Raw genomic sequence first — 72,089 nt, 5'->3', positions numbered from 1 at the left:
CATTTCTAGAATAAAAAATAAACTCCAAATACTCGCAAAGCGGTTTGTGTTCGTACCGGCAGACAAAGCAGCCAATAATGTAGTGGTGGTGTGACGCATATACTACACGGAAGTTCTCCAAAACGAAATTACAAATTCGTCTACATTCAGGTCCATACGCTCCACAGAGAGTCAAATTGTAAACAAGCATATCACTGCCACTTCCCAGCTTAAAGCCTCTTCCGAACATTTGAAAGTTCCGACTATGTACTGGTTACCTAAATTACACAAACAACTATTTAAATTCCGTTTCATCTCCGCATCTAGTAAGTGTTCTGCTACTAATCTGTCAGTGCTTCTAACTACCTCCCATACTACTATCAAAGAACTTGTTATTAACTTTTGTAATAAAGCTTATGAAAATAATGGTATTAATTTTTTTTTGGAGTGTTAAAAATTCATTAGATGTTTTAGATAAGAGCTTTTGATGGTCTTTTTCGTTTTGTTGACAGTTATGATTTTTCTAATCTCTACACTACACTTCCACACAATCTTATCAAGAAAAAGTTTTCATATTTAATTAAATGGTCTTTTGAAAAATCTCATTGCCAATTTGTTTGCTGTAACTCGTATAAAGCCCTTTTCTGTAACGAAAAAGGAAAGTATGCTAGATATACTTACTGGAAGTGTGAAGATATTATTGAAGCTTTAAATTTTCTCCTGAACAACATATATGTACGTTTCGGCGATAAAATGTATCGACAAGTAGTAGGTATTCCTATGGGCATTAACTGCGCCCCTTTAATTGCAGATTTATTCCTGTATTGCTATGAATCTCAGTTTATGACCAAACTCAGTAAAGACAGTCACGTCATTGTTACATTTGGTTGATACATTCAACAATACGTACCGTTATCTTGATTGTATTTTTTCGTTAAATAATCCAGAGTTCTCTAAATATACTACCGAAATTAACCCAAAGGAACTTACTTTAAATAAATCTAACATAAACAGCAGTAGTTGTCCTTTTCTAGATTTAGACATTTCAATTTTTAAAGGGAAACTCCATACTAAAATTTACGACAAAAGAGACGATTTTTCATTCCCTATTGTTAATTTTCCCTTTTTAGACGGCGATGTTCCTTTGGCTCCATCATACGGTGTTATATATCCCAAACTCGTTCGTTGTGCCCGTGTGTGTAGTGATGTCATAGATTTTAACGAACGTAATCAATGCATCACTGGTAAATTATTAAGTCAGGAATTTCGTTACCATAAATTGCTTAAAACTTTTACTAAACTCTTTCATAGATACAAGGATTTGATTAGTAAATTTGGCTGTACTTGTAGAAAACTTATTAAAAACCGTATTTCACATCCTAAATTTTACGGTAATATTGTACTAAAAGCGCGGAAATCACTATGATCCGTGTAAACTCATCGAACCTTTAAGCAAACTTATTAGTAAAGGTTATCTTACCAATGTTGTAATTAGATCTTTGAATATAGTTTACATTGGCACAAATATCGATTTTGTCATCAGCAAATTAAAACATAACTAAATTTGTATTCTTTTCAAACGTTTTTTTGGGATGTATAAATACACATCCACGCTCATGATCTATATAGAGATTACTCTATCTATATATTACATTATACATATTTATTAGCAGGTTAACTCATACTGCCTGTCGATACTTTTATTTTGGCATTGCACAAGTCATTTCTTCTTTGACTGTCCATGACGTTAAAACACTAAATCCCTGGGATGTGTTTTAGTTGATTTTAGTCACTGATGCATGATTTTTATACGACCGCAAAAAAATTTTGCGGTCGTATATTGGTATCAAGTCGTCGTCGTCGGTCGTCCGAAGACACTTGATTTCCGGACAATAACTTTAGTGTAAGTAAATAGAAATCTATGAAATTTAAACACAAGATTTATAACTACAAAAGGAAGGTTGGGATTGATTTTGGGGTTATGGTCCTAACAGTTTAGGAATTAGGGGCCAAAAAGAGGCCCAAATAAGCATCTATACACAAGTTTCTATACCACATAGGGATGGTTAGGATTGGCTTTGGGGGGTTATGGCTCAAACCGCTTAGGAATTAGGGGCAAAAAAGGGGGAAAACAAGGGCTTCCTGGTTAATGTACAATTGAGACAATTGAAAAGCAGTGTAAGGGAGGTAATCCAAACACAAACAATGTTCTAAATTATGTATAAAGGAATGTTGTATTGTCTTGAGGTGATTAGCTGTCAATTTACTTTAAGAAGTTACTATTAAATTTATGATGATTAAGGAATATTGATTTTAGCCATGGTTATGTATGTCATTTTCTATTTTTATGATGTATTTAAATGGGTAATTATGGTTGTAAACTCCAATGGAAATTTGAATTGAGATTATGACCATATCTTGAGGGAAGGAATTTTTTGTTTGGAAAAAGGGTAGGGGAGGTGAAAAAAAGGGGGGTGGGTGGATAAAAAGGAAATTGTGGGAGGGGGACAATTTTTTCTCATTTCAGATTTTAGAAATTAAAAAGAAAATTTCTTCATATAATTTTTTTTGGCAAAAAAAGGGGGGATAAAGATATATTTTTTTTTAAAAAGGGGGTAATTTTTGTTTTTGTTTTGGGTGGGGGGGGGGGGGGTTTGGAAAAAGGGTGGGTAAAAAAGAAATTGTGGGAGGGGGACAATTTTTTCTCATTTCAGGTTTCAGAAATTAAAAAGAAAATTTCTTCTTATTTTATTTTTTTGGAAAAAAAAATGAGGGGGGAGGTAAAAAAAATTTTTTTAATTTTTTATTTGGGAGGGGGGTCAATATGCAACAGCATAGTGTATTGCACAAAATAAAAAAAAGGGGGGGGGGGTAATTTTTTTTATTTTTGGGAGGGGGCATTTCGCAACAGCATAGTGTATTGCACAAAAGCAGAAAATTGAGTATAAATTCAAATCCTATAACCAATTCTAAGTTCTCAATGGTTTTGTTATAAAGAAATGTTGTAAACTTTTTTGAGGTGATTAGCTGTCAATTTATTTTTAGAACTTATATTAAATGCTGATGAAGGAATTTATTTTTAGAACTTATATTAAATGCTGATGAAGGAATTTATTTTTAGATATTACTATTAAATTTTGCTAATCAAGGTTTTCTTTTATTAGCCATGACTATGATGTCATTTTCTATTTAATACTTTTATAATGTACTTAAATGGGTTTGGTTTGATGAAGGAATTTATTTTTAGATATTACTATTTAATTTTGCTGATCAAGGTTTTCTTTAGGGGCTCAAAAGGGACACAAAACAAGCATTTTTCTACTTTCAGGATAATAACTTGAGTATAAGTATTTCAATTGCTCTGAAATTGTACCAATATGTTTAATACCACAAGTACAAGGTTGGGATTAATTTTTGGGGTCAAGGTGCTAACAGATTAGGAATTAAGGGCCAAAAAGGGGCATAAAACAAGCATGTTTGTAGCTTCCAGACAATAGCTTGTGTGAAAGTGTATGGATCTCTCTGACATTGTACATCAAGGTTCCATATCACAAAGGAAAGGCTGGGAATGAGTTTGGGGGTAATTGCCCCAAACATTCAGGAAGTAAGTGCAAAAAAAGAGCCAAAACAAACATTTTTAAAGTTTCCAGACAATAACTTATGTTTAAGTGTATGAATCTCCCTAATATTGTACTACAAGGTTCCATACTACAAAAGAAAGACTGGGATTGAGTTTGATGGTTAATGCGCCTAAGGGGATCCAAAAGTTTGAAAGTTTCCAATATTTTTTAATCGGTTCATATTTTTTTTTTAACATTTTAAAATTTCTAATTTTATTAAAATTTCAAGAAGAAATCTTTAATTGCACAGTATTGCACATTAGATTTGTAAAATCTTTGACCACATTTATTTTGTGTCAGAAACCTATATTATGGCAAAAATTTGATCACAATCCAAATTCAGATAGTATCAAGCTTGAATATTGTGTCCAAATTTGCCCAAACTGTTCAGGGTTCGACCACTGCGGTCGTATCAGGCTACGCTCAGCAAAGCATTTTATTTATTATTAATTGTTTTTGGATTTTAACTAGCTTTTAGTAACTGCGAGTACCCTCAAATCGTACTTTCGTGTTAATTTGACCTGTTGATCCAATTTGTAATGTATTTTTGTTATTTAATGTTTACTTATTCAGTGTTATATCTAGTCTCACTATTCTTAATATATACCACCTTTGATAAGTGTTTAGTATGACGATGAATTTTCACTTTTGTTCTCGTACTAGGAGCAACAAAATTATTTATTTTGTAAAAATTATTTCCGTACTCCATGTATGCCTTACAACAAAATTATTTTATTTACCTGTGTACGTTATTTTTTTTTTGGCGACATTTTGTCCAAGGTTATGGTTGCCTTTTTGATATTGTTTTACATCATATCCCCTTGTTTTAATAATTTTGTATTTACGTTGTGTCAAAGATCAAATTTATTCGTTCAGTGTATGACATGTTTTTGTTAATATGTCTTTTGATTGAGTTAAGCCATTTCAGTTGATATTTTATAGTGTGTCTTTCTATGTTGTGATGTTACACTATTGTTTCAGGTAGGGTGAAGGTTGGCGCCTGTTAAAACGTTTAAACCCGCTGCATTTGTTTGCACCTGTCCTAAGTTAGGAACCTGATGTTCAGTGGTTGTCGTTTGTTGATGTGGTTCATAAGTGATTCTCGTTTCTCGTTTTTTATATAGAGTCTATATAGATTGGACCGTTAGTTTTCCTGTTTGAATGGTTTTACACTAGTCATTTGTGGGTCCCTTTATAGCTTGCTGTTCGGTGTGAGCCAAGGTTCCGTGTTGAAGGTCGTACTTTGACCTATAATGGTTTAATTACTTTTACAAATTGTGACTTGGATGGATAGTTATCTCATTGGCACTCATACCACCTCTTCTTATATCTATTTACACGCTACCTTTTCCCCCGAAAAACAAACCCCCAACAAAAAACAAAAACGGGGTGAACTAAAATGTCCCGTTTGTTCGAATTACCTTCTATGTAAAGGTCATCACTATACGATATATAGACGGTTTAAGACGACCTTAACACAACGTGGTGGTGTATAAATTCCACTTTCGTTTCACAAATAATTTTATTCAAAGGTATAATTTTGTTGGTGTTTTCTGTTGTTGTTTTTGTGGAAGTTTTGTTTTTAATTTTTTTAGTTATAGTTTAATATTTAGGTTTGAATAAAAATGTGTTGTCCAAGTTTCAGTTTTATTTGTATTTTTACTTTATGTTGGTCGTGTTGTAATAGCAGTTCTTTGTCAAATGGTCGCTTCGATAAATATAGCTTCCTATAGCCAATGTTTATGTTTATGTATTAAACATGGGAGCTAAGAATAAAATGCACTCGTATCAATATCATTAAATCCTTTTATGCTCAATTTTAAACATTTTCCGTCTATTCCTATAATTTCATCTTTCTATTCGTTTAATGAACTAATAAAAAATGTAGCATATATATATCATTTTAGCAATATAATATTCATGCGAATACGTGAATAAAGTAATTCTGTTAAATCAGAAAGCATTTGAAGAGAAGCTGAAGTTATGAAAAGATTATAAGAGAGTATTTTTATACTGGAAGAACAGATTTATATATATAAGTGGTATTTTTTCCATCTCTCCCTCAAATAGTATCTATGGTTAAACGATCATCAGGAAGCAGAAAGTATCCCGACACACGTATGACACTGACAATTGTCTCCAGTTCCTGAAATGTACAAAACAGAGTTAAGTGTGTAGCTTACATGGGTTGTTATTGCTCTATTAATTGGATCGTTGTCTTAATGTCAGACACATGCATTCGAGATCTCCAGATTAGTTTCAAGTTCTTTGGCCAATGATTCGCTTGCATCATGTTTTCGTCTATGATAAGTATCAAAGGTGTCTAAATACTTTAATTGACGACCACTGTTTTTGTATTTGAAAATACCATTAAAATAATAATAACAAAAATCTATTGCTCGTTCCATTAAGTCAACATTTATTTTCCCTTTATAACTGTAAACTATATCTGGAAAAATCCACCATTATATTCAGTCATTCGTGTTTTCCAAGAAATAAAATACAAATTATTTCGCATGCCATATTTTACCCCAGCAAAATCCAAATAAAATAAATCAACTTCGTTATTTACCGTTTCGGCTTTAAAAAATATCAGCTTTGTCAATGAGAGATGTTCGATTTGTTCCGCTTCACACTTCTGGCGACTGTTGAGGTTGACGGCATATCTAATGACTGACTCAAGGATAGAACATACTTTAACACGCCCCGTTTTTGTATTCAGTAATTAAACACTCTTAGTACCTTTATTTATTTCGATTGTCAACTATTCTCCATGACATCACATAAATTGAGAATTTGGTTTTTCTGTTTAGAAAATTTTGCTAAAATACCCGTTCTACATGTACTAGATTAGTGGGTCCTCTTGAGACATATACAAATACCCTTACCGAAAAATAAGCCCTGTGGCAAACATTTGCCGCAAGTTTGCAGCAAACATTGCCGCAAGCTTGCGGCAAACATTTGCTGCAAACTTGCCGCAACCATTTTACCATGCAAATGAAGGTTGTGGCAAGCTTGCTGCAAACAAAATTATGCAAATTAGATTTGCGGCAAGCTTGCGGCAATTGTTTGCTGCAAGCTTGCGGCAAATGTTTGTTGCAAACTTGCGGCAAACTTGCAGGAACTACACATATATTAATGTCATGTGTGTAGACACATTCAATTTAGCTCTTTCAAATTACACAGCAACATTTTTAAAAGAATTCCTGCCTGTATACAAACAGTCATTGAAAGAATTCTTGCAAACAAAGGGGACAGGGGTCATTCTCAAATGACATCATATACCTGTAATTAAGAAATGAAAAAAGAATAAATCTTAAGTGTGTATCGGGTATAAAGCTAGGTAATAATTGCATTACAAAATTGAACTTAATTTTAATAAACATGGTACAGTACATCAATTACAAAATTCAAACTTATAATACATGTAGCTAAAGATTTTCAAACACACACATATATATATAGTTGCTTACTTGATTATGTATGATGTGACATTAATTATTTTATCAAAACATGCTGTTCTATGAATTATTTGTACTTACAAAATTACATATTGATATAAATCCTTTATCATTGAACCAAAATGCCTCCTTGATCTCTTATATGTGAAATGCATTTTCCAAACACAATCAACATGACCTAGTCACAATTTCAAATTGTTAGCTTCCAGGAAGTGCCAACTAGGCATGCCCAGTTAATATTGTGTAGTTCTTGCAATGTTCTGGCAAACATATAGAATGGTCAAAGTTTTCTGCAATTTTGTGGCAAACATATAAAATGGTCAAAGTTTTCTGCAATCTTGCGGCAAACATTCTTAATTATCCTAACTTTCTGGCAATCTTACGGCAAACATTGATGTTTCTGCAAACTTGCCGCAAGCTTGCAGCAAAAAGCTGCAATGTTTGCCGGAAGTTTGCAGCTAGCGGCAAACATCTGCAAACACAATTTTCTGTGTTCCTGCAAACTTTTTGTTTGCCGCAAGCTTGCGGCAAGTCTGCGGCAAGTCTGCTGCAAGTTTGCGGCAAACAATTCAGTTTCATAAGGGTAGATTATGAAAGAGGAAGTAATTTTAGATTACCCTTACATTTGGTTTTGAGCAGGAATGTAATTATCAAGTAATATTATGTAATTCAGAGATCGATTTCTTGTGTACTTATTAGGATATTTGTTTATATTCAGATATTCTGCAAGACCACCATACTGTAACACAATGTTTATTCAGTGGACGTTTTGCGTATAGTAAATCAGATGATGTTTTCTGGACAGTAAATGATGTTTGAATTCTTCAATTGTTGTATGTTGATAAAATTACATGGTCACCCTGCCGGACAAAATCAGAAATGTGTTTTATTATATTATGTCAAGAAGGATAGAGAATATAGTTTGGGGTTGATAAGTGGGTTTCAGAAATTAAGTATAGGGTTTTTGCACATACATATGTTTATGTTCGTTTGAACGGTTCATTCAGGTTCATTCTGGCTATTCCTACATTTTGAATTTTATAGGTAAAATAGTAAAATTTTATGTTGGAGTTCCCAGAATTTTTATGTAAACAATGTGATTATGTAGGATTATGTTGTAACAACACTAAACTAATGAACCAAGGTAAATCCAGGTAAATATTGTGGAAAATAAAGAAAAAGAATAGTTTCTATTACAATATTTTATTTAACAGTTTAATAGCACATGCACTTTGTGTAAATAATATTCAAATGATGAAATTATAGGCACAAGGTCATTCACAAGCAATTGAATTTATTTAGGTGAAAATATTAATATATGCAAGTAAATAATATCATTTGAAATATAAATATATCAAAATGGTAGTAATTATTCATTCAAACAAAGCACCGAAAAGAACACTAAATTGACATTAAAACAGACACTAACACAGTAAAACATTGCACTAAATTGAACACACAAGGGAATACAAAGTCTTAATAAATGTGCAGTAGATGAGAAGCAGCATCCCCATACTGGACTGGCGTAAGTTTATCATTCTGTAACCTTGTTTTCAGTGTTCGAATATAAAAAAAAGGAGATGTGGTATGATTGCAAATGAGACAACTCTCCACAAGAGACCAAATGACACAGAAATTAACAACTATAGTTCGACGTACGGCATTCAACAATGAGCAAAGCCCACACCGCATAGTCAGCTATAAAAGGCCCTGAAATGACAAATGTAAAACAATTCAAACGAGTAAACTAGCGGCCTAATTTATGTACAAAATAATGAACAAAAAACAAATATGTTACACAGCAACAGACAACCACTGAATTACAGGCTCCTAACTTGGGACAGGCACATGCAGAATGTGGCGGGGTTAAACTCGTTTGAAGGCGCCAAATCTCCCCTAACCTGGGACAGTGGTGTAACAGTACAACATAAGAACAAACTATTAAAATCGGTTGAGAAAGGTTTAACTCATCAGATGGATACAAATAGAAATACATCTAGCAAAAACACAGAGTGGACGTGGACGGGTACTTATACATCCCCACAACAAAATGACACTGAGTACAGATCTGAGAGTACTCGCAGTTACTGACAGCTAGTTCAAAGCCAATAACAACTAATAAAAAAAAATCATGCATTTAAGACTAAAATATCAATCAGTACACATCCAACATCCAATGGATTTAGAGGAAAGACGTCATAAAGTCTGTCATCTATTTCTCTGTATTTTCTCTTTCTTGGAAACCTTCTGTTTTTGTTTAAAAAATCAAATTTTTTTTCAAATAATGAAATTAATTAAATCTTTGAAGCTAAAGTTGAAAGTGTAGGTTACAATCAAATGCTTTAAATACCTTTTCTTTCAAATAGTCTCTGTATGTAACAATGTTTTAGATTTTAACGAGAGAAATTTATGTATTACTGAAAAATTATTACACCAGGGTTTTCGATATCACAAACTAGTCAAAACATTAAATAAAATTTATCATCGGTATAAGGACATCATTCGTAAATATAGCTCAACATGCAGACTTCTTGTACGTTCAGGTATTTCACATCCAATTTTTTATGGAAATATTCTTTATAAAGCACAAAAATGTCAGTATTCACCTCTGAAACTAACAAAACCTTTAAATAGACTTATTAAGAAGGGATATAGTTACGATACTGTTGTCAGGTCATTAAAGATTGCATATTTTGGCGTTAATATTGATTCACTTATAGGGTCTTTGCATCGGCACTAAACACATTTATTTAAAAACCAGTTGTTGGCATGACACGGGTTATGTTCTTCTCATATATGTTATGATGGTATGATACTAAACCCCTAACGGGAAGGATTGTGCCTGATATTCATATGATGAAGACATAATCTTTCAATCAGTTTAATTGAAGTCTGGAGCTGGCATGTCAGTTAACTGCTAGTAGTCTGTTGTTATTTATGTATTATTGTCATTTTGTTTATTTTCTTTGGTTACATCTTCTGATATCAGACTCGGACTTCTCTTGAACTGAATTTTAATGTGCGTATTGTTATGCGTTTACTTTTCTACATTGGCTAGAGGTATAGGGGGAGGGTTGAGATCTCATAAACATGTTTAACCCCGCCGCATTTTTGCGCCTGTCCCAAGTCAGGAGCCTCTAGCCTTTGTTAGTCTTGTATTATTTTTAATTTTAGTTTCTTGTGTACAATTTGGAGTTTAGTATGGCGTTCATTATCACTGAACTAGTATATATATTTGTTTAGGGGCCAGCTGAAGGACGCCTCCGGGTACGGGAATTTCTCGCTGCATTGAAGACCTGTTGGTGGCCTTCTGCTGTTGTCTGTTCTGTGGTCGGGTTGTTGTCTCTTTGACACATTCCCCATTTCCATTCTCAATTTTATCTTTTCCAGACTTTTAGTCTAAATACTTTTACTACTTGTTCTTTTAAATAATTTTATTTTCCAGACTACTAAATGCTTTTACTACCTTTTTTTTAAAATAATCTTATTTTCAAGAAATTCCATATTAGAAACACTTACTTATAACACTTGATACATGTTTTCAAACAAAAAAAAAGACAACCATTTTTATTTACATAAATTTCATATAAATAATTATATTTATTTAATTTCCATAGGTAAAGTTACCTAATTAGACACTAATGACTAAAACCACATATTTTGCAATAACAACATCTATTGTTCTTCATATAATCTCACATGTAGGAATAGCCAGAATAGTAAAATATAAAATGTAGGAATAGCCAGAAGACACCGTTTGAACAAGTGAGTTAAGCTACATATACTGATTTTATACGGAAATTTAAAAAATAATCTGAAATTAGATTTTGAGGGGGATGGTGAGGAGGTATTTTGTCGGACCGAATATTCATTTCGCCTGTTGCTGGGCCTGCTGATTCATGTACATGATTATTTTCTGCATTTTGTGTGGGGCAGAATATACGTTTTCATCTTGTCTTGTGATGGATTTTTTCAGTCCTTACCTGGCCGGGATCATAATTTCCAAGACCCAGTCAGTGAAATGCATGTCATAAGTGAACTTTGAACTTTTTCGTTTCGTCTTCTTTTTTTGGACCAATTCATCCTGAATTTATTTCACACCAGGGCCATTTTCAAAAATGTTTTGACGCAAATTTGACTAAAATACACATCATGACAGCATCATGTATTTACTTGGAGGTTCCAACAAATTTCTGGCGTACAACATAAAACCAAATTGTAAATGGCCCAAAACTGCAATTTTGATCCGTGTGCATGTAAAACAAATTTCTTGGTAGAGGGGTCTAAATACAGCACAAACAAAATTTTCCAAAAGACCAAAAAAGTGAAAAAGTATATTTTAACAAAAAGCATTTGACTAACAGGTCGAACAACGGATGTTCTTAAACCCTACTGACTGCCATTGGCGATTGCCAAATAGATGGATCACCAGATGTAACAAAATGGATCTTAATATTAATTTGACACCAAACAGAAAACAATAAACTTGCGGAAAAGATGATATACCACAAACATGAGGTGCAAAAATTTGTACACCATATCCGGATTTCGACAATTTTAAAATGTCTCTTCAGTGATGTTAGGGATCGAAACGGTATTTGGAAGGCCATATAATTCACCTCAATTTAAGTTCGACTCTTGAATTTTAGAGTCGAAATAGGATGAACGGATCATATAAACCTGAAGGAAAATATAATACATCCCCAAACGAAAAAATATAAACAAGTCTAAATTGAAAACAACGTTCAAACCTATGATTGCGTTAGATAAAAACCGCAATTTTTATACGTGTGCATGTAAAAAAAAAAATCTTGGTAGAGGGGTCTAAATACAGCACAAACAATATTTTCCAAAAGACCAAAAAGTGAAAAAGTATATTTTAACAAAACGCATATATAATTCGTCTAAATAACAGCCCAACAATGTTAGATCTGTAAATTTGCGGAAGCCGGGATTCGAACTCATGCTACTGAGATATCGTGGCACCAAATATCTCGGTAGCATGTGTTCGAATCCCGGCCAGGGAAGAACAAAAATTTGCTTCAGCAAATTTACAGATCTAACATTAATGGGCTGTAATTTAGACATACATATACAGAATGTGTTTTCAGCCTTGTATCACCATCACTGGTGATCCGATGGATACAATCTGTTGTAGAGTTGTCACTGGTTCAGACGTACTTATCAAACGATTACAATTCATAACAGACCATCGTATATAATACTTGTTTTCAAGTGGTACATGAGAGCAGTTGAAGCTTTTTTTTTATGATTTCGATTAGAAAGTAAGATGATAAGTATATTGTTGCATTTCGTTCTATACATATATGACGAAAACACCCGTAAGAAGACACCAAGGGGGTAATAATAATATCACAAGACAAAAAAGAACAAATAACAATACTATGGCCAAAAGAAAAATGTACAAAACAACAAACGGACAAATAAAGATGGACCAACCCGTAATTCCTCATTCCCAAGAAAAAACAAGAAAAAAAAACCCAATTGGTTGTAAAAAGCATTTGTAATTTTTTATTATGCTAAGTTCACCTTCATACTTAGATGATTCAAGACTGCCTTATACACAACGTGATGTTATGCCACAATCGTGAACTTCCAATTTAACGGTTTTACGACTATATAAGTGTCTTCAACACATACGTTTTAAGTTCGCCGATTCAAGTTAATTCACCACTGCGAAAAGAAGGCCTCTAAAATCACTGGAAAATGCTTCTGCGGACGGTATTAATGCTTCGGATTCTAAAGTAGATGCTACCTAATCATATAGCTTTGGCAATACGACGATCGTCATTGTATTTTCTATAGCTTATCTCTACTAAACAGCCAATATTCCGTCTTTTTATTTTTTATGTGTTAGTTCTAGTCACTTCTTATGTAGGTGTGCTCAGCTGTTGTTTTTATTTTTTGCCATAGCTAAATTGAGCCTCACGAAATACTGTAGGTATATATCTAACACTTCCATGTTTTTTTTAAGAGGATGTCATGATTTTTTCTCTCACTGTAAGTCATTTTTTAATAGCAGTACTTTGTCTTATAGTCGCTTTGGTAGCTCCCTATATCCAATATTTTATGTTCATGTACTAAATATGTGAGCTTAGGAATAAAGTACACTGACTGTAAATAATTTATTTATTGTTAATTTCTAACAATTTCTGCCAATTTCTCTTAGTTTCATCTTTCCGGTATTAATGGACGAAATAAAATATGACATATCATTTCATTATCTAGCAATATAATATCAAATGTCAGTATGTATATCATGTATATATGGTATTTTGTTCAGAGAGCGTTTGAAGAGTAGCTAAAGTTATGAAAAGATTGTACGAAAGAGTTTTTACTGGAATAACTGATAAGTCTTTTTCTCAAATAGTAACTATGGTTACATGGTCAACAGGAAACAAGTGGACATTTTGGAAACCACTTTTTATGTTCAGCTTGTGGAATGTCTTCCGTTTCCCAACCAGAGAGTTTCCCTCCACACATATAACACTGACAAGTGTCTTTAGTTCCTAAAATAAAAATGTAAAAAACAGAATACTGTTATGTAGCTCATAGGTTGTTATTGATCATAATTGGATCGCATTTGTTCAAAGTTTAGATAATTCCAAACTAATTTCGAGTTCTTTAGATTCGCTAGCATCATTTTCCGGATGAATACTTTAACATGTGAAAACAAATTAGAAATTAGAAAAAAAATGTATTCGTCTAATTAAGTCAGAATTTATTTTTGTATTTTATCAGTATTAACTTTATAGAAAAATCCACCATTTTCAGTCTTTCTATCCTTTTGTGATTCAAGAGGAATACAAACCATAAAAATTTTACATGCTATTTTTTGTCTCCCAAAACTCCAAATAAATAAAATTATCTTTGAGTGGTACCGTTTCGTTTTAAAAAAAATGTCAGCCTTACACGTATTTGTTTAATCTCTGAGAGATGTTGTTCATAGTTATGTTTTATAGCTTATACATAGTTGTTATTGATCTATAATTAATCGGATAGTTTGATTTTTACGGTATAATGTAAAACTTCTTCAGTTCTCCAAATTAGTTTCAAGATCTTTGGATTCGCTTGCATAATCTTTTTGCTTATGTTTGCCTTTGAAAAGACGTTTTACATAAAAATATTTAAAACATCGGTTTAACGATGTGCAGCTATTGTCCATCATTTTACAATCTTATAATTGTAAACTGTCTGGATAAATCCACCCTTATATTTAGTCATTCGTGTTTTCTGAGAAATGAAATAAAATACATTTCACGTGCTTAATCAATCCCCCCCCCCCCCCCCAAAAAAAAAGAAACAATAAACAACAAACCCAAAGCAATATAACCGTTCTGTTGAAACTCCTTAGGCGAACACAAATAGATTATCAATTTTAAAAGTTTATTTTTACAATGTTAAATTTGTACTGTATTATTGATGGTGAGTATTGTATTGTATTGGATTGAATCAAAGAGGAAATAATTTCAGATTACACTGAAAATAGATACAAGGAAGGAAGTGTAAATGAAATTCAATAAAATTTTGCACGTTTTATAACTATTTAAGGTAGTTGGGGTGTCTTAATGTTCGACGATAGAATTTTCTTAAACTTCCGAAATAGACTTCTGAGTCAATGTACTTTCACAAAACAATATAAAAACTGGGGGTAAATGACCTTGTTTTTTCGTTAAAATACATTGAAATTAACAAAATCACAGTTATTGTACATGGGATATACAGGGGAAACTTAATTTTCCTAATTTAGGAAAATTTAACGATATAAATGGTTACAATTCAATGAGAGAATTTCTTTTCATCAATACTTCCGAAAGGTCAAATGAAAAAAAAGAGGGCCACGGGTCTTATTTTCTTGAAAAATAAAACGAGAAGCACAAATTGTCCTATCAAATTCAATATCATTATCTTAAAAGGTGTTTTTCTAAAAAAATTAAATACATTTCGACACTTAATTTTTTGATAGTTTAATCTTTAAATTTCAAGTTTTAGATGTTTTTGTTGTATATTGAATGATTCTTGGTACAATATTTTTATACCAAAAAAAATATTTTTGCAACATGCCCAGAATGGATGCTGATAAAAAGACATCCGTTCTATCTAAATGCGTATTATACACTATGATATTAATTAAAAGTTAAGGTTGATGCAAAATAAATGCATTCAATGATATAGATATGGCATTTCTATATTCTTACCTCTTCAGATCAATTGTAATTAAATTGCATCTAATTAATATAATTACATAAAATCTCATCAAAGATACCAGGCTTATACTTTTGTACGCCAGACGCGAGTTTCGTCTAGAAAAGACCAATCAGTTTCGCTCGATTCCAAGAAAAGCCAAATAAAGTACGAAGAGAGAAAAGGAATAACTGTATAATAGTGTTGTAATCTTTATAATCTTTATCTCTTTTAATCTTTATTGCAAAATGAAACTCATAATGGTAAAGCAATAACAAAACAATTACATACATATACACGAATTTAAAAAAAAAATATCATCATTTAACTAAATACACAAATCAAGACATAGTTGAAATGAGGAATAAATTTTTTTAATCTAAATTTATATGCTTTTTTTTCCCGGATGTTATTCGTTTGTTTTACTGTTGCAAATTGGATACTTTCGGTTGTTTATCTACCATTGTCTTCGGAAGTAACATACATTGTATTAATTGCTTTTCTAGTGCAATTGCTGATACTTGTCGGATAAATGAATTTTCTGTAACAACAAACGTCCTCTGCGATTGCACAGATAAATTTTCCAGTTAATCGTGGATTAAACCCATAAAAAATATATATGGTAAAAAACTAATTGTGATTAGAATAAATTATCTATTCCAATTCTGGAGTTGTAAACACGTAAAACTGCACATTTTCTTACATGATCAGTGTGGTCATGTTTTTGTCTTAAAATGGTCTGCACTATATATAAGTCAGGTTAATATCAAGTTGTTGATGTAATCCATTTTATTCGCTTAAACACTTTTTCTATATAATTCTTTACTTATATTAAAAGTTAAGAACTTTACAATGAAAAATATGTCTACCATTACAAATTTCTTCAAACACACATGTTTTGAAGATAAATAAGCACAACTTTAACCTGATGTTAAGCATTTGCCGTGGAATTGAATATTGATATACTAACCTTTGTAGTAAAGACCAGTAGCTGCTAAATCGCTTGGTATCTGTTGTAAGGTTCTTGGCCATGTTTTAAATGTGGACAGTCTGTCACAATATAAGGAGTATTGGCTATTATACGGGCTCACACTCTTTTCCGGAGATTTGTTTATTTTCGTCTGACATGTCTGAGCTGAGTTAGCTCCTTACACAGTTATTGTTCTTCACACGAACAAGCTCACATTGTCCGAAATGTTTAGAATGTTCACGATGGACATCATCGTCTTTTGTCCAGCCACTTAGAATCCCTCCACAGAAAGCACACTGGACCTTGTCTTGGATTCCCATATAGTAGAACCCATTGTCACACAACTTTCCCGGTGACACGAAAATATGTAATGGCCAGTTTATGAATGTGTTCCTCCTTAATTCAACATCTACACGTAATGGGTGTAACCTTTCCAGTGGGTGCTGAGGTACTTCATCGTAGCCCCTTCTTAACAAGGACGTTGACTGCATAACTGATAAAAAACTGATTGTATTTACTTCGACTGTACAACTAGAAGAACAAATAATTTCAAAGAACAAAGAACAACATGAAAAGAAAAAAAAAAGACTTGGTATGTGAGATTAGTTAAGTGTACTATTAACACTTGTATTAATATATCTATTAAAGTTATTGGTCACATGATGTAGTAATGGTCAAGTGATTGTTTGCTATAAACACGTGTTTGTGTTTATACTAAGCACATGGTTCGTTTTTATGTTAGTTATGATTGAATGCGGCTTTTACGGGTATGTGCAGCTCATGAGATTCGTGAAAAGCATGATTAAGTACAATGTATTACTTAAGGGGTTCGTTTGAGAAATCATAGTTATTCGAAGTTTGCCTATAGTTTACGTAGCAGCAGTTCGTTATCATGTTTAATTTTTTTTGAATTGATTATTGTTAATGTGGGTATATTAATATATTAAATTATATTAATATGTATTTTCCTCTATTGTAGATAGATTTTGATTTTGTATACTTTTATATGATTGGATTGGTAGTGCTTGCCTGAATTTATAGTGAAGGACTTTAGTTTGAAGAATATTGTACACGTAATTAATATTAAAGGCTGCTACACCTGTAGGCACACTTATCCTATTCATGATTTTGTTTTATTTATTAAATAATTTATATTCGTTTGAGCTTGGCGAATTAGAATATAACTAGCAAATGGTTGATTGTGCTTATACTGATACAATACGGAAATTTTTAAAGATAATTTGATATCAAGAGTTTCACATGTTTTAAAGTTTCGTGTAAAATACACACGGTTATTTCCCGTTCACTCACTCATATATCTATGGAAGGTTATTTTGTATACTTTTTTTTACAGTTCTTTTGTAATGTTTTTTTTGTGTTTTACATTAAACAAAAGTTCTTAATATGTAACATAAAATGTTCTGTCAATTGAAAAAACTTTTGATATATATGAATACTGTGTTTTGAACTAAAGAAAACAAAGAAGCAACTATAAATTGTTAAATGGAAAGAACTTGCACTAAATAGTATAATGTAAGAAATCTTTATACTTATGAAAATCTCGAACGTCCTCTTCCTTGTGATCCTTTCAAAGATTAAATCTTTTTGTTCTGTCAAATTATTCAATAATATTCCACTACCACATGCAAACTGTTCATCTAATATTTAATCTTTCGATGATCTTTTGACTATATATGAATATAAGATGATGTGGGGTATACGTCATTGAAACAGCAGCCCAATGACAAAAATAGCCAAAATGCCTGTATATGTCTTTTTGCTCTCATTTCCTGACTACTCATATGCATAAAGTGATTTTGAAAGAATAAGTCATGAGAAGTATGAAGTGACTCACATTTTCCTCTCTCTAAATCGAATTAGTGATTAAGTGATAATGTTAGTCAGTATTCTTTTATTCTCTTTTATATGAAATGTGTTAGATAATACCTACAAGTCTCATTTATATCTTTTTCTAAACAGTAACAATAACTTATGTTTTTGTTTAAAATCCATGAATGTTGTGAAGTTTTCATAATTTAAAATTTTTTTTTTATCCCAAATTGTATTGCTGGAGATGGACAAAATATATAATCGACTTTCATAACGTCTATAAAAAAAATCCACGATTTTTGTGGAAGTAATTTTTGAATTAAGTATAAATCTTTAAACTGAGAATCATTAGCCTATTTTGTTAAATACTCGTGTAACCTCTTGAAAGAACATGTTAAAAAGGTTATTTTTTTTAAACATTATTGCTAGTTTATTCAAATATAGTTCGACATTTCGGTCCATGATAATAAACAAGCCTTAAATGTCAAAATTACTCTCATATATTTATGTATTAGCAATTACGGTAAATGAAATAAAAAATGCAAATACTGAAAACTACGAAAAAATTGACCATGGTCATATGTTCCTGTAGCAAGCCTACGTATATAGTTCTAAGTATACGCGCGAGAATAGAGCATAAAAAATCAAACATTTAACCTCTCGATATTGGTTCACGTCAATGAAACAGCAACCTAACGACAGAAACCCCAAGTATGTCAACCTCTGATTCACTTGAGTCTATAAAAAAGTTGTTAATAAATATAACTATTTAAAGAAAATAAAAATACCACTGTTCTCCTTTCACTTTCACAGTGTAAAATCACAATGAAACTGAAAGTACGAAATCCAATACATATTTTTTTGTCAATTTAACATATTCAAGATTTAAAGAATTGATTTTGAATGTTTTGCATACTTTACGTTTGAAATTTCCTTTAAAAATTACATACAGGCGAGACATATTTTTAGCTTATCTCTATTTCACATCTGATATCTCGTTATACATTCAGTTTCATTGTGATTTTACACTGTGAGTGAAAGGAGAACCATGGTAATTTTATTTTCTGTAAATAGTACGGCCTATTTTTGTTATATTATTTACTTGTGTTTGATATGAGGGTAAAGATATAATGTTATAGTATAGCGAAATGATACCTTTCTTAATTGTTTTTGTGTCATGATACTTTTTGAATGTCCCTCTGGTATCTTTCGCCCCTTTTTTATATAAATATAAGAAGATGTGGTATGAGTGCCAATGAGACAACTCTCCATCCAAGTCACAATTAGTCAAAGTAAACCATTATAGGTCAAAGTACGGCATTCAACACGGAGCCTTGGCTCACACCGAACAGCAACATATAAAGGGCCCCAAAAATGACTAGTGCAAAGCCATTCAAACAGGAAAACCAACGGTTTAATCTATATAAAAAGGGAGAAACGATAAACACTTATGAACCACATCAACAAAACAAACAACAACCACTGAACATCAGGTTCCTTATTTTGGCAAACTTTTGGTTTTTTTTTGTAATTTTTGAATTTTTTTGTTACTTTTTGCATTTTGTTTTTACTTTTTTTCGCAGTTATTTTTTACTTTTGACATTTTATTTTTGGTGGAATTTTACACTACAACTTCATAAGAAATAAGAAATAAGATACTTTATGTTCCGAATGCTTTCTACCAATTCAATTCGCCAATTGTATATTCTACCGCAACACTGTATTCCATTTGAATGGTTGCAAACGGAGACAATTAAAAAAAAAAACCAAGATGAAATATCACAAATTCATAACTTAAAATAATCCAAAGCTAATGAGAGCACTCGGTGTTTCTAGCTCCGATTCCGAATAAAAAATTATATAAGAAAAAATACAGAATGTATTTTTGATATCCGAGGTCATTCATTCAGTATGTTTCGACATTTTGATACGGTCCCTATATTTTTGTAGTTGGTGTAGGTCCGTGTAAGTGTCTGTGTAGACGACTTTTTAAAAATGTCTATTAGTCGCAACGATAGCTCCCTATAGACAATGTTTATGAACTTAATATGTGAGCTAAGGACAAAAATACATGGAATGACATTCATTTATTCTACGTTAAATTTCAAACATTTTCAGCCAAGTACACAAGTCATATTTTCATCTCTTTATGCATTTATGATGGAGGAAAGATATAACATATGATTTTATTATAAAGAAACTTAATATCTATGTCAACACGTAAAAAGGGGAATTCTGTTAAGTCAGAAAGCGTTTGGCTTGTTCGATGTGGAGCTAACTGTATGAAAAGATTGTAAGACAGTGTATTTTACTGGTATGAAAGATAAATGGTATTTCAAATCGTAACTTCGCGTATGTGTAAACGGTCAACAGGAAACAAGTGGACATTTCGGAAACCATTTTTTATGTTCAGCTTGTGGAATGTCTTCACTTTCCCAACCAGAGAGTATCCCTCCACACATATAGCACTGACAGGTGTCTTTAGTACCTGCAAAAATAAAAAAAACAGAGTAATGTTTTGCAGCTTATAAGTTTGGTTGTTATTGATATATGTCAACGACCAACAAAAGTGGAAGATCTTCGATCATACTGCTCTACACGCCAATGGCGTCCAGGGCAGTAAGTAAGTAATTGATCTATCAATTGGATGTTTTTCTGTTATGTTAGACCACTCAGTGTCTCCGAATTAATTCAAGTTCTTTAGATCCGATTGTACCATTTTGCTGTCATAGAAAATATCAAGGATGTTTTAATACTTTGTTGACGAAAAATCTATCATTAAATTTAGTAATTCGTTTTGACCGAGAAATAGAATAACAAAAACACTTCGCATGCAATATTCCTCTCCACCAAATCCGAATAAATATCTATTAACATCGGAGGGGCGGGGAATGTGTCTACAGACATTTTGAAAGGATATCATGAACATTAAATTTAATGACATATTTCTGTAGATATTATTTAAGTTCCATTGTAACTTAATTGCATCCAATTAATATGGTATCATTTGTAAATAGCAGCGAGAGTTAAGGAATAATTGTATTGTATTTTTATACTTGCGAGTGTCAATCGTTTATTTTACTGTGGCAAATAACGGTTGTTTAATCTTACATTATGGTCTGCATTGAAATACATTATAGTAATTGCTATGCTGGTGCAATTGATAATTCGTTCCTGTTAATGATTTTTTATAGAAGCAAATGTCCTCTGCCATTGAACAGATTTTTTTCTGGCAGTTAATTGTGGATTTTATCCGTCAAAAAGAATGGCGTCTGTTGTTAATAATAATGTTATTAGAATAGATTTTCCATTCAAATTCCATTTTCAAATTCTGGAGATACTGTGTAAATCACACCATGTATTTATGATCATGTTTATGTCTGTAATTTGTCTGCACCAAGTCAGATAGATATTAAGTTGGTGTGGTAGTTCATCGTATTTGCTTTAAAGCTCTCTCTCTCTTCAATCACACGTACATTTCAAGTTGAAGATTTACAAACACAGAGCTGATGTAATGGAAATTAAATTAATATACCAACCTTTGTAGTAAAGACCAGTAGCTGCTAAATCGTTAGGTCTCTGTTTCAAGGTTTTTGACCATGTTTGGTAGGTAGACAGTCTGTCACAATATAAAGAATATTGGCTATTGTGCGGTTTTACATTCTTTTCTGGAGATTTATTTTCTTTCGTCTGACATTTCTGAACTGAGTTAGAAAATTCAAACCTCCTAACACAGTTATTGTTCTTCACACGAACAAGTTCACATTGTCCGAAATGTTTAGAATGTTCACGATGGACATCATCGTCTTTTGTCCAACCACTTAAAATTCCTCCACAAAAAGCACACTGGACCTTATCCTGGATTCCCATATAATAAAACCCATTATCACACAACTTTTCCGGTGATACGACAATATTTGATGGCCAGTTTGTGAATGTGTTTCGCCTTAATTCAACATCTACACGTAATGGGTGTAACCTTTCCAGTGGGTGCTGAGGTACTTCATCGTAGCCCCTTCTTAACAAGGACGGTGAGTGCATAACTGATAACATGCTGGCTGTAATTACTTAAACTGAAGCTGAACAACAACAACTAAAATAACAATATTAATCTCAAGTACAAAAACAATTGTGAAAAGTGCATCAGAAAGAAAAATATATACATCAAAGTTTGTACTAGCGTATGTTTTTGGTGACCGGTTCTATTACCACTGGCAAATTGTTTGTTGCATATATATACCGATGTACGAAACGGAAATTTTGAATTATAAACTAAAGTAAATTCAGGGGTTTTTGAGTTTCACGTGGAATCCAATCACCGCAAGTAGATACCCAATTTTTACATTGATAAAATACCGATAGAAGGTTATTTTGGTGTTGCTTCACATTTATTGATTTAAAAGTTTCCTTAATCATTAACACAAGGTATCCTAATTGTAATATGCTATATCATGAATAAATCTGACGATTTATACCTTCAATCGATTATATTTTAAGAAAAATTATTCAACAGTGTTTCATTATCACATGCAAAATACAACTTATCACTGTAAGACTTTATATGGTCTTTTGACTATATATTACTTGATATTTATTTCCTCACTACTTAAGCAAAAAGATGTTCACAACGGATTTTAATGAACTGAATAATGGGGAGTTTCTAAGTGACTCACATTTATTTCTTTCGAAACCAAATTGTAGACCACTTTAAATTTTTATTTTTTTCTCTAGTTGGCAAAAAATATACAACAAAAGACAAAGCGTCCTTAAATGCAATTTAGTTGTGAAATAATTAGCACACTTTTATACAACGTGAAAGAACGCCGTGATTTTCTATAGGGTCTTTTCTTTTGGGCGTAAAACAAGTTTCAAATGTTCAGATTAACATTCTCAGTTTTTTTTATTACAATAAAACAAATTAAATAATAAAATACAGGGAACAAAATGTATACGAATATTAATGCAGAGAGTGAAATTCGAAGAAGGCAGACAGAACCATGTTCATATTTCTAAATCAAGGCCACACATTGTGTACCTTTTTTTGGCCTCATGACAGACAAATAGAGTTGAGAAAATTATTTTTTTAAAGAAATAGTTTACCTAGACCATATCGGGAAATGTTTTTGATTAAAACAGTTTTTCCCTTTTTAACGAAATATGTCCTGATTAAAAGTGTTAAAGTGGGCATGACATTTTTTGGTAAGTAGGGAGGCAGAAACACAAAAACTTAGAAGGAAACGGACGCAATAATCTTAACTGAACAGCCATACAGTTCATCTTTGTATTAGTTATTAGGTTTTAGTTTTAAGTTTTTAGTTTTTTTGAAAAATAACATCTGCCTACCTTTTAACCGCTAGAAACGTCTATATATCATATGCCTGCTCCGTATCAGTAACCTTGCTTAAGCTGCCAACCCTCATGTAAAATATTCTCTGAAAAGTAACAATAAACGTATAATTGATCCCTTAACTAATCAAGATACATTATAAATAATTATATATATATGTAGAATATTCACAAATCATCACGTTACTTTTATAAACGATGTTTCCTAGCGCACAAATGAGCAAGTCATATATTAACATGATTAACAACAATCAGCACACATGACACTTACTTCACTAGATCCTTAAATATAAGTACATGTAGTATGTGGCCAATCATCAAACTAAAGTTCGAGTTAGGATTACTGTTCGATTTGAATTCGAAATTTTGACCAGCAGAGATCAAATGTATGGTGTCTTCAAATGACTTGATTTTGTCACATTATATGGTATAAATTGGATGAAACCCTACTTGTATATTTTTAAAGGGATTTGATAAATTACCGATCAACGTTTTTACATTTTGTTAATTAGAGCTTATATTTCTGACAATCTTACGAAAATTTTGCATCCGTTTGACGTATTTTTCATTCAAAGAAAGTATGTTATATGTTATATCATAAAGATATATTCATATATGGTTATATGTTATTAAATGATGGCAATTGAATCATACTAGATCTTACTTTTCAGAATTCGAACCCCCCCCCCCCTCAAAATTGATGGTGATTAGTCATCTTCGTATATTTATTTCACATTCAGATTAAGAGATATTTTGACATGAGAACACCCATTTTTTAATGTTATTGAGGTAACAAAAGGGTATATATAACCTAGGACGAAAGGTTACATTTATGATGTTATGTAAAGTTGTGCCGATTGCCTGTCCAAAAATACAATTGATCGGTTGTTGCTTACTTAACGCCCAGTGGCAATTATTTCATGCATATTCAGAAAACAAATTAACAATTAGCACAAAAGGTTTGTTCTCACAGGTGAACGACCGGGATGAAAGATGAAAATTTTTTACCACCACTGTAAAATAAATTAAGGGTATTTTGAATATATGTAGACATTTCGCCTTGCAACAGGGCATCTACAGACCCATCAGAGATTTGTGGCAAGGTTTGATTTTACTTGCAGAGAGCGTGACATCAAATTTAACGTAACGTCTCTATTCCGACCATGCATGTATGTGGTTACGACTTTGTATGCCTAACAATAACATCCTACACAACCACACTTTTAATAGAAAGGGTTTTACTGCCGTTCCGGGGATGACCATATTTCAATATGACTGACAAATGGAGTTCTACAACCATGCCCTTAACCATTTTTTAAAATGGTCCTACTTAGATCAAGACAGTTTATCAAAATTTGTATATTCCATCAAAGACTAGGGGGACAACGACACACCATTATAATAAAGAAAAATTATCAACGAATTTTTCTTACAATAAGTAAGAGAATTTTTAATTTGACTGCAGAAATTGACTATTAACGACTGAAAATGTAGTGTTAAAAAAAAACTTTCCCTGTTCTTGCCTTCTATCTATGACCTTTTAAAACACTCAGACTGTAATCTGAACTTATTAAAACAAAGTGCTGTAGAACAAAATGACCATTTTTGTCGAAACCTCGCACTATGCAGTGTCACAATTCTATCTATGTATATGTAAATAAAATTATTGTACTCACATTAAGCATCAAATACTGTAGCTATATTCCGATTAAAATGACGAAAGTAAATTTTTAATTTCAATAATTTAAAGTATGCACTCGCATAACCAATCAAAAATTGTTATATTTCATTACTATGGTTAAAAGCAGAAAGCAGTGTAAACTATTTACTTCATGATCAAAATTGCAAAATATTGTTTGTGTTTACAAAAATATGAACGAGAGACAAATGTTCTTAAAGATTAAAATATAATTAAAATATGAATAATTTAACCAATTAAACAGAAAAAAATAATTGAAACATGCTTATATAAAAAAATACCAGGAAATAACAACAAACTAGTCATACGATTTATAGAATTATAAAGAAGCTGCCAAATATATATACAGTGTAAAATCGCAACGGAAATGATTTAGCCCATTCTTCTTCTCTTTAGTATTTATTCACCTCGTAAAATTACCAGATTGAAATTCAGATTATTTTACTCGTGTATTTTCTAAATGAACAATAGAAACTGATTTTGTAGATAATTAAAAACAAGCTAGGTGAGTGCAAACCAGACAAGATGCCATCTGTTGAACGTTTTCGGAAGACATCTACATGTGCACATGTACGTGATTTAGTTCAATTTTTCTTCCTTGAGACTTTCTGAGACTTACCAAGGTATTTTGGAAAATTGTATGATATTTCTTTATGTGAAAGTGTTTGTCGGTAACATGCTAAATGCTTTTTTTTATACACCGGACACTCCTGTTTACCCCATAAGTGAAAATGACCACTATAAAATTGTACGAATATATAGAATATAATGCGTGAAACCGTCACAATCTTACAGCATAAAAACAAAACAAAAACACTTAAAAGGCACATTTAATATGGGGAAATAACTATTGTTACTTGTTTCTTGTAATACACCCTAAACGTCTGTCCAAATATCTAAACATGTTTATGAAACCCAAATGGAAAGTTTTTTTAATGTTAACACTGCACTATTTAGCTAATCATTTTTGTTTTCGACCACGTCGCCAAATTTTTTATATAATTGGGAAAATCCCTCTCCTTTTGAAAACGTAATCAATATTAAAATATTATTGCTGACGTCGGTTTACCAATGAGAAGGTATAGTCCTAATCTATAATAAGATAGTCCTAATCTATAATGAGATTAAGGATAGGATATCGGGTGGCGACATACTTTACCTCTATTTTTTCCATTATTTTTTTGTTCGATGTTTGCCTTATTTACTACCAAGCTGTCGCCTTTCTCAAAATCAGAACCCAGACATACGTTACATATATAGATCTAATTCGGGAATGATTTGTGATATGAATACGAGCCCCGCTTTGTATAATATCGACACTCAATGCTGATTTTTTTTAAAGTACTGTCTAGCTTATACGATAACCGCGAAGGCAGCCTGTCAACCCTCCGGACACATTATTCGTCTTACTTATATAAAGTCTTGGTACTTGATCGTAAACATGGTTAATGAAGCGAGCATAGCGAAATAAACCCCGGAATATTCCAAGGTTGTAGCCGTTAAATCCGACAGCGGTTTGATCTCGAAACTCCAAGACAGAGATTAAATAGCATGCATTCTCCTTTAATTGTAATATTCAGTATGAAGTTTGAATGAGCTTATTTTTCCTGTTGAGAATAAAAAAAATATGGCCATTCACTCTCCAGTCTTTATGCCTTTTGCATGACCAACCTGGCCATTTCTCCCCATAGGAAAATCTGTTCAATAAGTAAAGTAATACTGTTGTTGGCCCAAATGTGTCCGATGATCCCACATGCAACCAATATGGCCACCAAGGCCAAATATAAGACATAGTGGTAAAGTGCAAGTTGTCTCTATTATTATGAAAATCAACATAAATAGCGAAAATCTGACGGGGCAGAAATGTTCAGAATGTAAAGACAAAAAATGTCAGACGACACCTTACACGCGTTATTGCTTTGAAATGATGATTGATACAATTGTTTTTTTACCTTTTTCTTAAAAACTATAATAGATACAAAGAAACTTTATATAACAAAAATTATCAGCAAGACAAGGTCTACAAATTAGTCAAACATGACCGAAATCATTAGTCAATTCCTTAATCATGTTAATGGAGTTATTGGCTCTAAATGACGATTTTAACTGTTCATCCTAAAATAAACTTTACCATGTTAACACGATTGTGGTGTAAATCTCACAAAGTCTACCTGAATCATTTTGCAAAGCATTCCGCTACAACCTGTTTATAATTAATAGTAGAAACTGGTTACAACCAATAATTGTGGTTAAAGTATACCAAAAAGTATGGTAAAAAATTACAAATATTAACCACTCACTGTGGTTAAAACTGACCAGTTTTGATTGTCACTATTCATTTCAATATTCAACATGCTGATGACTATTTGGTTCTATTCTGATTGTTTAAACTGTCGATACGATCTGATATATAATAAAATCATTTGTATTATGAAAATCTTGAGTTGGCTAGCCATAATCACGATACTGGTTCATGCTCGTAACTGAGACACTAAATACACTGAACCCAAAATTGTAAAGAAAGGCGAGCGCGTTACATTTATACCTCCGACGGGACACTTAAAAAGTGTTTTCAAATTTAATATTTATATATAAATTTATTTTTTCGTAAATAAGGCTGAGTTAAATGAATTTGAAGAAGCATATTTGAGTCAGTATGATCCTCATACTGAAGATGATTTGGATAAATCTGAACCTAGATCTGATACACGACGAAGATCAGAAAATGAGCAAATGGTTGAATGTATATTTGAGATGGTGTATAAAGAAATTTACTCATATAAGATTTCTTTCAATGCTGTATGTGACAATAATACTGGTCAGTTCTCGGGCTTAGTTGCAGCCATCAGTACGATTGGTGGCACTGTGACTAATTTTAAAGAGACCCAAGAAGTATTAGCTAGTACACAAACTACTATAAAAAGCACTATTGATACATTGGCAAGCAACATGAATTCTCTGGCGGAACCTGTTAAAATTTTCAAACAGGAAGTGAGAGAATTGAATAAATCAAATGTTCATTTAACACAGAAAGTAGAATGTTTGTCCAAGGCAATAGAGGTAACAGATAAAACTGAATCAATTAAAATGCACCAAAGACAGAATCTAAATGATGCTGGTGATAAAAAGTCTACAACCTTACCTGACGGTTAATTTTCTAAGTTAAGATGGGGGTCCGTTAGCATGATTACAGACACAACTTATTTGGAAAATGAAAAGGGTGATATTCCAATAGATAATACACTTTTGTTTGATGAACCAGGTCTTGGTTCACCACCACTTTTAGGGAGTATCCCAGTAAGTGTAAAATCTCATGCAGAGGTTGAAACTCTCAAAACAGGTATAAATTTATCGCCAGACTTTTCTCCAGGGCAGATAAAACTGAAGCCACCTTCTTTTGATGGTAGAGAAGATTGGGAGGAATATGTTTCCCAGTTTGAAATTTTAGCTGATTTGAATAAATGGTAAACCCATAGAAAAGGTCTTTACTTAGCTAGTAGTTTAAAGGGTTCTGCAAGGGCTGCTCTGAGTGATTTAAACCAGACTGAGCGACGAGACTATAATAAACTAAAGATGACTTTAGCTAGGAAGTTTGGGAGTAAATACAAGTCGGAAATGTACAGGGCACAGCTCCAATGTCGTTTCCCAAAAAGAGATGAGCCAATCACAGAACTTGCCACTTCTATAATGAAGCTAACTAGACAAGCGTATCCAAAAGCAACAGGGTTACTAGATACCCTGTCAGTTGACTACTTTAAAGATGCTCTCGACGACCAAGATGTGAGAATACGCCTCTGACAAACGCAACCGGAAAATGTAACTCACGCTGAAACACTTGCTATTCGATTAGAAACATGCAAATCCACAGATAGGGCTAGGCATAGGACAGTTTGTATTACCACTAAGGAAAGTTTAGACAAATCTGACGTTAAATCAGAGCTAGTTCCTCTTTTTGAAAATTTTATCCAGACAGTAAAAGATGAAATTTCTTTATTTAAAGTCGTGAAAGATCCCCCCTGTCAGAGTTTAGAGCCTAATCAAAACCAACAAGGGAAGAAAAATTACTTCCCAAAGAATCAAAACAAAAACGATAAAGGACAAAAACAGTACAATCAAGCAGGTAATACGCTCTTTCAAGAAAATGAAAGTGAAAATGGACAAGATAGGGAAGATGGTCCCAAAGCAGAGGGTGGTCAAACGTCAGAGGGAAACTAGAAAGTGTCGCGTCCAAGGGTCAGGACACGACAAAGAAATTTTTTTAGAAAGACCCATAACATTATCATTCATTGTTTGAAAAATCATCAAATGAATCATATCATTCTAAAAAAGGTTATTTGCAAAAACTGCTTTCTGACTTTCAAGATATATTTTCAAAATCTTCGACCAATATTTGAGGTATCAATTTATTCAAACATATTGTGTTCGTTAAAAAGCTTTAAAAATCCTGAAGATCAACTAGCCAGGTGGTTGGAAGTTCTTTCAAGGTATGAGTTTGACATAGAACATAGAAGAGGAAGAAGCCATTTAAACGTTGATGCCTTATCTCGACGACCATGTTCTGACACAAACTGTAGGTATTGTAAAAAGGTTGAACAAAAAGAGCTGCAATACATTCAGACCGAAATCATTGGTGAAGAGAAAGCTGTTAATGTAATAAAAACCGATTCAGATAGTTCTGATGTGTGACTTGCGCACAATGCAGAGGTCCGAAATGACCATCAACACATTCTGAGTTTATTACTAGTACTTAACACTCAACACCTAACGGAAAGAACTATTAAGAAATCTTGATCTTAAAAAAATATTATTTAATTAGGATAAGCTGAAATAGACCAGTTTTGTCAGATATTTCTAACCTGTCTTCTCATTTCAAATTTTATTGGGGAAGATGGGATGTATTCTATTTAAGGTCAGGTGTCCAACTGGTTCTCCCTAAACTGTTCAGACAGTTTGTGTTCAAACAGCTTCATGAAACCCCGACATCTGGTCATCTTGGTGCTGCAAGAACGGTCAGTTAAATTAAAAGTCGTTTCTTTTGGTGTGGTATGCGTCAAGATGTGTAACACTGGTGTCGAATATGTGACAAATGCGCATCAAAGAAACGAACAACTAGAAAAGCTAGGACTCCTCTGCAAACTTATGTAGTGGGTGCTCCACTCGAACGTATCGCTGTCGATGTGCTTGGACCTTTACCAACAACCAAGAGTGGTAACAAATATCTTCTTGTCATATTTTTTTTATTTTACCAAGTGGATGGACGCTTTCCCAATGAAAAATTAAGAGGCGATATCAGTGGCTGATGTTTTGTAAAGAATTTTATAGTCTTATTTGGTGTTCCAACAATGATACACTCTGACCAGGGTACTAATTTTGAGTCTCCGGTCTTAAGAGATACGTGCTGCATTCTTGGGATAGATAAAACTAGAACCACACCATTGCACCAAGAAAGTGATGGTATGGTTGAGAGGTTGAATCAGACACTGGAAGACATATTGGCTCTCTTGTGTTGTGAAAACAAACAGGACTGGAATCGTGAACATTTTCATCAGTTTATGATTGCATAAAGATTATCCATTCGTGAGTCAACGAAAGTGTCGCAATGTCGAGATGTTTGGTCGTGAAATTAATAAACCGCAATATAAAGAAGACCTTAAACTTTCAAAAATTACAATTGACCTACGTCTGGAAGATTTTGAGATACTGATCAGGAAGAAGATAGAAAATTTGTGACTTATTATCATGTATACAATTTGATTAATTCATATTTCATGTGTGTGCTTGTTTTTATATTATTGACTGAATAAGTTTAATAAGTAAGTTCAAATATACCTAAAACTTGCAGAAAAAAACCATTTCACCCATTTTACATTCTGGTCATATTCATCTTGTTTGAGGGCAAACGCCAACAAAGAGGGGGCAATGTTACGTCCTATTAAATAATTTATTCATGTAATCATCGTTTTCTATTAATTCATCATGTTTATAATGTTGTTTTACTATTGTGTATGTAAACAATTGTTCTCGTTTACCTGTTTACCTATAGTACACAAGTTTATATTTGTTACACATGATTGATTTTATGCTACTGATCTAATTTGTATGAGTATGTTATTAAAATATCACGTGACTGGTTAGTTTTACTATAAAAGGCGTCTGAAAGTCCACTTGGGGGTTCAGTCTGTTACAAGAAACAGAAAGTTACGAACCCCTGGGGAAGACAGCCATGGTAATTATAATTAATTTATAATTAACAGTAGAAACTGGTTACAACCAATAATTGTGGTTAAAGATAACCAATAATCGTGGTTAAAGTATACCAAAAAGTATGGTAAAAGTTTACCAATATTAACCACTCACTGTGGTTAAAACTGACCAGTTTTGATTGTCACTACTCATTTCAATATTCAACATGCTGATGACTATTTGGTTCTATTTTGAGTGTTAAAACTGTCGATACGATCTGATATATAATAACATCATTTGTCTATGAAAATCTTGAGTTGTCCAGCCATAATCACGATATTGGTTCATGCTTGCAACTGAGACACTAAATGCACTGAATCCATAATTGTAAAGAAAGGCGAGCGCTTTACAGTATTATGAATAGAGGTAGACATTTCGCCTTGCAACAGGTCATCTACAGACCCATCAAAGATTTGTTGAGGGTATTCTGAATAGAGGTAGACATTTCGCCTTGCAACAGGTCATCTACAGACCCATCAGAGATTTTTTGCAAGGTTTGATTTTACTTGCAGAGAGCGTGGCATCAAATTTAACATGACGTCTCTATTCCAACCATACATGACAGTCATGTATGTGGTTACGACTTTGTATACATAACAATTACATCCTACACAACCACACTTTTAATAGCAAGGGTTTTATTGCCGTTCCGTGGATGACCATATTTCAATGTCACTGACAAATAGAGTTAACAACCAAGCCCTTAACCATTTTTTGAATTTTCCTACTTAGATCAACACAGTTCATCAAAATTTGTATATTCCATCAATGATTAAAGGGAACAGCGAGAAACCATTATGATAAAGAAAAATTATCAACGAGGTTTTTCTTACAATAAGTCCGAGGCTTTTTTATTTGACTGCAGAAATTTGACTGCTCATGACTGAAAATGTAGTGTTTACAAAAAACTATCCCTGTTCTTGCCTTCTAGCTATGGCCTGTTAAAACTGTCAGACTGAAATCTGAACCTATTAAAACAAAATGACCATTTTTGCCGAAACCTCGCACTATGCAGTGTCACAACTCCCCATATCTATATATATGTAAATAAAAATATTGTACTCACATTAAGCATCAAATACTTCTAGCTATATTCCGATGTCGATGACGAAGGTATTTTTTTAATTTCAAACAATTTAAAGTATGCACTCGTATAACCAATCGAAAGTTATGTTTCATTGCTATGGTTAAAAGCAGAAAGCAGTGTAAACTATTTACTTAATGATCAAAATTGCAAAATATTGTTTGTGTTTGCACAAATATGAATGGGAGCCAAATGTTCTAAAAGATTAAAATATAATTAAAATATGAATAATTTAACCAAATTAAACAGAGAAAATCAATTGAAACATGCTCATATAAAAAATACCAGGAAATAAAACCAAACAAGTCATTCTATTCATAGAATATAAAGATGATGCCTATATATATACAGTGTAAAATCACAACGGAAATAAGTTTACGAAAATTTAACCCATTCTTCTTCTCTGTAGGTTGCACTTTGTAAATACAGCTGTTTCACAAACCACGCCTCTTTTGGGGAGATATAAAATATTCATAGATATTTTGTTTTGTTTACGTACTGATTCCCAGATATGATCTCTATGTTTCATCTGATAGAGACATAACTTGGGAATGTTATCAGTATAAATACAAATGAATAGCGGCGAAATTGAATTCTAGGGAAGACCCAGAGTGAAGGTAGTGGTGGTACAGAATTTTAGTAGAAGTTTCAACTCTTAGAAGTTCGGGGCATATACATGTTGAAAATATGCCGCACAGCCCCATGTTTTGACCTTTGAATGAAATAGTAGTGCATATCAACTTTCCATTCAAGGATATAATTTTTTACGAAACTTCATAGTTAAAGAGGCACAGTTAAAGCCGTAAATGGGAAATTGCATTGTCTATATTTACAGAATTGCAACCTGTAGTATTCACCTCGTAAAATTACCAGATTGAAATTCAGATTATTTTACTCGTGTATTTTCTAAATGATGAATGGAAAGTATTTTCACTGATTTTGTAGATATTAATTTAAAACAAGCTAGGAAATTGCAAAACCAGACAAGATACCATCTGCTAAACGTTTTTGGAAGACATCTAAATGTGCACATGTACGTGATTTAATTCAATTTTTCTTCCTTGAGAGGTATTTTGGAATATTGTATGATATATCTTAATGTGAAAGTGTTTGTCGGTAACATGCTAATTTTTTTTTAATACACCGGACATTTCTGTTTACTCCACAAGTGAAAATGACCACCATAAAATTTTACGAATGTAATGAATATAATGCGTTAAACCATCACAATCTTACAGCATAAAAACAAAACAAAAACACTTGAAAGGCACATGTAATATGGGGAAATAACTATTGTTACTTGTTTCTTGTAAAACACCCTAAAAGTCTGTCCAAAAAAATAAACATGTTTATGAAACCTAAATGGAAAGTTTTTTTTAATGTTAACACTGCACCATTTAGCTAATCATTTTTGTTTTCGACCTTGTCGCCAAATTATTTATATAATTGGGAAAATGCAATATTTTTAAAAAGAACTTTGCTGACGTCGGTTTACCAATGAGAAGGTAAAGTCCTAATCCATAATGAGATTAAAGATAGGAAATCGGGAGGCGACATACTTTTTCTCTATTTTTTTTCCATATTTTTTTTTTTTTTGGTTCGATGTTTGCTGTTTTTACTACCAAGCTGTCGCTTTTCTCAAAATCAGAACCCAGACATACGTTACATATATAGATCTACTTTTGGGAATGTTTTGTGACTCCGCTTTGTATAATATCGACACTCTACGCTGATTTTTAAAAGTACAGTCTAGCTTACACGATAACCGCGAAGGCAGCCAGTCAACCCTCCGGACACATTATTCGTCTTATTTATATAAAGCCTTTGCACTTGCTCGTAAACATGGTAAATGAAGCGTACATAGCGAAATAAATCCTGGAACATTCCAAGGTTGTAGTCGTTAAATCCGACAACGATTTGATCTCGAAACTCCAAGACAGAGATTAAATAGCATGCATTCTTCTTTAATTGTAATGTTCAGTATAAGTTTGAATGAGCTAATTTTTCCTTTAGAGAATTAAAAAAATATGACCATTCACTCACCAGTCTTTATGTCCAGTGGCGGATCCAGAATTTTTTATAAAAAGGGGGAGGGGGGGCACTGACTGCCATAAGAGGGGGCCGCTACAGTCATGCTTCAGTGATTCCCTATATAATCAACCAAATTTTTCCCACAAAAGGGGTTGCCCGGGCCTCCCAGCCCCTCCCCCCCCCCCCTCTGGATCCGCCTATCATGTCTTTTGTATGACCAGCCAGGCCATTTCTCCCCTAGGAAAACCTGAATCATTTTGCAAAGAATTCCACTAAAACCTGTTCTAAGAGCCGTTTTAAACTGCAGTGAGGTGAGAGTTTCTTTTTCGCTCCGTGTTGAAGGACTCACAGTGATTTTGAGAAGAAGAACAGCAATAAAAGCGCTATCCTTTTGCTTTTTGTGTGTTTTTTCTGTGTATGTACCGATTTTGTGTCATGGATGGATACGCCATACCCTTTGTTTTTCTATGTTACTTGTCATAACTGTGCACTGACACATCAAAAGTGTAGACGTTTCACAGCACGTTTATTTTAACTATGAATATTCATCAAAATAAATACAAATTCACAAAAGCGTGAAACAAATTTTGATTTTGTTTTTGCCTAGTATTCGCTTGAAAATATACCAATTAAATAGACAAAAACTTATCAAAGCAAATATAATAAGCAAGTTTAGATCTACAAAAAAAGTCATATCGCCAAATCATCAGTCGAAGCTTTACCGAAAGTGCACCTGGGACGGTTTTGTCAAAGAATATACCCTGGTATTTGCCGGTTTCAATTTGCAAATATTCCAAATCTAGTACATTAATTTTATTATGTATTTCCTTTGGTAAAAAAAACCGCATAAAAAACCCAAATATGAATATAGCAGGGAAGAACCTTAATTTTTTACTAAGCTAAAAATAGACACTAGATATATATAAACAGCCTACCATAACTGAATACATTACAGCACGGTTGGAGCAGAGGTAAATATATATGCAATATATCTTTGGTGCTGATATTTTAAACAATATTGGAGAAAATTTTAAAATACAAATGTACCGAAAAGTTAACAACCCTTCGTTCTTGAGATGATCTGTTGTATTGTTGCATAAGGCATACAGGTTATTATAAAAACATCTATGATTTTTCCCATTTTAGATTTAATGTACGAGCAGAAAATCATGGTAACTCTGATACAGCACCCACCTTCATTCTGCAATGAGAGAGCTTTTGACGAGGTACCTCAGCATCCACTCGAAAGACTTCATCAATTGCGTATGAATACAGAGCTACGAAGAAAGACGTTTGTAAACTGGCCTAAATCATCACCCATTTGTCCGATTGAATTATGCGATAATGGTTTCTACTACATGGGATCAAAGGATAAAGTACAATGCGCTTTCTGTGGAGGAGTATTGAGTGGGTGGTTAGAACATGACAATGTCTTTAGTGAACACGCCAAACATTTCAGATATTGTGAAAAAGTTTCAACCAAATCAAAAACCTGTACAATTAGTTTGCCTGAACATTCCGTTTCAAATAATACTGGTCAACATTCTATAGCTAAACGTAAATCACATAACGAACAATATTCTATATATAGTAGAAGAATTTCCACGTTCCAGTTTTGGCCAAAATACTTGAAGCAGTCCCCAGAAGATTTGGCATCTTCAGGCCTATATTACAAAGGTATGTATTATGTAAACGATATCGAGCGATATATCAAGCGATATAAAAATTCTAGATTTTTTGCGAATGTAAATTACAACAGGGAGAGAGCGAAGTTTAATGCACTTAAGCATGTTCGCTCATCTTGTCTTGGAATTTTTGCCAGATATTTGGAATCCTCTGGTTTTATCCATGTAGTGCTATTTAAAAAAAAATTGCCCACTTACCCCTACTTTTCTTTTCATAATTTTATTATATGAAGTTTAAAAAGCCATAATTGAAAATCTTATAAAATCCTTGTTATTTTTTCATAGTTTTTTAAAGAAAAAAGTTGCCAATGTTAAACGTATGAAAAATCTAGAGAGAATCATTTCCCGCCAAATTTAAAACGGTTTATATCTCGAAAAAAAGCACACGGACCCTTCATTTTTTTCTGCTTTTTTAGTTCCTTCATTTATATACAACCAATTTATAACAGTCTTCTATAAATCTTGTAATTTTGAAACAGAGTATCGAACATCCTTAAAATAACCTTAGGTCCGTAGGTGACCTGAAATACAAGGCTAAATTTCCATCCCATTTGACATACCTCTTATTTCGGTACTGGAAGCTTTAATTTCCCACCCTTCTGTCCAGTCGGCCCCTTTTGCATTGCCTACATATATTAGATTGATGGGTCAGTATTCTCGTTCTGATTATGCTTAAACTATTTGCGACTGAAAGTTAATTAAATATCAACATCTTTTACGTACGTCAAAAACAGTATCAACAAATAATTTGGAATTATTTAATGTGTACATCAGTCAACACCTAAAGTAAATACAAGGTATACTAAAAATGAAAGTAAATAAATTTGACATACAAATTGAAATGATCTTCAGTATCAATAACATGAGAACACAGATGAGGTACAAGTTTGGTTTTTTTTCAAACAAAATTGAAAGTAAACAGATTATGATCGTGACAAATTCAAAAAAATATTCTGATGTTAACAAATAATAGTTCTGAACAAGTATGAAATACTTGCTATTTGATATTAAGCATGTATAATACTAAAATGTTCACAAGCTTGTTGAATAAGGCCTATGGTTTGAATTTTCCAACTTTTGTCACCCTAACTGACTAACAAATATGATATTACTATAGAGATTAATATACCTGGAAACTGTTACAAATTCATGCCTTACACTCGCGTGTTTCAGAAAGCGCAGGAAAGCAAATGAAACTAGATTTGTAATCGCTAGCAATAACGAATGGCACCTTCGTCCCCACATTGCCATGGTAACGGCAGCCATTCTTAAAATTCCAAAATCAACATCGCATCTACACATGCAATTAACATTTTTGTAAAATATCAGTAAATAATTTGGGTCGTTTTGAAATCCATTTTGAAAAGAAATGTTGTTATTTCGAATGAAGATCATGTTAATTATTTTATCGTATTTAATAATTTTTTTTGTCCTTTAGGAACTGGAGATAAATGTCAATGTTACATGTGTGGTGGTATATTGTCAGGCTGGGAGGATGAAGACGTTCCAGAGGATGAGCACAAAAAATGGTTTCCTAAATGTCCTCTTGTCCAATAATTATAGTTTAATATGAAGAAATAAATCAGCAATGCACCAAAGCCAGATTTTGTAATTTGTTTTTTGTGCTTCGTGCATACCGGATGAGTCAAACTATTTTCAAAAGACCAGATTTTTTTCAGCTTGTTCTTATGTTGTGCTGTATCATCACTGTTCAAGGTTAGGGCAATTGAGCGCTCATGAACATGCTAACCCCACCGCGCACATTCTGTATGTGTCCGTCCCCAGTCAGGAGCCTATAGTTCAGTTGTTGTGATGTTTGCTATCTGTCTTACTTTTTTTCGTTTATTGTTTTATCATAAATCAGGTTGTTGGTTTTTCGTTTCACTTGTTTCACATTTTGTCATGTCGAGGCCTTAACAGTACGGTTTTATATCATTGTTGAAGCATCTACGTCATGATGACTGGAACAACATAATAATCGTATCTTCTGCGGAACAAACACATTCAGAACATGACAATAAAAACAAACAAGATAGAAAAATTCCTCGGTAAACTCAATGTAAAATAAACATCAGGCATACAAAACATTCGTAAGACAGATCTTCTTTAATACTGTTGCACCGCCTACGACCCGTTTACCAGTAGAAACATCAGCTCAAAAAAACAAGATTCAAAGACTTGTAGCAAGATGTATAAGTTTAAAATTCTCCTACAAAGAGAGTTTTGCAAATATGATTATCATTATAAACTGACCAAATTCAATGTTTTCGGTATGAGCATTCCTGATGTAGGTTAATTCAAAAAAGCGTTTCGGACACAACAAATTTATAAGGTGTTATTTTCAAATTTTTTTAAGAAAGAAGGAGGCTTTTGCTACCTATCAATAGCTTCCAAGAGAAGTAGAAAAGTTTCACCCTGATTTCCAAATTATGTGCCGTCTTTTATTTTCTTCTTCAATAAGCGGCCATCCTGCTGATAGCTGAACCGGCTAGGCTATTTTATTGTGTGTTTCGCTTTCAATTACGACATATGATTTAAAAGATATGTAAGGAAGGGATTTCAAATTATAAAAAAATGTAAATAGAAAAAGATGAAAGCTTTAAGTATCGTTTTACAAACTAGAGTGGAGCAAACAATGCGTTTTCCTTTCGTACCTTTCTATGTTTTTAGAAAAAAAAACCAAAAACCTAGTTTTCTCCAAAATGAACTCAAATTAAAAAAGCAATTATATTCCGATCTTTACCGACTGACAAAATTTCAACCAATAAGAATACGGCTGATTGACTGTGTGATTACATGATTCATTGATAGTTTCATTAACGTCCGATGGCAAATATTGCATGCATAAATGGTACAGGAAATTCACTTTACTCCTAAGTGAGGGGCCTCCACTTTAATTAATTTTTCGAAGCTTTCAAATAATAACGAGGAAGAATATAAATGAAAAAAATATTCATTAAAAAAATTAAAAATTACAGAGAAATCAACAAACATACAAACAAACAAGAAACAACGGCTTTCAAAAACAGACACAAGCTATAAATCTTGGAATATTGCCTGTCGAAATCAGTAATCCCTTAGCAATAGCTTCCAGGAGTAGCAGAAAATTTTCACCTTGATTTCCAAATTATGTGCCGTCTTTTATTTTCTTCTTCAGTAAGCGGTCATCCTGCTGAAGGCTGAACTGTCTAGACTTTTTTATTATGTGTTTAGCTTTCAATTATGTCATATGGTCCAAACGATAGGAATGGGTATCAAATGATTCATGAAACATTAACAATAACATTGCTATACGATGATAGTTTGATTAAAAAGCAAAGCTAATACTAGTTCTACCCGCGAACTAACATACAGATAAATCTGATGCATCAATGACCGTTACAAATAGCATTCTCTGCAAAACAATTTTAAAAAGACTGGAACAGACTAATAGAACAAATAGCCTGCAGTACCCCACTGACTTCTTTAAGAAGTACCTCGTCGAGAGATTCTCGATTCATACACATAACTACAACTCATTTTTTGCTTATATCATCTTTTTGAGTTAAAAAAAAGGAAAAATCGTTTATATGAAAATATAGAATAGGAAAAAAAAGTAAATTAAAAAAAGATGTAAAATATAAATATCGTGTTTCAAACTAAAGCGTCTAAAACCAGGCATTTCGTACCTTCTTAAATATTTACAAGGGGCAAACGATAATCATGACATGTGTTCTCAAAAATGAACTCATTTTAAAAATTAAGAAAAGGTGAAAGATTTTTCAACCAAAAAAAATAAATAAATAAACTGTACTATCAAGTGGGTGGCCTTCACTTGTATTAAGTTTTCTAAGCTTTCAATGACGAGGAAGAAAATAAAAAAACCCATACAAATAAGAAACAATGACTGCAACCATAGACACCAAGGTATGAACGTTACGGTATAAATTTGCCTATCGCAAATTAGGAGCCTCGCCAGTAGTTATCTTTCTTTTTTTAAATCTTTTAAAAAAAGACCCATTGGTGGGCCTTCGGCTGTCTTCTGCTCTTTGGTCGGGTTGTTGTCTCTTTGACACATTCCCCATTTCCATTCTCAATTTTATTTATTTCGCTATTTCGTCCTTTAAAACATAGTGTTGATGCATGACAGATCTTTGATAACCTATGCAATGAAAAATGTATTCAGAAAGATTTTGTAACCTGAGTGAGTAAGATCTAGACATTTAATATAGACACCAGTCGATTACTGAATACCGCATGCATGTTATCTAAATAAAAAGGTCTGAGGGATGTTAAGGAAGCCATTATTACCAAAAAGACACCCATGTCTAAATTAACTAGCTCACTGTAGTAGCGAGGACAATCTGACCATGCTTACCAAAATATATAACCACTTCATCAAACGCGGTTTAATCTCATGGATATTATTGAAGGCTAGCCTAATGAATGTTAACGCCGGCTAGTTTCACACTAGTCATCTTTTATAATGTACAGAAGGAACTGTTGTACCTATATAAGCTCATATTGTACTTTTTTGGTGAAATTGTAGATGACAACCTGTCAAAAGAGAATCCATTTTTTCTGTCTTTTCCCTTTGAATACTCCCCTTTGTCTATGAAAGTAAATTGGAATATAACTGTCCTTGTCTATCCTAGTTCTACGTACAATTATTGTTAAGATTATGTTAAAGGCTTGTAGTTTAATTCTCTGATGATAACACTGTCACTTTTGTGTTATCTTAACACTAAATGTTGGTGCTTGTATGCATTTGAAAAACTACTCGTAGTCATCAATTAGACCGCTGTTTTTTGGGGTTTTTTTCATTTGAATTGTTTTTCATTTTGTCATGTAACTGCGAGGCCTATTATAGCGGACTATACGCGTTTTGCTCATTGTTGAAGGCTGTACAATGACTTATAATTGCATAAATCCTCGTAGTTTGTACTCTGTTGGATAGTTGTCCCAGTGGCAATCATACCACATCTCCTTACTGTAAATTCAAAAAATATTGCGAGGTTTTTATTAATGCAAATAATGCGACTGAATGAGTATCGCAAAATTAAGAACTCGCATTCTAATATCAGATATGAATAACTGTTTGCAGATTTTCCTGAAATCGCAATAATTAATCTCGCATTTTAGTCCATTCTACAAAATTCGCAATAATAAATGCACGCAATGAATTTGCAGTATTTTATTTGTATATTCCGGACACGAAAGTGTAAAAAAAGTGTTTTGACCTTCATGTCAAAGGTCAGTGTCGCACGAAGATAATGATAATATGCCACTCACTGTCTTACGATAATACATCTTCATGCCAAATATCATTAGACAGTGTAAAATAAGGTTTCGGCCCGGACAAGGTTGTATGAAATGTGAACAAAAATTTTGATTTTTCGGAATGTTTTCTTTTTTTTCACAACTGAAATTTTGACGGTCCCTACTGGATACCCTTTATGGAAATACTGGACCCCACTGCTTCATATGTGCACTTAGATTCAAAGTACTCGTTTTGGAAATTAAACGATATGTTCAATTTCAAGCTTCCCAGCTTCATTTCTCTATGCTTTCATGAACGGTAAAGATAATTATAACAATTATTGTATTATTTTATAATACTATATGTATGTCAATGCGAAAACAATAATTGTTAAGTCAGAGAGCGTTTGAAGGAAAAGCTTTCAGATACATGTATAAAAGGATTGTAAGACATCGTTTTTTTGTTGTTGTTATAGAATACAAAAGTAAGAGATAAAGTGTAATTTTTCCGAGTTCTTATAGCAACAATGGTAACACGGTCAACAGGAAACAAGTGGACATTTTGGAAACCACTTTTTATGTTCAGCTTGTGGAATGTCTTCCGTGTCCCAACCAGAGAGTATCCCTCCACACATATAACACTGACAAGTGTCTCTAGTTCCTGAAAATGTAAAAAAAAAAAAAAAAATGAGTTCTGTTTTGTAGCTTAAATGTACATGTATGGATTGTTATTCATTTATTTTTATTGCTGTATAATTATTAGGCCATTCGGGGTTAATTTCTTGTTTTTTTTTATTCGATTGCACAATTTTTGGCTTGGAAAAGGAAGCATCAAAGATTTCTAAATATTTTGCGGACCACTAGTCATTGCCGTTTTCACACGTGCATATAAAAATGAATTTATGAAAACGCTATTGTCCATTTTATAATGTCAGATTTAAAAAAAAAATCTATAATTAAAAAATTATACGGTAAAAATCCACTATTTTATTTATTCATTCGTTACTTTTGTGTTTTCAGAGCAATACAATAGTGAATACAAATTAATTTCGCATGCATTTCTCCTAAAATCAATAGAAATATGAATAAATATGAATCGGTACTAACATTGATTTTGTTTTTGATAACTAAAACTTAACTCAATAAGTATTGCTATACAGTCATGAAAACTTATGGTTCCACATCATGTCGATACTATAAACATATGTCGACAATGCAAAAGGTCATGCTTTTTCTCAGACTATTTATTGCGTATTTATGCTAAATCCGTTGGATTGGTTCTGGTTGATACTTTAAAGGGGATATGATTATTTATTTATTACACGCTATTGTTATTGGTTATGCGCTAATTTTCAGTAGCTGCAAGTACTCTTAGATCAGTTCTTTGCGTCTTTGCATGTCTTCGTGTTAGTTACATGTTTTTGTGTTTCGTGCCAACCAGATGTTCTAAACCATTTCCAACAGATGGTAAAATCCTTCGTTATGGGATTTAAATTGATATACCAACCTTTGTAGTAAAGACCAGTAGCTGCTAAATCGTTTGGTCTCTGTCTCAAGGTTCTCGGCCATGTTTGGTAAGTGGACAATCTGTCACAATATAAGGAATATTGGCTGTTGTGCGGTTTTACACTCTTTTCTGGAGATTTGTTTTCTTTCTTCTGACATGTCTGAACAGAGTTTGAAAATTCAAACCTTCTAACACAGTTTTTGTTCTTAACGCGAACGAGTTCACATTGTCCGAAATGTTTAGAATGTTCACGATGGACATCATCGTCTTTTGTCCAACCACTTAAAATCCCTCCACAAAAAGCACACTGGACCTTGTCCGTGATTCCCATATAGTAGAAGCCATTATCACACAACTTTCCAGGTGACACGAACATATTCGATGGCCAGTTTGTGAATGTGTTCCTCCTTAATTCAACATCTACACGTAATGGGTGTAATCTTTCTAGTGGGTGCTGAGGTACTTCATCGTAGCCCCTTGTTGACAAGGACGGTGACCGCATCACTGACAACATGCTGGCTTTAATTACTTGACTTGAGCTGTACAAAAACAACAATAAATCTAATGTACTAAGAAAAACGTGAAAGGAAAAGACTTAGGATATGGTTTTGTTGAAGTGTACTATTATCATATGTATAACTGGAAAATGATTTATGGTCCTTATACTGATACACCATACGGAATTCCAAAATTACATCAAGAGTTTCACATGTTTTTAAATATCTTGTAAAATATACACGGTTATGTCCCCATCAATCAATGAGCTGTATACAGAAGGGTTTTTTTTTTTGTGAATTTTGTAGTTTTTTTGTAATGTTTGTTTTTGATGTAAATAAAAAAATAATTTTAAAAAAAATGTGTTCTGTTAATTGAATTACCAATTTTAATTTCAATAGTTTTATTATGAAAATGTTTGATTTTGATTTGAAGAAAACACACTGAACAAATTGTTAAATGAAACGAAACTGTACTGAATTGTAAAATCTATTAACAAATTATTTAACAATATTTCATTGTTACATGCATCTCAATTTAAATCTTTTAAGGTCTCTTAACTATATATGAATAAAAGGAAATGTATGGTATACATTAAGGAAACAGCAACTCAACGAAAAAATAACTAAAATGTTTGTAAATGTGTCTTTTTGTTTTAATTTCCTGAATATTGATGAACATGACAATGATGATCAAAGATACCAGGCTAAAATTGTTCTACTAAAGACTCATCAGTGGTGCTCAAATAAAAAAAAGTTAAAAGGCCAAACTAAAGCATTGAGGACCAAAACTTCTGAAAGGTTTCGCCAAATAAAGCTATGGTAATCTATTCCTATAGTAGAAAATCCTTAGTATTTCGAACAATTCTAAGTTTCGTAAACAGTTGATTTATAAATATGACAATACCAATAATAATGCATAAGTGGTTGTAATAAAATAAGTCACGAGAAGTGTTAAGTGACTCACTTTTGTTTCTTTTTGAATCACACAAGTGACATCAGTGGTCAGGTCGGTCACTTAAATTTTTTTCTCTTTTATAAAATTTGTTATATAATAGTTGAACAGTAAAGATAACTAAAAAGTTACCAGGGCGATTTTTCTGTTTAAAGTCCATGAAAATTGAAAATGTTCATCATTTATATCCCATATTGCTACAGTTGGACAAATTATGTATAGCGAAATGTACAGCGTCTTAATATGCAATTTTGTAACAATTGTAGAGGAGATTTTAATATAAGTATACATTTTTAAACTTAGAATGATTAGTTCATTTTGTTCACTACTAGTGTAAATTTTCACTTGAAAGGACACGTTGAAAAGTTAGCTTTTTTATATATGTATATTTCAAGGTTTTGGTCCTTACATGAAAAAAAAACGATTACTCTCATATTTTTAGCTCACCTGGACCAGAGGGCCAAGTGAGCTTTTCTCATCACTTGGCGTCCGTCGTCGTCTGTCGTCATCTGTTAACTTTTACAAAAAGCTTCTCCCCTGAAACTACTGGACCAAAATTTAACCAAACTTGGCCACAATCATAATTGGGGTATCTAGTTTAAAAAATGTGTCCGATGACCCCGCTTGTCAACCAAGATGGCTGACATGGCTAAAAATAGAACATAAGGGGGGGGGGGGGGGGTTAAAATGCAAGTTTTGTCTATTATTTTGAAAACCGTTATGAATAGAGAAAATCTGACAGAGCAGAAATGTTCAGAATGTCTTCTCCTTAAAAGAGATCTACAATTAAGACAACAGCTAGGAAATCGTCCGACGAATTCTTATTGGAGTTATTGCCCTTTAATGACGATGTTTACCATTTTTTTGCGTTGATATTTGATAAAAATTATAATAGATACATAGACACTTTAAATAACAAAAATGATCAGCAAGGCAAGATCTACTAACAAGTCAAATTTTGTTGATATAGTTAGTAGACTGTCACTCTTTATAGGAGTGATTGCCCTTAAATGAGGATTTTTTTTTTACCCTCTTTTGTGTTTTGAGCAAAAACTAAAGAAGACAGAGAGAAACTAAACAGAGGCTAAATGATCAGCTATACAAGATCAACAAAACAGAGATTTTTGTCATGAATTCTATTCTTGTCTACAATTTTGGAGAGTGTCCTTTGTTGAATATGCACATAGACCAAGGTGAGCGACACAGGCTCTTTAGAGCCTTTAGTTAATATTACCAATAACGATTCTTTTTTACAATATGTCAACATCTCATACGCTGGTGTCTATACAAATGTCGTAAATAAATATAACTGAGAAAATATAAAATAACATAAAATTCTCAAAAAATACACCCCACCCCCATTCAAAAAAAACAAAACATAAACAAAAAATAAAACAAGAAAAACATAAAGTGAAATAACAAAAAATACGTACGTCAAGCTACAACACAAGTTTACACTAGGTCCATGCTTTCTATAGACTTACTGAGCTAAAACGAATGCCGTATTCCACGAGTTTGTCATGAACATACAGGAACTATTTGCCACTGGACGTTAAGCAACCAACAATCAACCAATCAATCCACACGTGTGCATTTCATGTCATAAAATTATGTTAAATATATACAGTTAAATCCTTAAAAAAAAACCTTAAATTATAACAAAAATAAGCAAATGTGGCATGATTGCCAATGAAAAAACTATTAATTAAACCATGACCTTTTTCTGTTATGTTATACTTACATTATTCATCAACAACTTCTTGCAATGACAGCGAAGCATAAAGTAAGTTTGAATTTCGAGCTATTTGAATGTTTATAATTTGACATCCAATCAAAAATTGTTATTTGTTATTTGTTATTTGCATTTCTATGGCTATATGTTGTAAACGTAACTCCAAGGCTAATTATAACTTCCTAAAAAGTGAATAAATAATAATTTTAAAATGACAAAATCATAAATACAAATGTTTTATTAGACAACAAAAAAATACTGTTAGAAAAAACATGTTAGAAATAAGAAATCGTACATTGTAATACTATATATATCATATGACATACAAGGAAATAATATAACAAAAAGAGGTCATACTATATATATATATATATAAATTTCCTGCTGTTTAGTAAAAAACCTCCGTGAAAATGAAACTGAATGTACGACATGAAGGACTTCCGAATCTTTGTCAAAATATCAGATTTTAAGATTTTATGAATCGAGAATTTACTCAATGGTGAGTAAAAGAATTTTACGGGGTTTCATTGATTGAACTTCCCCATTGTTTATTTCTAGCTAAAAATAGGTTTCATATAAATGGAATACTTTTTTATGAAGACGTCCTTTTATTCAAAAGATTGGAGAGACTACATTTTATAGATGGCTTAAAAGAAGTGTGTTACAAGATACGTGCCAAAAGTAAGTAATTTGTTTAAAGATACAAATAATCAATGCAAGTTACTGCAATTACCTCCTTCTTCTTTTCTTCGTATGAGCTTCCTATTAAAAGGAACACCCCTTAGCGGGTAATATTAAAATATTCAATAGGGGGAAGAAACAGGGATAAAATATATTACATCAAGGTAAAATCCAATGGTGGTGCGCTATACATTGACAGTGAAATGTAAAAAAAAATCATAGTAGATAAAATATACAATGATATACATAAAAATGATAAAACCAATCTACAGAAGGTCATATAACCCAAATAATTAGTCATTCATTTTACCAGCAGATAGCTTTCTTAAAGTTATATAAAAAAAAAAAAGTACTTGTTACAGAATAGTTGGAACGATATATACAGTAACAATCATTATAGTTCAAAAATTTATCTAATATTTCACTTTTCCATTGTCTATGTTTCATCATCCAATTCTTAATGACAATTGTCAGTCGTCTAGCTTTTTTAGAAGAGATAATCTTTGGTAATGTAGCTTGAAACAGAAGTGTCTTGTAAGCGTTTCCAGTTTATGAATTAACTCTTCTTTGAATCCAAGTTGTTTGATATATTTTGTACAGTCCAGTACAAGTTGCGTAACTGCTAGTTTATTGTTAAACAGCAGTTTCCATGTTCCAGGAGGAGAGTTTTCAGTCACAAGTTGTTTAATGGGAGTGAAGTATTCTTTTCTCTCACTGCCTAGAACAGGACAAGTTGTTAGGACATGTAAGATATCCTCTATTTCCCTGTGGCATAGCAGGCATGTGGGGTGAATTGTATATTGGCTGAACTTGTGTTTGTCGGCTTGCACCATGTAGGTCCCTGTCAGCACCCTTACTTGTGTAGTGGCTTTTCGAATTTCTATCATATTTGACCTACTGAGTCCCATACAGGATGAGTTGATTCTGCAATGCCAAAGTTGAGGTTCAGAAATTTTAAAGATGACATTTGGAGAGCTTTCTCTTTGAGTCTGAGTGTCCAGAAGGATGAGATTTCTGTTTTTAATAATTTCTTCCAAGATAGTTTTGATGGAATTGGAATGTTTTTGTCAAAAATGTCCGGTAGATTGTATTTTGATAGTAATAAGGCAGTTTGAAAGAAGAAGCTATTGTTGTTGTTAAAGTTCACTGCAATTTGTCCGTTAATGATTTCTTTAATTTTATTGTTGGAGCAGGTTGTAAGGGAGTGTAGAAATGTTAATTTCCTCTTGTGAATTTCTGCTTCTACAGGGAGAACTCCAAGAAGTAAGTATACCGCCGGTTTTGCTGTCCTCGTGGCAAGAGCTTGTATTGCACGCAGTGTACCAATATGGAACCTCTCCAAAATCTGAATCTGAGTTTTTGTTAGAGAAAGGATTTCAAGGCCATATAGTAGTCTTGGTAGCACATATGTTCTATATATTGTGTAGGAGATTTTAGGGCTTAGTCCATTTGTACCATGAAGTCCTGAATTCATAAGGGCATATTTTGTTCTTCGAGCAGATTTTACACGGTCTTCTATATTTATTTCATTTTCTTTTTTGCTTGATCTTTTAAGGCCTAAATGGGTAGTTTTATTTGAGAGTTCAATTATATTTTCTAATAAGTTCCAGGTGTTTGTGCTGTGATTCTTTGCAGATCCGTAACAGATGACTTTCGATTTTGTTGGATGGATATTGTAATGGTGTTGATTTGCATATCTTCCAATGGTGTTTAGCATTATTTGTAGTTCTGCTGGGTTAGAGCTTATCAGGGCGATGTCGTCAGCACAGGTAGGCGTTCCACAGTATATATTTCCAAGACTAAATCCTATTGCATTTTTCTCTAATTCTACTAGGAGATCCTCTACAAATATCTTATAAAGATGGGTTGACAATATTCCACCCTGCCTGACTCCTTGGAGTATATTGAAGCTGTCTAAGTTCTCCTTGCCATTTGACTTTAGATGTAATGCCAGAGTATAGATCTTTGATGACAAGCCATAGATCTGGGTGTATATTCCTATCTAGCATTTTGTCGTGGAGTATCAGATGCTGGACTACATCAAAGGCAGATTGGACATCAACAGTAGCCAGATAGAGAGAGTTGTTTTTCCGTTCACATTTGCATTCTGATATAATGAGACTAGCAATTAGTGGACATAGCCCTTCTGTAAATCAAAATTGTAGATCAGTGTTAGGAGTAATACTGAGTTTGCCAAGAATACAGAGTTCATGGAGTTTAGAGATTACAGGGGTTACAGTAATTCCTCTATAGCTGGATACTAGACATTGATTTTTTTCCTTTTTAAGTACTGAAGTTAGAATTCCAGACTTGAATTCAGTTGGGACTGCTCTATTAATGAGTATATTATTAAATATATTTGTGAGCGTCGGAGTGACTGTTTCTTTAGCAAGTTTTAGATGTTCTGCACATAAGCCGTACTCATCTGGGGATTTGCCAGTGTTTAGGTTGTCTATAGCTTTTTGAGATGTCATCTTCTTTGTATGGTTCTATATTTGTTTGTTGGTTATATAGAACTTCTTCCACGAGTCGCTGCCTTATTTGGCATAGTTCAAAATATGAGTTATCAAATTTTGATTCTTTTGGGATACAGAGATCTTCATAGTACTTTGCGAATGCCTTTCTCTGTATAGTATGATTGAATTCTAATTCAACCTCTATGTCTATACCTGTTGAATTTGTTCTAGGTTTGGATCTATTCCTATTGATTAATTTGTAGAATAAGTCTGTGGATGGATTATCCATAATTTGCTGATATAAATTCAATCTATCTTCAGCATGTTCCTTTCTTTGCTGACTGCGGAGATTTTTCTTTTCTGCTTTTAGTTGTTTCCTGAAAGGGTGGTCTGGTTGTTTGCCTTCAAATTTCCATTTTGAGTATAGCTGTTTGCAATTTTTTAGATGTTTTTTGACTCTAGGTGATGCCTTCCATTTTGGACCTTTCAGTTTAATGGGTTTGGTTGGTACTGCTTTGTTTGAGGCTGTAAGTAAGGCTTTTATGATATTTTGGATGCTGTAGGATGGTTTTTGAGTCAATTGCAGCTTTGAAATTTCATTCTGGACAGATTCTATATATAGAGGGAGATCGGTCTGGTCCCATTGAAGCTTATGAACTGTTTATATTTCTTTATTGGCTTTGTTTACACCAGTGGGGATGATAATTTTAGTCGTCACTGATACTGGCACATGAGCTGATACATTTGAAGATGAATTATTCCAGATTGTATACTTTTTAAACAGATTTTCTTGAGAGGAGAAGATAAAATCTATTTGGTGAGCTTGATTGTCCTGAATGGTGGAAGAAGGTTTGTCTGTCAGATTTATCTTTATCAGCAGTAAAGAAACTGGGATCTATTATAGAATTTTATATTAGATCCCAGCTTGAAATAATTTATATTTGCTAGTTTACAATTATGTTATTCATGTTGTTTAGTTTAACGGTTTGGTTGGCTTGCTTGCTTTGTTTGTACAAATGTTTGCTCAAGCATTGTTATTAAGATTGACATCTGCAATCAATAGATAGCTTGTATACATTATACTCTGCTACAAGCTGATGCCCCGCCTACGCCGCATGTTTTAAGGGTATGTATTGCTCATGCATTAGTTTACTCTGAAGTGTTTTGCAAGCGTTGTTTTTATTTTTGACCATTTTTTAAATTGGACTTACGATTTTTGATTGCCCCATTGGTATCTTCCTCTCTTTAAACCAAAGTCACTTAGAGGGATAAAAATAGGCAGTTCTTTTCGATCTTTTCTCTATTTTTATATTTTTGTTAAGTCGGAATTTCCCTGTTCTTTTAAAATCGTGGGTGAATCTAAAATTAGAAAGGAAAGGTGTGTGTGTTCTTAAATCATTTGTTAAGTCATTTCTGTTGGTTTTGACATAAAAGGCTTGTTATCGCTCACCTTATACATATTATTGATTACGCAATTAGGATGGGAACATGTTTTTTTTTATTTTATTTACGCCTGTATTTCATTATTGTGTATAAACACAGTTTTTTTTCTGTTTTAATATCAAGTCTTCTAAACTGACAAGCTATTCGTTTTTTTTAAGCAACAAATGCACCCAGACACATTTTTCGTCAGTCTTCCCTTACTCGTAAATTCAGCATACTTAGAAAAAAGGCAGAAAAAAGAGGTTTTTAATTCTTACATACCTAAGTTTTAACTCTAATTAACTAAGCGATGGTATCAGTGATGATAATTGTTCTGTTCAATACGAATACGAATACGAAAGTTTTATTTTGATTCGGTTCACATATAACAATACAAACATAAGCTCTTAAGAGCTTTTTACCGAATATAAGGTAACACAAACACAACATTAAAACACACAACATGCAGACAGGATATATAACAGCACAGTCATATCGAAATACATGCAAAGCACTTTTGTGTTGTTGTTTTTATAATTTCGTTCCATTTTATAAACACATACATGTATATGTTCATTTTGTAATTGTTGTATTCGATGATAGTCCAATGTCTGGACTTTATTTCAATAAAATTACTTACTTACTTATTTAGTAATACTTACTTATACCCGAAAGTTGTTATAACTCAGGACCTCACATACAAAAATTGTGAAATATGCGTTCCCATATTTTGTTTCATAGAATTTTTGGTTTATTTTCACTCATCCCTTAATTTGATATGAGAGATGGTATGCTCATAAAATTTATTTAAAATGTCAACAAACAGCTTTCATTAAAGATCAATGGTTTATAATTTATGTATACTAAACCAGTCAAAACAGCAATTTTCCTTGACTTTTATAAAATTTAGACACTTAAAATTTCCGGTTTGATGGTGCGACTGTCAATATTGCAACTTTTGGCATTTCGCTCTTTGGCATTTTAGCGCATAAAATTATTAAGATATTTTAGCGACTAAATTTTGGACGATTTAGCGCCAAAATATTGCCAATTTTAGTGCCAGAATTTTAACCCATTTAAGCGAAAGAAAATGATTCCAATTTTTTATGAGATCTTATTATATTCCCTCTAAATTATTGACCATAAACTTGTAATAAGGATGTTTCCTTCTCTTTATCTTAATTGATTTCTTTCACTTAAAATGCTTTGCCGATCCGATCACGGAATCCGTCACATTTTGCACATTTCTTTCTTTCATTGGATCTAACAAACATTTATTTTCAAGTTAAACCAAACCAACTTAAGTATTGTTAATAAAACATAACACTGTTAATATTGAACTAAGTGCTTTTCTGGATTTGTATTCACCAGGAACACTCTAAACATCAAAAGTTGAAAGCTAAGCATGTATAAGAAAAGATATTTTATTTTTCCAATTATGGGCCTCAAAGGGCATAAACATTACAACATCAATAATTTTTCATAATACAATACAAACAATGAGATAAAAAAAAAAGTTTAACGAGAACTATTTAAGTTCTTAAAGAATACGTAGATAAAGAATCTATAGTATGTTTTTTTTAATACTAATGCATTTTATTGCAAGTGTGGTTGATATAGATAACAAACAAGCAGCCCAAAAAGAAAAAAGAAAAATAGATATCCATATATGTAAAGTACACAAAAAGTTGGATCAATTAAACATATAATAATTAGCCAAAAAGAAAGTAGAAATTAAGCATGTCCATGACTCATCCTGTGTCAGCAGCAAATAGGAAAGTATTATGGTTTCCTAAAGGCAGCTGACACCAGGGGGCGATACCTTATGGGCCATGGGCATGTAAAATGTGTGTAAATGCCGGTATAAGTACTTGAATATGTGATTTTATTTACGGAGAATTTTGGAAAAGTATGCAATACTGAAGCAAATACTACTAAGCTCATGATACCTCGGAAAGTTTACGCTGTTTGGGGACTATCGAAAATAAAAGTGAAAGGATTAAACCGAGAATATCCACCCAGACATACTAAACATAAACTGGTTCTCGGCTTACTACTACCCTTTGTTTGAGTGTAGCGTAAATGCAAGCGGATTCCAGTTTATACTAAAAATAGATGTATTTCGCCTAACCCAGACATACTAAAAATAGATGTAGCGGAAAATACCGTTATTTTCTATCGGATTAACCAGAAAAGGGATATATCAAAGCCCATTAAAAGTGATAACTTCACATAAACTTTACAGGTTGAACTAAACGTAAGTATGCAAAATGTCTTATTTTTATATTATTCATGTATATAACAATATAGAAATCAACCCGATTTAATGGAAGGAATAATTAATATATACTTGATATAATAGTAAGTTTAAATGACTTGAAACCATATATTTTCCATTTACAGATTTCTTCTATCAGTGTGGAATCATGGTAACTCTGACACAGCTGCAACCTTCCATCCTCAATAAGAGAGCTTATGACGAGGTACCTCAGCATCCACTCGAAAGACTTCATCAATTGCGTATAAACACAGTTCTACGAAGAAAGACGTTTGTAAACTGGCCCAAATCATCGCCCATTTGTCCGACTGAATTATGCGATAACGGTTTCTACTACATGGGATCAAAGGATAAAGTACAATGCGCTTTCTGTGGAGGAGTATTGAGTGGGTGGTTAGAACATGACAATGTCTTTAGTGAACACGCCAAACATTTTAGATACTGTGAAAAAGTTTCAACCAAATCGAAAACCTGTACGAATAGTTTACCTAAACATTCTGTTTTAAATGATGCCGGACAACAAGCCCAGAAAGCTAACCTTCAACTGCATAATAAACAATACTTAATACATAGTACACGGATTTCAACGTTCCAGTCCTGGCCAAAGTATATAAAACAGGCACCAGAAGATTTAGCATCCACAGGCCTGTATTACAAAGGTATGTATCGAGTTATAAACCTTCAAGATACTATAAAAGCTTTCGGCGGTAAATTACGAAATAATTTCATTGCCTTTTCATTTGACATGGTCTATAAAGTTTGCTTAGCATCCAGTAGTATATACACATTTTAGAATTCGTTTATATCAGTAATTGTTGCACTCTCCACACAAGAAGTCTTCAAAAGTAAATGTATTTGGTAATTATACGTGATTCCTGCATAATATATAATTACCAAATACATTTACTTTTGAAGACTTCTTGTGTGGAGAGTGCAACAATTACTGATATAAACGAATTCTAAAAAACTCCAATGTGTATATACTACTGGATGCTAAGCAAACTTTGACCAACGTTAACATCAACATTTCCAAAAACTTAAAAAAAATTATTAGGTATATTTTATTGCTATAGATTTGCCGTGTACATGATCCTAACTATATATAAATTACTAGTATATACAAAAACAAGAGTTCATTTATTGTAACGTACTCTTTGAAATGATCTCCAAAAAAGGGACAAAAGATACAAAAAGGACATTCAAACTACAAGTAATAAGTCGAAAATAAACTGACAACGATATGGCAATAACGAAAAAGAACAAAAGACAAACAACAGTATATAAAACAGAACATATAAAACTACAGACTGGGCAACACGAACCACACCAAAAACCGGGGGTGATCCCAGGTGCTCCGGAAGGGTAAGCAGATCCTGTTCCACATTTTGCACTTAGAATAACCTGATTAAAATATAGGATTATCACGGTGACTTAGGTGACTCACCACTACCTTATGTACTTCGTGTAGAATAGTTTGACGGTTTTTAAATGCAAAATTCGTGCAAATGGTCAATGGTTTTACTGTCGACATATTTACCAACCTCGGGGGGATATGGTCAATAGTTTTACTGTCGACATATCTACCAACCTCTGGGGGGATATGGTCAATGGTTTTACTGTCGACATTCCAGTCTCAAACCGATGAACATTAAACAGTTTGAAATGCAGTGCATGTTGTATTTACCCTCATGAAACAAATATAAGAATACAGATTGTCACATTAAAGTTAAATCTATAAATGCTTTTCGCCAAAAACGTGGTTTCGAACGAACTGGTTATTAAAAGCAAATAAAGTATGTAGCACGTGGTGACAACAATGATAATCATGAATTTCCGATTCCCCTAAAACCTTTAATTATCAAGACTCAAGATTGCTCACATCATAAGAATCTTATCGAAATAATTTGAATAATGATCTTTTTTCCTTCAGGAACTGGAGATAAATGTCAATGTTACATGTGTGGTGGTATATTGTCAGGTTGGGAGGATGAAGATGTTCCAGAGGATGAGCACAAGAAATGGTTTCCTAAATGTCCACTTTTCCACAAAGAATTGTAATTGAAAAAATAAATAAGCATAGGATCAAACATGAGTCAGTCCTGTTTACAATTTTACATTACGACTTTCTTCTAAACCTTGTGGCCTTCTTCAGTTTTGTTCTTACTTTTGCTCTTAAAAATATATACAGTACATGCAACAAAGGGAGAGAACAAGCAATACTCATAAGTCCAATAAAACAGACAAAACAAGTGACAAAAATATAAACGGCGAAAAGGATAAACAACAATAGCAATACACAACACTAGTCGCAACAAAAACCGTCAGTGAACTCAGGTGCTGCGGTAGGGTTAGTAGTTCCTGCTCATAACTGTGTTTATTCAAAGATATATTAAAAACAAAAATACAAGAACATCATTAAACCCCATTCATGTGCTTTGCATATAAGCAATAGTATTGTCTATGACAGTTGTTTACGTTAAGGTCCAAATGATGTTACCTACAAACTGTGGGTTGGGATGGGTCTACTCTACTCTGCAGTCAAGTATTTGATCTGTTGGTGAAAGTCTGGAAAGAAATGAAATTAATATGGCATCAAAAGGTCTTTATTTCCTAATTATGAGCAACGATCCCGTGTATTGTGCTCACCATATAACATATATTAAACACCTACAGAATTAATCATCTACTTTGCCCAAATTACTCCCATCTTAAAGAAAGATCATGAGTACAAGTGCTCTTAAAAATGACCTCTGGGTGATCATTGCCTTTGACTTTACTATTAACCCTCAATATTTTAAGTATCTTTTGACGAAATACTACCTCCGCTCTTCAGATAGCCACAAATTGATTTTAATTATGGAGAATAGAGAATAGAATTCAAATAAAGAAAGATATTTGTAACATCAAGGCGCGATTTGTACATTTTATCACTCTGTTAAAAGAGACATCAACACCACCAACTCTATCAACACCAATATCAACGAATTTCACATAAAAGACGGTCATGCAAATTTAGAATTCTAAGGTGTATCTGAACAATGTACGAATATTTCCCCGAACACAAATAGTTTTACTAGAAACTGAAACCGCAGACAAAAGCCTGCGGGGTGTTGTATTGGGTTAAATACTATATTAAGAATATTAAAACGACCTGGTAGGCTACATAGCTTACAGCCAAATCAGATTCCTTGTTGGCAACAATATCCGTTACTTGTATATCAGTCCAATATAGAATAGATTAAGACTTCAAGATGACACAAAATGTGCCAACAAAACATGTAACATGTTTTGAGTGGGTCAAAAAAGACCTAATCACTTCTACTATAAACAATGGTGTCACATTCTTGAATCAGATAAAAATGCAAAATGTCTCAAGATTACAATTTAAAAAAATCCTTGAGTGGAACAAACACTTTTAGAATATAAAAAAGACTTAAACAAGGATATCGCTTGTCCTAAGAAATTCCAACCTAAACTTCGTGAAATAAAAACCATGTGAAACACTCATAAGAAGAAAACTTCGTCAATACTGTTGCATCGCCTGGGACCCGGTTTTACAAAAAGAAATAATTTTAAAATTAGCACGAAGATAATCACGTAAGTTTTAAATACTCCTAGTGTTGTGAACACGAATAACACTCTAAACTAGCCCATGCTACAAGAAAGAAAACAGTTTTGACTTCATTAGCTAGTTAGCAGGTGCTTACCCTGTTTGCAAATTGTGTTCTGTTCTTTATTTTAGTGTTTTAACAAGTGGTAATCCTGTTGTAGCTGAACTGTTTATGCTTTTTTTTTTAAATGTGTGTCACTTTACAAAAAAATGTTTGAATGAAAGGCAAGGATAGGGGTTTGTGTACACGTAAAACAGATTTAATTTTTTCTGAAATCACAGGAAAAATAGTCAATATTCAAATATTCTTAGAACAAATTATATGTCAATTGACAAATTCATTAAAATCTCAGATGAGTAGCTTACTTTCATGAAAGATTTTAAAGCTTTCAAATGATATGGAAGAATATTATTAAAACTCTTTTTTTTTATAAAAACTAACAAAAAGCAACAACTTTCACCATCAGACACAACCAATATGAAAATAAGAAGATGTAGTATAATTGCAGATGAGACAACTATCCACCAGAGACCAAATGTCGTAGAAGTTAGCAATGACCAAAACCCATACCACATAGCAAGCTATAAAAGGCCCCGAAATTACAAATGTGAAACAATTCAAACGAGAAATCTAACGGTCTGATTAATGAACAAAACATTAAACGAAAAACAAATATGATACTGGTATATAGCAACAAGCGACAACCACTGAATCACAGGCGCTTGACTTGGGACAAACACGTACTGAACGTCGCGGGGTTAAACATGTTTGCCGGCGTCCATCCATCCTCTAACCTGGGACAGTAGTGCAACGGCACAACGTAAGAACTAACTATAAAAAGCAGTTGAAAAGGGCTTAACGCATCATATCAGATCTATACAAAACAATACAAATCACAAAAACAACTAACAAAAACGCAAAGTACAGATTTGAAGAGAGTACTCGCAGTTACTAAAAGCCAGTTCAATCCAATAACAACTAATACAAAAATCATGTATCTCATAATCTAAGACTAAAATATCAATCAGTTAACATCCAACATCTCAATGGATTTAGTGTAAAGACGTCATTAACAGTCATAGGAAAAAATTACCTTGGGCAATTCCAAAATAATGGTATCGACAGAAAGTAGAACCGTGAATATTCATAGGTGTATAGCAATGCAATGATGTTCAAATGGGTTTAAATTAAATGATAACAACATCAATAGTTTTACCCATAAAATAATATTCAAAGATCTAATTACAGTGTTAAATTAGTGATCTTTTAAAATAATTGTATTTAAAGGATTGATAAGTTTACCCGGATCGTAGCTAAATTAACGGGCTCGGTAAACAATATCACCGTAAATATTAGGATGTGCTATCCCGTTCGTAATAAGTTTTCTACAGGAACAGCCAAACTTCCAAACCAATTATTTGTATCTATGAAAGAATTTAGTAAAGGAAATCTATAATGTCACTACAGACACGGGAATAGCAAACAAGTTTTTACACACACACACACACACATATATATATATATATATATATATATATATATAGAAGTCTATAAAAAGGACCAACCAGCAAATTTACTATGTACCGGATCGTCTAGAATAGACGATACTGTGCAGATAAGGAAAAAATTATATAAGTCTAGAGATTTGCACAACGATACTAATATAAGATGGTATTATACGAAGATGTTGTTAATAAATCGTGTTGACAAATATTTCGGCTTAACAAATAGCCTTCTTCGGTGTCAATTATTTTAACAATACTGATAATATGTATAAAAATAGCTCAATAATACAGGTAAGTTTTGGTCTATTGATTTAATCCAAAATCCTGAACATCATAGATGTAATTTGGATTAAATCAATAGACCAAAACTTACCTGTATTATTGAGCTATTTTTATACATATTATCAGTATTGTTAAGAAATTTGTTTTGCATGCACACGTATAAAAATTGCGGTTTTTATCCAACGCAATCATAGGTTTGAACGTTGATTTCAGTTTAGACTTGTTTATATTTTTTCGTTTGGGCTTGTATTATATTTGCCTTCGGGTTTATATGATCCGTTCATCCTATTTTGACTCCTCAAAATTCAAGAGTCTATCCTAAATTGAGGTAAATTATATGGCCTTCCAAATACCGTTTCGATTCCTAACATCACTGAAGAGACATTAATTGTCGAAATCCGGATATGGTGTACAAAAATCTTTGCACCTTTGTTTGCGGTATACCATCTTTGCCGCAATTTTATTGTTTTCTGTTTGGTATTAAATTTATAATTACATGTAAGATCCATTTATTACACCTTGTGATCCGTTTATTTGGCAATCGCCAATGGCAGTCAGCAGGGTTTAAGAACATTTGTTGTTCGACCTGTTAGTCAAATGCGTTTTGTTAAAATATACTTTTTCACTATTTTGGTCTTTTGGAAAATGTTGTTTGTACTGTATTTAGACCCCTCTAACAAGAAATTTGTTTTACATGCACACGTATAAAAATTGCGGTTTTTATCCAACGCAATCATAGGTTTGAACGTTGTTTTCAATTTAGACATGTTTATATATATATATATATATATATATATACACCGTAAGATGTGGCAAAAGGAACATCAACGTCTTATTGAATGAAATCAACGATATGGAACGAAACATCGTTTCTCAAGGTAACGGTGTGTGTTGTTGAATTTATCAATTAAATGGAGTTTTGACAGGTCTTTGTGAAAAGCTTGAGTATATGTGAATGTCGTAGAACAAGAACCTCGTCAGAGTTGTCCTTCATTAATTTTCGCGCTTTTTCTTGTCCGTTAAAAATTAAGTGATCATGACAGATCTTAAAAAAACAATTTTAAAATTTATTCAGAACGTGTCTACACTCGATTTAAAGCTTGTAATGTGGTATTGGCACTAGTCGATTGATGTATACCGCAAGTTTCCATCTAGATAGAGATGTGCGGTAAGGCTTTGGCACTCTAGATAGAGATGTACAGTAAGGGGGTTGACACTATAGATAGGGATGTACAGTAAGGCTGTGACACTGTAGAAAGAGATGTACGGTAAGGCTTTGACACTTTAGATAGAGATGTACGGTAAGGCTTTGACACTGTAGATAGAGATGTACGGAAAGGCTTTGACACTGTTGAGAGAGATGTACTGTAAGGCTTTGACAGTGTAGATCTAGATGTACGGTAAGGCTTTGACACTCTAGATAGTGATGTACGGTAAGGCTGTGACACTGTATATAGAGATGTACGGTAAGGCTTTGACACTGTAGTAAGAAATGTACGGTTAGGCTGTGACACCTCTAGATAGAGATGTACGGTAAGGCTTTGACACACTAGATATAGATATACGGTAAGGCTGTGACACTGTAGATAGAGATGTACGGTAAGGATTTGACACTCTAGATAGAGATGTACGGTCAGGCTGTGACACTGTAGATAGAGATGTACGGTAAGGCTTTGACACTCTAGATCGAGATGTACGGTAAGGCTGTGACACTGTAGATAGAGATGTACGGTAAGGCTTTGACACTCTAGATAGAGATGTACGGTAAGGCTTTGACACTCTCGATAGAGATGTACAAAAAAAGTACGGTAAGACTTTGACACTCTACATAGAGATGTACGTTAAGGTCGTGACACTGTAGATAAAGATGTACGGTAAGGCTTTGACACTGTAGATAGAGATGTACGGTAAGGCTGTCACACTCTAGATAGAGATGTGCAGTAAGGGGGTTGGCACTATAGATAGAGATGTACGGTAAGGCTGTGACATTGTAGAAAGAGCTGTACGGTAAGGCTTTGACACTGTAGAAAGAGATGTACGGTTAGGCTGTGACACTCTAGATAGAGATGTACAGTAAGGCTTTGACACTCTAGATATATATGTACGGTAAGGCTGTGACACTGTAGATAGAGATGTACGGTAAGGCTTTGACACTCTAGATAGAGATGTACGGTAAGGCTGTGACACTGTAGATAGAGATGTACGGTAAGGCTTTGACACTCTAGATAGAGATGTACGGTAAGGCTTTGACACTCTCGTTAGAGATGTACAAAAAAAGTACGGTAAGACTTTGACACTTTAGATAGAGATGAACGTTAAGGTCGCGACACTGTAAAAAGAGATGTACGGTAAGGCTTTGACACTCTAGATAGAGATGTACGTTAAAGCTTTGACACTGTAGATAGAGATGTACGGTAAGGCTTTGACACTGTAGATAGAGATGTACGGTAAGGCTGTGACACTCTACATAGAGATGTGCAGTAAGGGGGTTGGCACTATAGATAGAGATGTACGGTAAGACTGTGATACTGTAGAAAGAGATGTACGGTAAGGTTTTGACACTCTAGATAGAGATGTACGATAAGGCTGTGACACTCTAGATAGAGATGTACGGTAAAAAAGTGATCGAACAAATACATACTATTTATAAAGGTAGGTAAATAACCTTGAATCGCTGTAATCAAACAAAGTAGCGAACAAATAATACAAAAGATTGTCACATGTTTCACTCTATAATACAGAGATTTATTAATAAAGGATTAATCGTTTCTGTAATTTGCATCATTTTCAATGGAAGTAAAATGTCACAAAACAATATACGACAGCATTATGGCCTTTTTTGCATAAGAAGTATGAACTTTAATAGATATGTACTATTGAAATATATAAGATCAATACTGTATATGCCGTTGTTTGGCAGTGAATACAAGTAAAATATTAACTTCGACAAACTCATTTATAAGGACTTTTAGACACAGATGGTAAACTCGGACGTGCTGCTTATATGAATATTATGTGAATTGTAAAAATGACGTTCCCCTGTTTTACCCTTTCGACTGACGCACTCGTTTTTTGTTTTTTGTTTATGCGATTCCCCCAGATTTTTTTTTACCGTAATTTGTCATTTCTCGATGGATTTATAAGATTTTAACATCAGTAAACTGTTGTTGCTTCATATTTATGGCATACAGTATATAATTTCAAGATTCTTTTATCACATTTATTTCAATTTTATCTCTTTTTCAAGATACCATATTAAAGAAAATTGGAGGGAAAGAACTTGCTACGAAACCGTAGCTCTTACGGTCCTCATGATAGTTTTTTTGACAATTTGAGGACTATAAATCTATGATCCCTACAAATCAGAAACATAATAGAACCATTAGAGTTACGGTATCATAGTTAAGTACTTGTCGGATTCTTGTCTTCTCCGTTACGTTATACATTTTTGGCGTTAAAAAGTTGTGTGGCGGTTTCCTTCAAGGTAAATCATCATCGCATTTAACCTTTGGGTCCCTTTAATGTTGAATCATTATTTAAAGTGTATTTATGAGTAGGCTTTTAAAGTACAAAGTATTGCCGGATTGTGTTACACACCTAAGGCTTCGAGTTATTCTGCGTGATTATAGAATTATGTTTTCAGGGTAAAATTATGATCACATTTTATTTACTTTCTTAAAAGTTAAAGGAACATTTTCATAGTTATTTGCACCAAAATTTGCATTAGAGAAAGTGATGCAGCTCCTTTTTAAATGCAAAATCACATAGTAGCAAGCACCTGCTGGATTTAACGATCTACTATAGTCTTGCTTAAGACTTGGTTCTCCACCTATTTCTATATAACTGTTAAACAACGTTACCAAATCTTTGGTTACCTCCCTTCGCGCTAGTCTAAATAATTATGAAGTCTTGAAAGGCTATTTTAATTTGTTTTTCTGTGAAGCCTTTAGGCGCCTAGGCGTCACAGAAAAAAAATCAAAATAGCCTTTCAAGACGTCATAATTATTTGGACTACCTTCGCGCAGTAATTTGATGATCGTGACAAGTTAATCAAAAGAAACAAAAAACAAAACAAAATGGGAATTAACTTTTTATAAACTTTAGTTTTGATCAACATTTAAATTCTTTGCAAAACATTATTTATTTCCCTTTGCAAGTTTATTAATATTTTATATGAACTAGTATGACCAAAGACTCTTGAGGAATGGACTCCCCTTTTTCCATATCTTTTTTTTTTTGTGTTTTATTTTTTTAGGGTAAATATTCATTAATATTTTCACTTATTTAATGTATTCTTGCTCTTATCCATACGATAATATTATGACAGTAGTTAATATACCTGATGCCCCTGGATTCTAAAATACGAAACAGTACCCAAATTGCATCGAGTACCCATTTTGCAAAAAAAGACGACTGAAATCTCATTATATTTTCTTAGAGACTAGACAATTTATGTTTTGATCATTTGTTATGATGCACGACTTTCAAGATAGCTTAAAATAAAAAAAAAAGTGAAAAAGTGTTACGGAAACGTCGCATTCACCAAAATACTACTTTTGAAAATCATGAGCAATTAAAATGTCACAGGCATCCTTTTCTTTAATAAAAATGCATAGTAAGCATATAATCTTTTCAAATCGTTTAAAAAATGAGAAGAAAAAAACCAAAGCATCAGTTTGTCGATTTTTACTGATGTGAAATTAAGCATGCAATTTAGATACTTCTCATTACAGAATCTTGTATCGATTGATGTTCGGTTAAAACTAATTTTTTTCATGATTCATTATAGATTCAAAATTAAATTTGTGGAACTATCTATCTACAAAATAAACATAAAATGCACCCTTTTGTCTATTTATTAAATAAACGAAGGTGAAAAAAAATGTCAAATATGTGCAATTTGGGTACCCCTCCAGTTGTACAAATATAAAACTTTGCTAAATTATGCGTAATAAATAACTCAAAGACAAAATTGGAATTGAAAAGATCCACACTGACCAGCTTTAACTGTTACAGGAGATAAAACGTTGAATATAGAAATAAGGAGATGTGGTATTAATGCCAGTGAAACAACTATCCACCAAAGTTCAAATGACGAAGAGGGGCCTCGGTTCCTAATGTAATCACTAGCCAGTCAACACAGAGGTTGTAAGTTCTAACCCCGCTCGTGCGGGTGCACTTGACCCCAATCTTAATTGACTAAGATTGTCAGTTTTCCTATCGAAGGTCGGTGGTTTTCTCCGGACACTCCGGCTTCCTCCACCAATAAAAACTGGCCGCCACGAAATAGCCCAAAAGCGGTGCTTAAAAGTGGCGTTAAAACACCCCAAAAAATCAAAAAATCAAAATCAAATGACGAAGATATAAGCAATTAAAGATCACGGTACGGTCTTCAACAACCAGAAAACCCCATTCCTATAAAAAGCCCCGATATGAAAAGTGTGAAACTAATCAAACGAGAAAACTAACGGCCTTATTAATAACAATACAGTTTACGAAAAAAAAATATGACAAATATGAACCAACGACAACCACTGAATAACATTGTGTGGCCTCCAACATAGAGCATGATTGATTACAATTTATACATGTACATGTTCTGCATGTTTACAAATAATTGCTTTAAATAATGAAAATTTAGGTATCGAACGGGTCAGTCTCTGCGTTCAGGTTTGACATTTTTTTTCGAAGAAAAAAAGGATACATTTAACATCTTACACGGAGGTAACAATAATCGAGTAGCGAGTTGCACAAAAACAACACTTTTAATTGTTAAGTCGGTGCGAAAACACTTAAACACACCTGGAATACCTTTCCTTAATATGGTGTAACTTTTGGTGTAACATTTTTAACAGTGCGGTAATAAGCATGTTTATAACTCGTGTGCGAAAGAATATAAATCCCAAAAGATATATTATATATCTATCCAAATGAAACATTGAGAGATGAGTTGGATAGAAAAATCAAAAACATATAACATCATTAGCAGTTTATTTAAGTACTGAACGAACAATATACTTATATCTTCATAGGAAATGTTCTGAAAGTGTTTTATTTTGAACTGGTGAGCATTCCCGTTTTTATGATATTTTTTTACAAATATTTGTGGCTGAATCTGCCTCCTCCACCTCTATGTAATTAATGGACATTATTTCATTATTTTATAATTAACTTGGGGACGACCATTAGATATTCTCTCGGGAGGGGGGGGGGGGGGGGGCAAGAGGATTTGTTTGACGATTGACTATTCATTTTCATCTGTTGCAACGCATGTTTATTCAATTCGGCTTTTAACAGGCCAGGATATTCATTTTCAAAATCTACCTGGCCCGTACCCCACCCTCAGACCCCCCGAAAATATAGTAGTTGTCCTCTTGATATGGCCGCTGTGTAAACTCTTTTGATGGTCAGTTGAGTGGTATCTCACGTTTTCTCCTACCCTCTTCCGTAGAAAGCCGACCCCTTTCATTTTTCATTCTCTCGGTTCTCCAAATATTTGCCTTTCTATTTTGATATAATTCTATGAACTATTTTTTTCTTCACGATGTTGAACATATATTTAACGACGAACTTTTATTCTTATTTCAATACAGTTGGGTTTTCCGGCTTAATGCGGATAATGAACTACACGTAACACAAATTATGGTAACATGTGCATGGCATAACATTAACATTTGTTCAGTTTTATATTGTATCAAAAATTTGTCATGTGTAACAGTCCTATTAGTGTTATCTACTGAGCAAGTTATGAAGTTGGAAATTATGTTCTCATTTCCATTTATTTCTTAGTGTTTTACAAAGACACAGTGCATGCAGTGACGTATGAAATTATACAAATAACCTTTATGAAGTACATATAATTGAACAGTTGTCACAGTTATTTCATGCAATGAGTTTGAATGTAGAAAGAAAAGCATACTGGAAACTGTCTGTCATTCTGACGCTTCTATTATTATTATTATCAACAATGTATGCAGTCATTACAAAAAATTCCCAAATAATTCCAAACATGATGAAAACGAACTGCCCTTCAGAAATAAGAGAGAAAACAAACTATCCTGAGTTCAATGGAGAGGTTCTAAATGATGTATGGAAGATGCGAAATCAGTTGTCCCAACAATTAAATGAAATGAGCAGAACAGTTGGACGTTTGCAGTGCGAGGTATGATTACTGTATTTATACAAATTATTAAATGTATAATATAAAATTGTCATAAAAAATGACAAATGGAAAAAAAAAATAACTTTAAGGATGCAGACTAAGGAACACAACTCTTAAAATTCACTTTGTCAACCATTTTCATTCATATATTCTAAGCGTCTAAGTCACATAGATTATTTAAAACTGTTTCACAAAAATGCTTTTAAAAAAATGCATAGCTGAACCTGACTCTAACCAAGTTTGAGCTTTCTAAAAAGCTGTCGACTGCTTCGCTTTATCCTAATTTAAGGTAATGTGTGTGCATGTGGTTGTTGATTAAGTATTGGGAATGTGGTATTTGTAGATATTGATTGATATAAAATGGATATCTTAGACTTGGAGTATCATTTTTTGTTTATATATTAAGATGAACTTTTCTGAAATTTTAAACTGGATGTTCAGTGTTGTGCGTTATACACCCATGCTTTTAAAATTTTGTTCACTTTACTTGTTGAAAATTAAAACATTTACAAATAGACACGACTCTGGAGGTGTGCCTAGATTGGCAGAAGTTATGAAATACAGATAAGGCATTTTTGTAAACATTGTATAGGAACATTGTTTAGCAAAGCATATTGCAGATTAACAAAGCAAATAAACACATATCAATAATTGATATTTCAATATTGAATTCAGTGTGCAATATATGCATAATAAAACGAACATGAATTAATGTTGATCGGAACTGAAATACACATAGTTAATTTTCCGGCATTTGATGTCTTATCCTAAGACGAGAAAAGTCTGTAATTCTTTATCTCATTTAAGCCAATAGCTGTTGCTGTATCTCAGCCGCATCATAAAGCAACCAATCAGAATCTATATGTGATAAGTAATTATTTCAAGATGGCGTGTATATCGACTGAAACTAATAGCAACTAATAGAAAGCAAAAACACATTTCTGATTTAAAAGTGTGTCTCCCTGTGCCACGGTAGACCTATAAAAAAATACAAATATAGATTCGAAAGAAAGAAAACAAAAACAAACATCGCGTAATATTTCCATAAGTATAAATATATACTTAGATCTTTATGTTTTGAGCTGATATCGTTGTCTTTTGTAGTTAAACTATTTTTTATTTAAGAATTGAATGCTTCGTTTTGTAATTTAATTGGGATGTATAAACGTTACGTTGGCCGAAGTACATTTTGTACGAAGCGCGGACGATCAACGCTTTTACAACCCCATAAAATTACTAAAAAGAAGCCGCGATTTAATTCATATAATTACCATTGTTGTAACGTTGTCACGAGAAGCACGTGCTGTCATGAATGATGTTTTTTATTGAGAAATAAAATCTGATTTGGAATGCATCCGATTGTCATCCAATCAAAAGTAACGATTCTTCTGAATATACATGTAATGTAATTATTTATGGTTTAACTCCTATTATTGAATCAACAACTGCGCCAAGAGCGCATGATACGCCTTTATTGTGCATACTGAAAATGTTCCAAGAAAAAAATGTGATATTCCGAAGGCATTTAATCATAAGCCAATAAAATGGTTTTGTAGAAAAACATACCCAATCATACCGTTTTTGAAATCAAAAAGTTTGTTATGTTCACCAATTCCAACAATTATGTAAAGTTTCCACTAAATCAATCCAAGCAAACTCAAGATATGGTACAAAATGTGTTAAATGTTTACTAAAATTTGATAATTAAAGTCCAATAACTCTAAAGCGACAAACTGGGAAACTTCCTTCCGTCAATTTTAATGTTATGTTAAGTTATATGAGAATTGGTTAAAGCTCATTCGAGTTATCGTTTTAAGTGTTGATGGACGGATAGACGGACGGACTGACGGATTGAGGAACAGACAGACGGACGGATATTGGTATACCATAATACATCCCGTCTTCGACGGGCGTATAAAAAATACATGTTAAACTTTATTTAAGATACAGATGACCTCCGTATGCCTTACAGAACGCCTGATGAAAAAAAATTAGCTGACACTTCGAATGCGTTGTACATGTTTAGAAATATAGGAAAAGGAAGTTTCCCAAAATCCATGTTCCTGATAAAATAAAATCTTACATTTCGAATTCATTGCATGTAAGAAAATAAAGTCGATTGAACTTTAATGTTAAGGCGTAATTGTCTTGAAATTTCAAATGTCATAAAGTGTTACGCAGACTTACACTATAATAATAAAGTGTATACGCTGAAAGAGAATATATGGTGTACGCGAGATTATAAGGACTTTCGGACTATTTAACACATTTCCTTAAAGAAAATTTGATTCAGTTATCCTTAATTGTTTTAAGTATTCCGTGACGACGATGACTACCAAATCCATTGCCTTGTTCATGTATTTGTTCATGTTTTTGACTCAAATTTACACGTTTATTCTGCATGACCAAATTGTTTAAAGAAGCATTTCAATACTAGTATATGTCAATCATTTCCCCCCCTGAATGTGGTCAATTTTGCAGGACTTGCCAGTGAATGATGCAATCAAATTTCTAAGCTCATTGAATGCAAATAAAACAACATTTGGTACTACATATGCTTTTTATATTGTAATTTATAGAAATCTGACAAAGACACATCAAATAAAGGAGGTTGGTGTAAAGATACAAGCTATGAAGATTCCGGAAGTCATCTAACTGATAAAACACTCATCCCGACACTTTCTTCATTTCTAAGTGGAAAAAAAGTAGCAAGCTTCGGTGATGGACCCGGGGCTTACAAACGTGAAATCCTTAAATTAAGACAAGTCAAATCTTACGACGCATATGACGGAGCACCATTTTGTGAGGAAACAAGTGAAGGGAGAGTTAAGTTCATGGACCTTACCATACCACAATATGGAATTCCGCTCTATGACTGGATCTTGTCATTAGAAGTTGCTGAACATATACCGAAAAAATATGAAAGTGTATATCTAGATAATATATTTAGACATGCTCGGGATGGAATTATATTGAGCTGGGCTACACGGAATCAGGGAGGTACAGGACATATCAACGAACAGCCTCCCCAATACGTCCTTGACATTATGAAAAAGAATGGGTTTTATAGGGATGACGAGTCATCTAAAAAACTGAGAAAGTCAACTACATTATGGTGGCTCACAAAAAATACAAATGTTTATAGGAGAACAAGTTATACACAATTTGACAAAAACAATACGATTTTTAAATGGTATTTATGATGACACTTTCAGAACAGTTTTTTTTTGTAACTTATCATTGATCGTGTATTTTTATTTGTTCACTTTCATTTGATCGCATAAATATTAATCCCAGATTTCTCTGCGTCCGAAGGCCTGTGGTCGTCGAATGTTATGTAAGCAATCTCAGGCTAGAAAATATGAGATCAAAAGACAATCACGTATCATTTCACAAAATTGTAAATATTTCTAATGTGTTTATTAATTTACCATGTCATATATTTTGTTTACTCTCTTGCAAACTATATTGCCTCAAGGGTTCCAAATAGTAAAGTTGTTGTCATCCAGTCGGATGCTATCATGAATTGGTTGACCGATATTTAATTTCCGTGTCATAGAAAGCCACGAATGTGTTACACTTATCTTTACCAAGTTATCCCGTCCTTTTTTCTCGATTGCGACATTATATTACAGAAGACGACTTATCATCGTATCTTTTCTTACAATAAGTTACACGACGGGTGCTCCTAGTGGGACAGGAACTGATATTCCTTCCGGAAAAACTGTTAACCACCGGTTTTTGTTTGGGATCGTGTTGCTAATTTTATTTGTGTAGTGTTTTGTATCTTTTTTTTTTTGTCTTTTCGTCGTTTTAAAGGCCTTCTCCTCTGCAACTACTGAAACCAATTTCAACAAAACTTGGCCTGAATGATCCTTATGGTATACAATAAGTTTTTAAAAAAAAATGTATTCCGGTGAGTCAACATACTTGGCCGCCATGGCTAGAAATATAAAATAGGGGTGAATTGATTAATTTCTAATATTTTCTGATTTAACACTGGCACAGATAAGCACCGGACAATGGGAAATTTTCTTATTTGGGACAGGCACATAATCATGGGATATTTTCTGACTTGAGACAGTCATGTTATCATGGATTATTTTCTAAATTTGGACAGGCATACTATCATGAGATATATTCTGAAATGGGACAGGCATAATGATATGGGATATTTTTTGTATTTAGACAGGCACCTTACCATGGTCTTTTTTCTGAATTGGTTCAAACGCATTATCATATTTTCCGATTTGTAATTAATAATTTACGGAAGTGGGACAGTCACATTTTCATGGGTAACTATCTGAATTGGGACAGCACATTTAATGGGATATTTTCTGAATTGGGACGGACACATTATCACGGGATATTTTCTAAATTGGGTAAAACAAATTATCATGGTATATTTTCCGATTTGGGATTAACAATTTTTCGGAAGTTTATGGTAACTTTCTGAATTGGGACAGACACATTATCATGGCATATTTTCTGAATTGGGACAGACACATTATCACGGGAAAGTTTCTGAATTTGGACAGACACATTATTATGGAAAAGTTTCTGAATTTGAACTGACACATTAACATGGGAAAACATTTTTGAATAGGGACAGACACGTTACCTCGGGAAAGTTTCTGAATTTGGACAGACACATTATCATGGGAAAGTTTCTGAATTGGGATGGACACATTATCACGGTATATTTTTTGAATTGGGACAAACACATTATCATGGTATATTTTCCGATTTGGGATTAACAATTTTCGGAAGTTTATGGTAACTTTCTGAATTGGGACAGACACATTGTCATGGGATATTTTCTGAATTTGGACAGACACATTATCACGGGAAAGTTTCTGAATTAAGACAGACGCATTATCATGGGAAAGTTTCTGAATTTGGACCGACACATTATCTTAGGAAAGTTTTTGAATAGGGACAGACACGTTAACAAAGGAAATATTTTAAATTGGGATGGGCACATTATAATGGTAAACTTTCTGGATTGGGACATAATTAACATTAAGTAAAAGGATGCCAGCCGAAAACGACTATGAGTCACTACCATTAAAACAAACATCAAATACATACATAAAAAGAGAACATTGTTAAAAAAACCCAAGGTATAGTATTAACGGCTTTAAGTGTCTGTAGTAATAACGAAACAAGTACAAGTAGTATTAACGTCTGCATAGTACAGACAGTATCTCCATATCCATACCGGAAATATTTCCTATAATAAGGATTAAGTGAATTGAATTTACATTTACTTAATGTGATTTTCTTCATACAGTCTAAACTCGGAAGCAGTTTTCGTCAGCTGCCTCTTTACTTTGTTACGTTTCGTGAGGATATACACCGACCATATGAATAGACGATAAATAGTGTACACATACAACAAAGTGTGAAAGCAGTTGAACAATAAGGTAGGCATGCACATAGACAATATAGGGCGAACATGTACAACACAGGTGTACGCTGATAGACACTATATAGTGTACACAGATATACGACTTAAGATGTAAGTAGACAATATATGGGATAAAAAGACAGCAGGATGTACGAAGATCGACGTACAATGTTTAATTCGTTTTAATACAATTTTATTATATAAAAAAAGAATAACAGGAGTAATCAAAAACTGACCACAGCGCCGACGCCAAACTATTCGTAAAATAGACGTACAACAAAGACAAACAATAACGAACAACACATGGTCCAGATAGCCTGACTTGGTACAGGCGCATAATGTGGTGGAGTTAAACCAGTTTTACATGCGCACAAACCTCCTCTCTTAAATCTAGACTGCTTCTCCTGTCTAGATAAATGTTCATATTACAAGGTGATTATACATAGCTGGAACCCAGTCTACTCTTAAATCTATCTAAGCCATATGTCGTAAATGTAAACAACAATGAAAAACCAGCACAGTGCAGCACACCAACAAGTTGAATAATTAATAAAAAAATAAAATAAGGCGGTTCATTATCAGGGTTACAATATTTGTTCTAGCTGCTACAGGTTGCTATTTAAGGTAACCACAGGGTTACAATATTTGTTCTAGCTACTACAGGTTGCTATATAAGGTAACCACAGGGTTACAATATTTGTTCTAGCTGCTACAGGTTGCTATTTAAGGTAACCACAGAGTTACAATATATATTCTAGCTACTACAGGTTGCTATATAAGGTAACCACAGGGTTACAATATTTGTTCTAGCTGCTACAGGTTGCTATTTAAGGTAACCACAGAGTTACAATATATATTCTAGCTACTACAGGTTGCTATATAAGGTAACCACAGGGTTACGATATTTGTTCTAGCTACTGCAGGTTTATTCATTAACTTTTTTTAAAATCGACAATATTTGTGAACGTTAGTAAGTATCTAAAATTGTCAGACCATCGGAAGAGAAAACTATTTTGAACGAATTAGAAAGTATATCACGCCTTAAGTCCTTTCTGTTGAGAGACACTAGAACTTTCTACCAGTTTAGATGAATTATGCTTCAATGTTTTAGTTACAATAACATATATGTTGATGGTACTATCAACATTTTTTTTAACGGGAAACACTATATTTACAGATAAGATGGTATGTAATAAAGGTTTA

At 33.0% G+C, this 72,089-nt stretch overlaps 1 protein-coding gene and 2 long non-coding RNA genes across 3 annotated transcripts; 1 reads left to right on the top strand and 2 right to left on the bottom strand.

Annotated features, from left to right (window-relative positions):
- Positions 1–20,404: 20,404 nt before the first annotated feature.
- On the bottom strand, positions 20,405–46,257 carry LOC127727899 (uncharacterized). The gene is made up of 4 exons (XR_007993877.1): positions 46,089–46,257; positions 43,212–43,437; positions 21,605–21,917; positions 20,405–20,553 (listed from the first exon to the last, which is right to left on the bottom strand). It is a non-coding gene; the product is annotated as an uncharacterized LOC127727899 (long non-coding RNA).
- Positions 21,924–23,658, bottom strand: LOC127727909 (uncharacterized). The gene is made up of 3 exons (XR_007993891.1): positions 23,599–23,658; positions 23,409–23,497; positions 21,924–22,158 (listed from the first exon to the last, which is right to left on the bottom strand). It is a non-coding gene; the product is annotated as an uncharacterized LOC127727909 (long non-coding RNA).
- Positions 46,258–50,037: 3,780 nt separating the features above from the next.
- LOC127727890 (baculoviral IAP repeat-containing protein 3-like) lies at positions 50,038–55,003 on the top strand. The gene is made up of 3 exons (XM_052235053.1): positions 50,038–50,065; positions 53,042–53,575; positions 54,847–55,003. The coding sequence occupies exons 1-3, from the start codon at positions 50,053–50,055 to the stop codon at positions 54,972–54,974; spliced, it is 675 nt and encodes a 224-aa protein (XP_052091013.1). The 5' UTR covers positions 50,038–50,052; the 3' UTR covers positions 54,975–55,003.
- The last annotated feature ends 17,086 nt before the right edge of the window (positions 55,004–72,089 follow it).

This window comes from Mytilus californianus, unplaced genomic scaffold (genome assembly GCF_021869535.1).
Source record: "Mytilus californianus isolate M0D057914Y unplaced genomic scaffold, xbMytCali1.0.p SCAF_2, whole genome shotgun sequence".
NCBI lineage: Eukaryota > Metazoa > Mollusca > Bivalvia > Mytilida > Mytilidae > Mytilus > Mytilus californianus.
The sequence above is the reverse complement of the archived record's forward strand: the minus strand, read 5'-3'. Positions and strand labels throughout refer to the sequence as shown.

What these genes read in the sequence shown, in the direction of transcription:
- LOC127727890 (XM_052235053.1), top strand. An exon ending in CACAGGCCTGTATTACAAAG is followed by an intron (nt 53,576 to 54,846) that starts GTATGTATCGAG and finishes TTTTTCCTTCAG; the next exon opens with GAACTGGAGATAAATGTCAA.